Source organism: Mesocricetus auratus, unplaced genomic scaffold (assembly GCF_017639785.1).
Source record: "Mesocricetus auratus isolate SY011 unplaced genomic scaffold, BCM_Maur_2.0 Super-Scaffold_100014, whole genome shotgun sequence".
Taxonomy (NCBI): domain Eukaryota; kingdom Metazoa; phylum Chordata; class Mammalia; order Rodentia; family Cricetidae; genus Mesocricetus; species Mesocricetus auratus.
The window spans coordinates 6,321,223-6,393,311 of NW_024429197.1; positions in this window are offsets into that span (position 1 = coordinate 6,321,223).

Here is a 72,089-nt window from a genome sequence, read left to right on the forward strand (position 1 = left end):
AGGGCAATGACTCTTGCTCAACTCTTCACCAGACTCAAAGGCCACACCTAGCCCCTGCCTGGACTCTGAGGACTAGAAGAGGTGTTTGAATCAGTTGGCAGTTGGTGGGCTTAAGACAGGACGGAGGAATCTTCTGGAGCTGCATAGGTGCACACAGCACCCTCCCCAGAGGGCTCATGTGGCTCTTGGTGCAGTCACATCACAGCCTGTGCGATTGCATGTGAGGAAAAGAGTCTCAAACATATGTTGGAGTTCTTGTGCTGTTTTCTCCACTTTTTAAAAAAATATGTTGAGTTTTTCTATACTAAAGAAGAAAGGAAAACAGAAAGGCAGGAAATTCCAGTTCTTAATTCAAGTTTATGTATGTGTGCCTATGAATATGCATGAGAGAAGCCTGGGAAGGTCCATTCAAAACTGCCAACGACTGTTACGGGTTACAGATCTCCATTTTCTGTTTTGAATTAAGGTCTCCTGTAGCCCAGGCTGCCCTCAACTCCCTATGTAGCCAAGGATGATCTTGAACTCTGTATAGCTTGGGAATGCTGCGATGACAGGCATGGGCCACACCCCTGGTTTACTGTTACTCTTCACTTTCTTTATATACTTTTAATTTTGAAATTGGGGGACGGGGATGGGTATTAAGAAAAAAGAAAAGAAACACCTTAGGTTCCAGACTCCCATGCAGCCCCTCAGCAGCCCCTCTGTTGTGACCTCACCTCCCTGAACCTCATTTCTCTCCCTTGCAAAATGGAGAGCCTTCAGGTGCAACGGGGGTCGAGGTGAAGTGGTTCTGAGGATGCAACCAGCGGGTCCCGCCTCTGGGTAGGTGCTCGTCACACACACTCAGGCCTGCCCCAGAAGCACGAAACCCACAGGGGCCAGAAGCCTAGCAAGGTTTCCTAGCCCCATGTGAGTGTGAACACACATGCATGCATGCATACACACATGCGCACACGCACACACACACACACACACACGCACACGCACGCACACACACGCACACATTTGCATGCACTGGAAGCTGCATGCGTGGGGCGGTCCTGTCAGCTGCCCGGGTGGGTAAGAGGCAAGAGTCCATCCCTGTCCAAGATAAACACAGGAAGCGAGGATCCCACGGTGCAGGGCGAGGTTGGGAGCCATCCATAAACTCCAGGCGGAGATGGGGGTTGGTGCAGGGCCTGCAGAAAGGGGGGAGTGTGGGGGAGTCTGAGCAGGGCCCTAACGCTGACATTTGCTGTCTTGGGTTCAAGTGTAAAAAGTTGAACCAGTGACTACACTTGGGGGCTGCCTTGGCTAGGTCTGCCTTACTGTGGGTCTGTCTGGGATGACACTCACCCGCACCTACCTCTTTTTCCCCAGCCTTAGGCTCAGCAAGGCCCCCACATTTGGTGAAGCCAGAACCTGGCTCATCGGGTGTTGGCCAAAGCAAGGGGATGGAAAGAAACAGTCACTGCTGACCAGGGGCCCTCCAATTCAGCTTGAGACTACATGAATCTGCACACATCTCAGAGAGATTACATTAGGGGAGCTGCCAGGACCAGCCTTTACCGGAAGCCCCTGAATCCCAAAGGAGAGACAGGATGAATCTCTGCCAGCTCAGGGATTTGGGGAGCACAAGGCCCATCACTTAGGGGTTGCTGGAGAATGTGTCCAGGTGAATAAGCTCTTGCTTATTGGCAGGTTCTTTACACCAGCTTTGAGCCCTTTTCCAGAGCCAGGGAGGCCAGGAGTGGAAAGAGGAACATTCTCTAGTTTATCCTCAGTCACCCTTGTTTAGTCATGAGGTTGGCTGCTGTCTCTGATCATCTTTCCTGTGGCCACCCAGTCTCCACACTCCCCCATGATGATGCCCCTCTGAACAAGGGACCAGCACAACATGGGACTTGGGGCAGATGGAGCCTTTAGGAGATGACTCACTAGGAAAGTATCCCCTTATCTGTCTGGTGAGGAGATGAGCCAAGACTGTCCCACCAGAATGTCACCTACATCTTGCTGCCACAAAAGCCTCTGACCCTAGAGTTGGACCCCTGGTGGCCCCAATGTATGGCCCTCCCATCCCAACTGCTATGCGCTCTTAGCAACTATACGTATTTCCATCCCTTCCCTGCTCTGGCCATTGCAGCCCCCACCCCTGATCTCTTCAGCTTCCAACAGCATCATTGGGCAGCTTGCCCGGGCACCTCTCCTGGACTTCTCACAGCCATTCTTCCTCCTTGTTCCCCTCAGCCGTGAGAACTAGGCTTCATTCATTATGCCAGAAGGAATCAGAGCCAGGATGCCACACAGACCATGAGGGGCAGTGCCTAGTCGAGCCCCAGGTATGCACACCAAATCTGACTTTCAATGTCCAGTGCCAACTCTAGCCTTTGCCAAGGCTGATCGGTTCCCTGGAGTAGGGATGGGGCTATTGTGGAATGGTCTAAGGGTCCAGGCTTCCTGCAGCCTCAACCCTCCTTGTAGCCTCCACTCACCTTATGGGCCTTCATCTTTTACTGGCTTGGCCTGGAGCCTCAAACTCACATCTTCCATTGCTCTTTGGAGAACAACACTCCCGCCCAGCTCTCCTTCCCACCATCTTGCCCAGACCATCTTCTACCCAATTGTTTTTCTTTCAGATCCTCAAAATCTATTTTCCCCTAATCAGAGATTTTACTGATGTTTCTATTTCTTGCTGTAAAGAGTGTATTCACCAGTGGATGCCTGGGTGTCTGGATAGGTGTGCATGTAAATAAGTGGATAAATGAGAACAATAAGATGGGGAAATCATGGATGGTTAGACAGGTGGGGAAGTGATAGGGTAAATTAAATGGATAGGTAATTGAGAGAGTGGACAGGTAGGGGGAATACATAGATGGATGAGCCAATGATTGATGGATAAACCAACAGGAAGGGTGTGTGGATGGAGAGATGGGTAGGTGAGCTGGTTAGACGGACGTATGGGATATATGGAAGAGATAGAAAGGGGATAGATAGAGGGACGATAAGTGAGATGGATGGGTGGATGGATAGAGGGGGATGGATGGATGAGGTGGGTTAGGTGGATGGACCAGAATGTGCACTGGTATGCAGAGTGCTGTTCCACAGAAGGAGAAACACAAGATTAGTTCTTCTGTGGCTCACATGCCAAAAGGGGTGGAAGTATGGGGAACAGGACTTTGAGTTAATTGGATTCCTGGGATCATGCCAGACCCATCCCCCGATCCCTTGTCCTGATGCAGGGGGACTGAAACAGACCTCTCACTGTTGAGCCCCTGCCCAGGATCTTGGACCCTGTGATTGTCTGTGTGTGCATAGAGAATTACTCAGGCCCACTTGACACTCTGATCCCTTCTCTGGCCATGCCCTTCCCACCAGTGCTTCATTTGTCCTCACGGACACCCCAGTTGTCAGATACAGAAACTGAAGTTCACCCCTGGGAAGTAACAGATCTGGGATCAAGACCCCGCCTTCAGGCTTGTCTGTCTCCTGTCTCTGCGAGATACAGGGAGAGGCTGCCATTCAGAGTGGCTCAAACCACACTGCCTAGCAAAGGTGGATCGGACTTCAGGTTATGGAGGTGTTGAGTGAGTGGGATGATCTGAGGATGTTAGAACCTTGAGGTTGAGCAGGGAGGAGGCAAAGGGAGGCAGTATGGTCTGTAAGAGCTTCTTAGAGGAGGGGGCATTGACAATACAGAGGGTCTGACAGGACCAGTATCCCCCTTGAGTTCCCATGGAGAAATGAAGTACCCTTCGTCTGTCTCCCGAGAGTGTTGTCTCTTTGTCTGTTCTCTCTCTGTATCTGTCTCCCTCCCCGTGTGTGTGTGTGTGTGTGTGTGTGTGTGTGTGTGTGTGTGTGTGTGTAGGGAGGGTGAGCAGAGAAGCCTCTGGACCCCAACTTTGAGAAATACTCTACCCCCTACCAGGGCCAAGGGGGCAGACATGACCAGCAGCCTCCCATCAAGTCTGGACAGGAGTTGTCACTGTGCAGAGCCCACAGGGGTGGGCGGTCCTGTCGGGGCTGTTGCTAGAACCATCCATCTCAGTGAAGGGTCACCCAGACACCTTCCTTCCTCCTCCCCCTCCGACCTCCATCAGACACCGCCTCTACAGGCCTGCAGACCACCACGGGCCTCTGAACCTCACCCCTGCACGGCCATTCTGCCCCAGTCAGCCTCTGCCCCTCACCCAGACCCTCTGCCTGCCTGGGCTCTGCACTTCCCTCATCCCCATCCACGCTGAACCCGTGGAGTACCACCAGCGGCACTCTGACAATCACAGAACACCCTTGGGCTGGTTCGCAGCATCACCCCACAGACAAGTGGCCAGTAGAGACCAGGAGGGACTGGGAACTTCTGTCAGTCTCCAGTCCCTAGAGAGCCCCGTGCTTAGCACCCTAGTCAAACTCATGGTGTCTGTGGACCATGCTCTACAGCTCTGTATCCTACTCTCTCCCTATCTGCTGAGCTGCAGGGAGAGAACCAAGGGACACCGGAGGACAGGGTCATGCCTCCAGCTTCCCGATGCTTTTCATCCCTCAGCTTGTGACCAGAAAGTGCAGTACATGGTGATTAAAGATCATTCAACAGTGAGAGGAAGCCAATTGTTTCCGTGGAGAGAGAAAAGATGGCTAGACTACAGGTAGCAGGTACTCAGGACAAAACAAGTGCTTTGACATGATGGTGGAGGAAAACACCTACTTCTCCCCACTCTGCGTGGTTCTCTGGACACAGAGCCACAGGGGACCAAAGTGACTGGGTGAGGCACCAGCCACCTCCTTTCACCATTCAGTCTTTGAGGTGAGTGATACAGAGATGGAGAGAGAGAGACAGAGACAGAGATACAGAGACAGGGAGAGACAAAGAGAGACAGAGAAGAGGGGATCTCACTATGTAGCCCTGGCTGTCCTGAAACTTGCTATGTTGACCAGGCTAGCCTCAAACTCACAGAAATCCACCTACCACTACTTTTCTGCTTCCTGAGTAATGGTATTAAAGGCATGGGTATCAAAGCCACCATGCATGACTCTTTTTTGTTTGTTTTTAAAGGTGTGTGTGTGTGTGTGTGTGTGTGTGTGTGTGTGTCTTATACCACATATATGCAGGTGACTATGGGGATGTCAGATCTCTACCTGGAGCTGGAGTTACAGGCAGTTGTGGGTGCTGGGACCCGAACTCAGGTCCTCTGAAAGAGCAGCCACTCTCTAGGCTCATGTGTGTCTAGCCTTGGAATGTCTTGAGATGCTCCAGGGGCAAGCAAGCGAGGGTTTGCATCCCAGCTCCCTGTGGCCCCACTGGGAATAGTTAGAGCAGTCTCTGCCCTCTGCAGGCTTGTGTCTCTGTGTAACTCTCAAACTTGAGCCATGTCTCTGGCCTCTCAGAGTGCCAGCACGCTGGACTTTCATTCCAGGATCCACACCTCCGCCATCTTCTCCAAGGAGGCTCTCTGCCTTCCCCCAGCCGTGGGAAGTTGAATGCTACTCACCTTGTTTGGCAGCTCCAGATCAGCACACACCCTGGGCTCCACTCCAGCTGCAGGTTCCAGCCTAGCCACTTCCCTTTCTGTTGCTGCCTGGCTATTTTGGGGCCTCGGTGGGCACCTTTCAGATGGGAGGTCTCAGGAGAAGAGACCCAAACCATTTCCCTGGCTTCCAGAAGGCCCATCAGGATGTGGATATATTGGGGATCAGCTGCCCTCTGCTAGAGTCCTTTTGTAAAGGCAAGACACACTCCTGGGTCACTGCCCTCAGGTCACCTTGCCCAGTTTCCTTGAGGGGGAGTGATCCTTGTCATATTTACTTGCTGTGATATTTGATACCCTCTGTCCTGAGAAGCAGGGGTGGAGGAGTCCTTGTCCCTTGGCCTCATCCTCAGGGGTCAGCCAGCGCCCTGCTTTGTACCTTAGGCTGACAGGGCTGGGCAAGAGTAAGAGAACACTGAGGCCAGGCCAGGTTGAAGGGAGGGAGGAGGAGACCTCAGCTCCTGGCTGACACTGAAGGAGGGAGCGTTGTCCTACAGCCTCCTTGTCCGCAGGCCTGTGAGCAAGCATGAGGATGAAGGGGGTCTGGGGAGAGTTGTGCCCCTCAGGTAGAAAAGACAAATGGCAGACAGAGTTCTTCCCAGAGCACCAGATCATAGGTGCCCCAACTCCACCCCACAATTCCTTTTACCATCTCCAACATCCCAGTCTGAAGACCCCGCTCTGTAAGCCTCAGGACTCCTGGACCCTTCCTGGATCCTTAGCTGTGCACACACAGTAGGTTCTTTATTAGGTTAGTGACCACTGTATCTGAATCCTCTCTGTTAACCTTCGCAGCCACCTTTAAAGACAAGGAGGCATCCATCAAGTTGAGGACCCTGATCCTTGAGGAGGTGGGGAACCCGCTTCCTCACTTGGTGAGGGAGCCATCTGCAGCCGGCACCTGCTTGTGTTGGCTTCTGCTGTCCTCTCCTTGTCCAGGAGATGTTGTTTAGTCCTGTGTGATGCGTCCAGGTGAATGGCCGTTCTAGAACTGAGTGCCTAAGGGAAGGGGTTTCCAGGAAGAGGGTGGACACCTTCCTGCTCGGCCCTTGGCCACCTTGGCTTGGGTACCTTCTTTTCAAGGCACAGGTTATAACGATGTCAGTCTTCACCTTGTGCTGATGGTAACCTTATGTGTCACTCTCCAGTTTACACAAGCTCTTTCCCTTTATAACATCCCACTTCCCAGATGAAGAAACTGAGGCCCAGAGAAAGAAGCAGCTGATCCAGTGACTGCCTCAGAACCCAAGCAGGAGCCAGGTTGGAGGCTTTGGGCCTGCTTGGGGCCTGTTGGATTCCTGGGACCACCTGTCCCTGCTACCCAAGCTCTGGCCCCTGGGCCCGGCTGGGAATGTTCTTGGGGAGGCCGCTGCCCGTGTCAAGGCCGTGCGTAAGTGTTTTATTGTTTGCCCGCAGAGGTGTGAATGAAGTAACGGGCCTTCTCCAGCACTCCATCCGTCTCGGGCTGACAGGCGTGCTCTGAGCTGGAGCTGCTCTGTAAACCCTGTCACCCTGCCATCCCAAGCAGGCAGCTTCCTCCGGGAAACTGTAATCGGGGCCTCCCGCACCCGCAGCTGGCCCTGTCCACAGCTCATAAATCACCACGGCCTTCCCGGAAAGCTGAGGGAGACAAAGTGGGTGATGGGGACATACGTGGCTGGTAAGGAAGGGATGAGGACCTAGGACAGGCAGGTGAGGAGAGAGAGATGATACAACTGGCCGGACAGACGGTCAGAAAGACAGCTGAGAGGAGGGAAGGGTGGGAGAGGCCGAGAGAGGAGTGGGCAAACTGCGAGACTCACTAAGTGCACGGCAGAGGGTGCGACACATAAGTCAGGGAGGAGGGAGACACCAGAGAACAAAAGGAGGGCAGGGGACAGGAGCAGGGTGACAAGAGGACGGGACATAAGCAGGGACAGTTACAGAACCAGGTCAACATGGACAGGCGGGTCCCAGGTCCTCACTTTCTAACTAGAACCCCACAGAGCTCCCAGCTAAGGGGAGCAGGGGTGGGTAAGAGGAGTGAGGAGGCCATAGCCTCCCTGCCTCCACCCTCACAGACCTCCACTCCAGACCCCTGTTCACCCTGGGAGGACACAGTGATCCTCAGGGGCAGGAGACTCACCCAGCCAGCATGGGACACCTGAGTCCGGGAAACATCAGTGAGCCGTGCCTACTCTCACACCCCCTGCTGTATGCGCCTGCAGGGGAGCTACTGCCCCGGACTTAGAGATGAAGCCACCTCCAAGCCCACCAGCCTAGCTGCAGCAAGGACCGGAGAGCCTTCCAGAGGCAGCAGGGCCTAAATCATTGAACCAGTGTGCGTGTGTGTGTATGTGTGTGTGTGTGTGTACATGTTTGTGTGTGTGCATGTGTGTGTATGTACATGTGCGCACATGTTTGTGTATGTATGTGTGTGTACAGGTGTGTATGTGTGCATGTGTGTGCATACATACATGTGTGTGTGCATGCAGGACAGAGGGCCTCTATTGCACGTCCCTTTATTTTTTGAGTCAGGATCTCTCACAACACAGAACTCTCCTTGTTCAGCTGGATTGGCTGGCGGTGAGCCTCAGAGCTCCTCCCATATCTGCCTCCCTGATTCTGGGATTATAGGCACATACTGCCAATCCTGGATTTTTATGTGGGTGCTGGGGATTGAACTCAGGTCTTGCAGCTGGCACTAGAGACACTTCACTGGCAGAACCATCTCCCTGACCCCTGATTTTTATATCTTTTAATTGCTCTCTTAGCAAGCCCTGTCATTCTGGACTCGCTGAGTACACTGAGATGAAGTCAACACAGAACACAAGCAGACACCACAGAGAAGCCTACGTGGACTCAGAAGGCGGTGCCTTACCGGTTTATGAAGGGTCTTCAGCAAGACCTCATAGAGAGGAGTGTTGGGGAAGTCCTGTGCATTTGTCAATAAAGCACTGTCTGGCCAATAGGGAATCTAGATAGGTGGGGCTAGGAGTCCAGGAGAACTCTGGGAAGGAGAAACACAGGAGAGTCAACATGTAACGCCATGGGGTAGGAAGCCCGGAACTATTCTCCGGTAAGAGAAATACTTAGATTAACAATTATTGGGTAATTACTTAAGTCAGAGCTATCCAGTAAGAAACAAGCAAGGCCAACAGCTTCATAATTAATATAGCCTCCTGTGTGTTTATTTGGGACTGATGCGGCTCTAGAACCAGGCTGGCGGGAAGGCTCCCCTCAAAGAAAAAACTTCTTTTTACAGAGGAGGACCTCTGAGCCAAAGACTCGGAGAAAGTGAGGGGACAGAAAACCATGGGCAGCGGGAATGTCATGTGCAAAGGACCTGGGGTAGGACTGTGTTTGAAAACCAGGGAACCAGACAGTGACTGGAGCAGAGTGTAGAATGGAAGGCATGAGCTGGAGTCAGAGAAGTGGGGGACCAGGTCACATAGGACCTGTTGGGACTGCCAAAAGGACTTGTGCTGTTCATGTGAAGGACAGAAATCTTTGGAAATGAGGACTACCTGGCAGGGCCTGCTCTCGAGGCGCCTTTGGCTGCCGATTGGAGGATGAGCTGAAAGGGTGAAACAGAAGAGCCTGGAGGTGGTAGGGTGTGGTAGTAAGGAGAGTGTGAGTGGTCCAGAGCCTGCATCCTATAGTCCTGTCACACGGAGAGGCCTGGGAACTGAGGCAAGTGCGATTATGACAGGAAGAAGAGTGACAGTCACAAGAAGACTGACATTATGGTCCCGAGGCAAGGTCAGTCCCTGAGCTCTATATGGGCGTGGGTGTGTGGGGAGGTGGGTGTTACATGTATGTAGGTGTGTGTGCCCATGGATGCACATGCCAGATCAGGCATCTGGTGTGTGTGTGTGTGTGTGTGTGTGTGTTACATGTATGTGGGTGCATGTGCCCATGGATGCACAAGCCAGATCAGGCGTCTGGTGTGTGTGCATGTGTTACATGTATGTGGGTGCATGTGCCCATGGATGCACAAGCCAGATCAGGCATCTGGTGTAGTCTCCCACTCTCCGCCACACTGAACTCAGACTCTCTCTGGCTGAACAGGAAGCTCTTGGGTTCCACCTGTCTCCTCTCCCCAGTGTCAAAGTCATGGACACTCAGATTCACGTGGGTGCAGGGAACTGGAACTTGGGTCCTTGGACTTTTAGAGCAAGTGTTCTTACCACTGTGCAGCTGCCCAGCCTAAGGCCACTGGGAGCTGACATGAGCATCTTAAGCCCTGGGACCTGGGACAATCTGGCTGGGACATGAGTTCACCAAGAACTAGAGAGGAGCCTGAGGCAAGCAGGTGGCTGGTTCTTTGTGGGAAGGAGGTTTGTGATGACGTAATGAAGGGATGGGGAGGGGACATGCCTACAGTTACAGTGCTCAGGAGGTGCAGGCGGAGCCATAGCAGGTTCAAGCCATGTTGAACTGGATATCAAAAAAGGAGAGGCACGGGACCAGGAAAGGGTTTTTATAGCGTGACCTTTAGACAGATTTCCCACCCGCCATCATGTTCTTTCATGCCAACCCCTCCTGTGACCTCAGTCCATTGTCCCCCAGGGCATGGAGATGACATCCTTAGCTATGTCGCAGGCTCCCTCAGATTCCCAGGTTGTCTCCACGTGTTCTGTTCAGGACCCTGTCCAACCCAGGGTGCTGGATTACAGTTAGAACAGGTGATCTTCATGTTATGTTGTTGAAATAGGAGGGTGCTGCCACCCAAGAGTCTGTCAGCAGGACTGGAAACCAATAACAAGGAGAGGACAGTCACCCTGGTGAGTGGAGACCCGCAGGTGGGGATTTATGTCAGAACCACCAGCTCCCCAACAATTGACATGGAGGCTTATTATTAATTACAAATGCTCTGCCAACAGCTTAGGCTTGTTACTCACTATTTCTTACCTATGCTCTACCATGTGGTGGTGCCTTTCATCAGCATAGCATGTCCATCTCCTGCTTCCTCTGTGTCTGGCTGGTGGTCCCGCCATTCTTCCCAGTGTTCATTAGTCTGACTTTCCCGCCTAACCTTTTTCTGCCTAGCTATTGACCAGTTGGTTCTTTATTAAACCAGTGAGAGTAATATGTATTCACAGTATACAGAAGGATTATTCCACCCCGTTTCCCTCTTTTGTCTAATTAAAAAGGAAGGTTTTTAACTTTAACATAGTGACTATATGTAACAAAAACAGTCATCAAGTAAGAATTGCAATTACAATATCCAGTCCATTTGTATTTGGCAAAATTAGAGAAAATACTATTTTATTTTTGTGAGTGTAAAGTTTTATACCTAATTTACCTTTTATCATAAATAAAGAAAACTTTAAGTGTAATTATTTAGTTTTTAACTCCATCAAAGACCCCAGAAGGGCATAATATTACCTAACAACAGGGACATCTGGCTGCCTGGACAGTCATCCAAAGTTCTTCTGTAATGTTGGGGCATCTGTCTTTGGCCTACAGGCTTAGTGTATCGGACAGACTTTTCTGTTAAGCAGAAATTTTGAAGGACTGTCCTACCCTGTCTTGGCAAAGTTTGGCGGTTGCTTTCTTTTGCATCTTCCGTGTCCATCATCCTCTCTGAAGTAGATTGGTGCTGTCAGGAGCAGATGTGTCTCACCATCATGAAAAACCTCAGGTTATTAAAACATTTTAAATGCCATATTCTGTAGGCCTTTGAAGACCATCTATCTACCTAAATACACCTGTTGAACCTTGAAAACATACCTAATATGATTACAAATTTGATTATTATAGATGATTAACTACTAACCTATATTTCTTAATTATACATTATTTTAAAATGAGCAAAATACCCCAAACAAGAGTAGAAACATACATACAATAGAACAAAAATAACTTTAAATTTGTATCAATAAGCCAAAATCCATACCTATTTAAAAATTTTTAGATCAATAGTTGATTTTTGGATTAAAGTAGATTCAATAACCTTTTATTTCATCATTTCTATATGATATCCCCCTTTTTTCCTTTAGGAAGAGATCTTTGAATTTAACTCCTTTGTTTAGCTTTTTCCTGACTATGTCCAATAACAATTTGTAATCACCCCCTCTAAATTATGACAAATATTCATAACCCATTTTCTGGAATGTGTGTGTTGTTTTCTCTGGACTGCTTCCTGTTGTCTGGGGGTGCTGGCATCTCTGAGAGAACCTTGAGAAAATCAGGATAATGGTTAAATCTTGGCTGGAGTAGTCTGTGAGGCTGGACCATCTCAGCCAGAGGCCTTGAAGCTGTTCTGGATGGAGAATTCTGAGGAAACTGCAACAGAGACACTCCGAGATGTTGAATCACTAGGGTCACCCATTTTTATTGGTGTCTGGTCTGCTTGCTCTGAAAATACTTAAACTTTCAAAAGTAGCATACCTATCTGTATTAATACAAGTATAGTCTGTGTGTTGTTGATTTTTTGTTTTATGTTTGAGCAGGCAAAATATACATTACATTTCTTGTAGTTTCTCTAAGTGTATTTCTTTATGTCTGTAGCCAGGATTTTCAAGGGGGTCTTCCTTGATCAAGTCTGATCTCTATTAATTTGGAAGGAATCCACAGCCTCTCATTTTCTGTGGAAATAAAAGCCTAACCTCTTCTCCAAAGTAACACATCTTTTGACTTCCATTTTGAAGTCAAGATGCTTTTAAAATATATAAATTGGTTTAATCCATCAGCCTTCATAATCCAATGTCTGTCAGCCGCTATTGTTTGTTCATTAATAATCAAAAATCTAAAGACAATACAACAGCATGCAGGATCCAGACTCCTGTGTATTTTTCATCTTTATGTGACTTTTTCCCTTTATATTACTTTATTCTTTCTTTAGAGACTTTGCTATTTTTAAACTATTTTTTCTATAACTGTCTATACCCTTTCTCTTTTCTCTCCCAAACCTATGTACATTTTTAACATACTGAAACCCATTTAGAGTAGTTTTTCCAATCGGAATCTGTCTTTATTGAGCATCTGATTGTAGGAGATGAATTTTGAGCTGGTATGTCAGCCGCTGGTGCAGCTCAGCTTAGTTCACAGTGCCAGAGCATGGCAGCTGCCAGGAGACATGTCTCGGTACAGTGGCTGGCATGAGACTGTGAGACCAGGAAGCTATGCTTGGCTTCATTTTTGTGTGTTTGGAACCTTTATTTAAACTTTTTAAGGTTTTATGTGAGTATACATTGTCAGAGTTTAGGCACCATTTGTCGGTGGAGTTTTCTGTCCCACCAACCTGCTCCCAGATAATCACACAGAGGCTTACTATTAATTATAAATGCTCGGTCAATAGCTTAGGCATGTTATTAATTAGCTCTTTTTTTGTTTGTTTGTCTTTTGTTTTGTTTTTCGAGACAGGGTTTCTCTGTATTGCTTTGGAGCCTATCCTGGAACTCGCTCTGTAGACCAGGCTGGTCTCAAACTCACAGAGATCTGCCTGCCTCTGCCTCCTGAGAACTGGGATTAAAGGTGTGTGCCACCAACGCCCAGCCTAACTAGCTCTTACAACTTAAATTAACCTGTATTTCTTACATGTTTATCTCTTGCTTCCTTTATGTCTAGCTGGTAGGCCTGCCACTCTTCTTCCCAAGCATTCTCTTAGTCTGGTTCTCCTGCCTAACCTCTTCCTGCCTAGCTATTGGCCAGCTGGATCTTTATTGAACCAATCAGAGTAATACATATTCACGGTGTACAAAAGGATGATTCCACAGCAGGGACAAGGGTTAACCCATACCTCTGTGTCCCTCCTCTGTTTGGAACCTGTGATTGGCTGGATAGAGAGAGGAAGCCATGACTCAAATATACAGAGGTCTCAAAAATGAATGAATTAACATGTTGCTCTTGCAGAGGATCTGGGCTTGGCTCCCAGCGCCCACTCAGTATCTCAAAATCATCCACAGTGTCGCACCTGAGGGTGCTCTTCTGATCTCCTCAGCCACCAGGCAAGAACATGGTGCATGTACAGTAAGCAGGCAAAATAGTCATAAAATAAAAAAATATTGAAAGAAGAATGCATGCACAGGTGATGAATGAATGAATGCCTTCTCTTCTTTGTGAGAACCAAAGATAACATCATGATACTCAGTTGTAGAGGTTAAGTTTGTTGTTCACTGACCCCCATATCAAGCTTATGAATAAAGTCATGAATGGGGCCAGGCATTGGTGGCGCACACCTTTAATCCCAGCACTCAGGAGGCAGAGGCAGGCAAATATCTGTGAGTTCAAGGCCAGCCTGGTCTACAGAGCAAGTTCCAGGACAGCCTCCAAAACAATGCAGAGAAATCCTGTCTTGAAACCCCCCCCAAAAAGTAGCAAGTCTAAACCCCAGGGAGACAGATGGGTTTCAAGCACAGCCACAGACAGACTTTAGAGCAACAATTTTCAGCACATGGGTAGGACCCCCAAAGAGCATCAGAAAACACAGATATTTACATTATGATTCATAACAGTAGAAAAATTACAGTTATAAAGTAGCAACAAAAATTTTATGGTTGGGGGGTCACCACAAAATGAGGAACTGTATTAAAGGGTCATAGCATTAGGAAGGGTGAGAACCGCTGCTTTAGGGGCAACTGGGGACAGGCGCTATACTCCAGAGTCCTCAAATTCCCCAGGGCCTGCACCACATGCACAGTGTGGATACTGCTCTGCTCTCTCGGTGGGGGAGCGGCAGGAATGGCATGGTAAGGGGTCAGCCTTGACTGCCCACCTTACTTTTAGAGACAGACTTTTTCATTGGCCCGGAGCTCACCAGTAGACCAGGCTGGCTGTTCGGTGAGCCTCTGGGGCCCATTTCTCTCCATTCCCTGGCATCAGGATTACAAATGTATCACTATGAGCAGATTTGGTGTGTCTTTTGTGTGTTTTCTGTTTTATTTTTTACATGAGTTCTAGGGGATTGAACTCAGGTCCTCATTCTTGCAAGGTCAATACTTTACCAACTGAGCCACACCCAGGCTCTCTTTTGCTAGGTTTCTTGGGAGAGAATTCCCAGTGCTGAGCATGACAGATCCCATGAGTGGTGCCCTTGGTTAGTAAGGGCTTGAGATGAGACAATTATAAGAGACTCTTAAGTGGCTGCGGAACCCCGGGGCTTCACCTGAAGAAGAGGCAGCACACAGAAAGGAGGTTGCTGGAAGGAAGAAACTCCTTTAAAGAAGAAAGCAGAGCAGCCATGCTGTCTCTGTCATCGTGGCAGCAGAAGTGCAGACAGTGCCTTCAGGCCCCTCGCCACACCTCACAGAGGGGTAGGCGTTGAGTGGGGATCTAAAAGCAAGTCATTTGTTCACTTAGCCAGCACTCCTGTGACACAGGCACAGGGGCGCACCCTGGGTGGCAGAGATGGCAACACACCACCCTGCCTTCAAGAGCTGCTGGTCAGGCAGGATGAGGCTCTCGTCAACCCCGGAGTGGCCCTGCTGAGGGGAACTCAGAGCCCATGAGTCAGCGGCCGTGTTTCTAAGAACAATAGTGCTCTTTCAATAAACATTTGTTCAACCAGCAAACTTCTGGACATTCAACAAACATTAGTCCCTTCAACAAACATTTGTTTGCCCAACAGTGTTGATTCAGCTCGCACCCTGTGCACCACGATTTCAGACGTGTTAGGGACAGAACACCACGTGGCAGGCAGCCAGGCCTGGCCTCTGCAGAGGACTAAAGGTGACAGGACGTCTTCAGTTGCCTCGTTTCATTGGCCTTAGACCCTCACATTCAAGGGGGTCACTCCCAAATTCCTCTTTTGTTGACAAACCCTCCTCATTATAGCTGGGGTTTTGTGTCCTTGACCAAAATGCCCACCTTGATGTATAGAAAAGAATTCTATAAGAATTATGGGAAGTCTTTCCAAGTGGCCCAAGCCCTGAGTAGCAATTTCACTTCTAGGAATTTAATCTAAACAGTTCTTCATGGGCAGAGATGAAGGTTAGCCTCAAGGGTTGTTCATAAGCAGAAAAAAACGATCTCTTCTGCTTGGACAGGACACAGGTGCCTCCGACAGCAGTGGGGAGAAGATCAGGCAAGAACATTGCCAGGATACCGGGGATAAACACTGGGAGATCAGATTCCACTGGACAATCCTAGTTTTGGAGATATATGCACATACACTGCAGTGACTAAGAAAAATGAGAAGTTAGGTATCTTTCAACAGAAGTGTTATATACATGGTTTTGTGGCATTTTTTTCTGTCCTTTTGTAAAAGTTTACGTTTAGTGTGTGTGTGTCGTGGGTAGGTGTGCATGCCACAGCACATGTGTGGAGGTCCGGGGACACTGTGGGATTGGTTTCCTTCCTGCCACTTTATGAGCTCTGGGGGAATCAAACTCGGGTCCCCGACTTGTCGGCCATTGCCTTTATCCACTGCGGTGGTTAGTTTGTCAAATTAACCTAGAGTCACCTGATAAGTTAGTCCCTGTGAGGTTTTATGCAGATCATATCAGCTTATGGGCTCAGCTGTGGGGGAATAACCTGATCAGTCCTCCTCTTTGACATGGGAAGATCCAGCTGGCAGGCGGATGGCATCGCACCCTGGTTTGGGTCCCTGGACTGTGTGAGAGTAGAGAAAGCCAGCCGGGCAGGGGCATGTGTGAACGCACTTCTCTCTGCTTCTGGCTGTGCGCGTGAGAGGCTGCTTCAAGTTCTTGCCTTGACATCCGGCCAGGGTCAGACTGCAACCTGGAGCTGGAAGCTGAATGAAACCTTTCTCCCCTGCACAGCTTCTCGTCAGAAAATGAGAGTAGATGAGAGTAGGGCACACGCTGAGCCAGCTCACAGCCCCCCTTCCCCCACTGGCTTTTTGTTTGTTTTTTAAGACAGGCTCTATGTAGTTGAATTCACCCTCCACATGCCTCCATGCTTGGAGTGCTGGGATTCTAGGTATGAACTATTAGTCTCTCTCTCTCTGTCTCTCTGTCTCTGTCTCTCTGTCTCTGTCTCTCTCTGTCTCTGTCTCTGTCTCTCTGTCTCTCTGTCTCTCTGTCTCTCTGTCTCTCTGTCTCTCTGTCTCTCTCTCTCTCTCTCTCTCTCTCTCTCTCTCTGTGTGTGTGTGTGTGTGTGTATTTACCCGGAGACAAGGAAGGTTTCGTGTATCCCAGGCTAGCCTAAAAATCAAAATCTCTATGTAGCCAAGAATGACCTTGAACTAACTAATCCTGCTGCCTCTACCTCTGGAATCGCAGGTGTGTGACACCATTCCTGGTTTATGTGGTGCTGGGGATTGAACCCAGGGCTTCATGTAAACACTCTTCCAGCTGGACTCCACCTCCAGCCCCTCTTCCCTGGTTCTCCAGGTTTCTGCCATACATATGGGCTAGGGTTAAAATGTGATAGCACCCTGAGGTGTAACCCTCCCACGGAGCGGCAGCTGTAACGAGTTCCCTGGCATCTATTACCCAGCACTCGGCAGCTTTGATTTGAACAGGCGCAACACCATTTCCAGAAATTCATCCAAGGAAAAGGTGGAATTCCCCCACGGGGGGGGGGGCAGTTTGGATGACAGCCGGCGGGGCTTCATACTCCTGGTCCTCTCACATGCACACCTATGTCTGCAGACTAATTGATGTATGCATGGATGTGTTTCCCGGGGTAGAACATTGCACGACTGTGAACACCAACATCCATGAGTATTCTTGGAAGAGCACATGTCCCCCAACACCAGAGCATCATGACCTCATGACCCAGCCCAGCCTGCCATTCAATGTCATGGCAAAATTGAGCGAGCCGTGGCCTCTGGGGCCCCTTTGTAGACGTGGGAAGGCTGAGGTAGATCACCATACAAAGCGTAGAAGACAACAGCATTGAAGGGTATGCCTTTACACAGTCCCGAGCTGGGTTTAACAGCCCTGCCTCTCAAAATGGTCATCTATCCACAGCTCACTCTGCTCTCTCTCTCTCTCTCCCTCCCTCCCTCCCTCCCTCTCTCTCTCTCTCTCTGTCCTCTGTGACTAACTGGGTCATGTCAACTATACACTCTTTACCTTTCTCAATTTGATGGGATCCCAGGACACATAGCCAAATGCAAGAGACATTACTGTCCCAAAGAAGTGATTCTGTGGGGACATGCAGCTTCAGCCCATTTAGGAAGAGAACCAGGCCCTGGTAACTCAGACAGCTCTGGAGCCCCAGAAATGGGGAGCCCACAGGCTCAGGGACTCTCACCATGGCCCCTTGCCCAGCAAGGGGCAAGCAGGCCAGGGTCCTGCCTCAGGGCAGCCAGGCAGGGATTTATGGGCCCCTGCTGGACACGTTAAAGATCACATTAAGTACAATAAATGTAGATCACGCTCGTACATAAGCTGAGATTTATCCTCCAATCCTTCCCACAGGGGCCAGCCTCATAAATCCGCCCACGCCTGTCTCTTGGCCTGAGAGGCGGGGAAGGGGGGGCAAGCTGGGAGGGCAGTAGAGGGTGGGTCCAGGTACAAAAGGATTGGAGCCCAGAGGGGCTGCCGCTCTACCAGCCCCAATTCTCTCCTTAGCTCAAGGTCCTTGAGACACCACGCCCTCTTCTGGCCCCACCCCTCCTGCTTGTGTATACTCTCCATTGCGGACATTAAAACAATATAATGACTGTAGGCAAGAGCAAGCTTCTGCAACATCTAAGCGGGATGCTCAGCTACAGCCGAGACAGTCTTTGTCCCCACCCCCACCTCGAGGGAGGCCCACGTGAAGAAAACGATTTCCAGAGCCATAAATTAAGGGACGATCAGTCACATTGCAATCTTTCTTCAAAGGGTTCTTTAAAAGGCTCCTCCATTGAAGTGTTTATAGCACCGTAACTTCCAGACCCAGAGGCTGTGTGTGCATGGGGGTGGGGGTGGGGGGAGTGTATGTGTCAGGGGGAACAGCCAGGGAACAGAGGAGATTCTGGGAGAGACTGGGAAGGCCCTCCCACGGGAGCCACCCTGAGGAGGGGACATCCTCCGCACCACCAGAGGGTCATCTCCAGATGGCCTGGATTCAGTGGCTGGGCTCAGCACCTGCTTGGTGTTGCATTTGGTCCCTAGTTCTGGGGAAGTGGCTAGAGCAGGACCCTCTCCTCCTCCGGGGGCCCTTGTGGACAGACAGAGCGTTCAGAGGACTTCCAGGAGTGTCTATCTCCAAATGTCAGGGACAGCCGACAGGAGGGGCGGCAAAGGAGATGAATCAGTGAGAGAACTTTTTTTTGTTTATTTGTTTGTTGGTTTTCCCAGAAGTAAAACAGCAATACTCTTTTCCCGCTTTTCTGCAACTCTGAAGTTTGGCTTTTGTTGAATTAATTACCCTTAAGCTCCCCCCTCTGTTTCCAGGATCAAGTCCTTTTAGCCACTCAGCACCTTGGCCCACAGGCAGCAGGCCGACAGTGAGGGTGAGCTCACATGGCAGCTGTGGGGAGCTCAGCAAGGTCTCTTCTGAAGGTGGAGACAGGTCTGCTGGAGCCCACACTCTTCCCCCTCTGAAGCCACCACACAACCCTACTCCATTTCTGTCTCTTCTGGCCTGGAGTCTCTGCTTCAGCTTCTGTTGTCTTCTCTACCCTGCAAACTCCTATGCACCTTACAAAACCCAACTCTGTCAGTCACTGCTTGTCTTAGAGCATGGGTGTGCTGACTGCTGCCCTTGGCTCATACACTCCTCAAGGGCAGGGATTACATTTTGTTGTCTCAATTCTTCGGGCCAATCCCCATGTCTGGCATAGTCACAGAATGGAATACTTCATATTTTGAAGGAAGGGAAGCCAGTCCCACTGAGAGACCTGGGGGTATTTGAGTGTGCAGGCCCTGCTGGGTCCCCTAAGTCTGTCACTGTGAACCAGGTCCTTTTTGTCTTGTCTCTGTGACTTCACCTAACCTAAGTCTTAAAAGGGGTGGTCCACTCTGGGTCCTTGGGTCCACAGTCTTGGTTCCTGTGTCATGCAGAGCTATAGTGGAATAAGCGTGTCTTGTTTATCTTCTTCTTTTGTTCTAGGGACATTGACCAACTCTCTTTCAATAAGCAGAAAAGTGAGCCACACCTTTGCCTGCCTCTAAATTATCAGGTCCCAGGTACCAGGCACCTAGTACTTCATGTATGTATTATCTTGTTTTACCCCACAGTGGCCCTACAAGGAATGGTTTTTCTTTCTGCAGTGTTTTTTGTTGTCATTGTTAAGCTTACCAAGATTTTTAGCATAAATACTTCAATTGACTATTTATGGCATGTGTGTGACTCTCCATATATGCACGCAGTGTGTGTTAATCAGATCCTGACCACCGACACACCTACACTCACATACTAGGTGTTTCATCTGGGAGCCTCCTTTCCTGCCATTTCAGTTCTGGGTGCCAACCTTAATCACAGATGCCTAAGGAGGTTGGAGAAGGGCCTTAGAGTCCCTGGACCCAAGGTGTTGTGAGCCTCTCAAAGTGGGTGCTGGGAATCGAATCTGGGTCTTCTTCCAGAACAGCCAATGCTTTGAACTGCTGAGCTGTCTGCCCAGTCTCTAACTTCAACACCGTTTGGAGCGAGGTTCAGGGGTGGAGGTCATGCAGGTCCTAGTGCTGCTGGCACCCAAACAAGAACGTGTTACCTGAGACACCAGTTATCTTGACTGAAGAGGTTTGGGTGCCTCTAGAAGTCTTATTCCTGGGACAAGTGTCTCCCAGGCTACACACACTCGCACAAATAAAATAGAAAAAACAGTCATAATAATAATTTTTTAAAATGATATTCCTTTGGACTAGTGAGGTTCCACCTCCCGAGATACACCTGAAAGTGTCCTCGGAGGGGACAAAGCTGCAGTCCCCAAGGATGTTCTGCTCAGTTTGTCACGTGGTGACTCTGCAATCACCTGGCTGCCAGCAGCAGGAGATGGGTGTTGTCAAAGCCTGCTTCTGCCCCGGATGACACAGAACACAGCTGTTTTAAATCATGTGTCTTCTAGAAAGCAGTTTTGAAGACTAGTTCATGACATGGGAAAATGCTCATGGTGCCTTTTGTGGAAATGCAAGATAAATGAGCATTCTGTCTTGCTGCATGTTTGAAAATACTTTCGTTTTGAAAATAAATTAAACATTTGAAATTGTTCATGGTGGCCTTCCCTGGGTTGATGGGATTGTGCGTATATGTTTTTTTTTTAATCTCCCCTCACTGTTTCTGATTTGAGTTTCTTTCTACTCTGTGTTCCAGGGAGTTTGGGTTGAAATGAGAAATTAAAGATAACCAGTCTAAATTACTTTTTCTAATGGGTTTATGTTCAGACAGACCAAGGGGGACAGAGAACAGAGAATGTAGGCTTTATTCCTCACCACGTTTTCAGGGGCCTGGTGCATAGTAGGTGCTCAGCAAACATCTGCGAGGTCATTGCTTATGAAAAATGACTCAAATTCTCTTAGCAATCAAAACCCTCTTGCTTAGAAATATCACTTGGCTCATTGTTGATGATGAGTGTTGGTAGCAGATGTGATGATGGGAACACCAGCTTCAAACACCACTTCTGGCCGCTGTCTGTCACCCCTGCCCGGACCCCTAGTGTCAGCAGGGAGAAAGGTCTGACAGCTCCTGGGTGGCCTGCTCCAAGCTCTGCCTGAAGCTGTGGCTGGGGAGAGATGGACACCATAGGAGCAGGTTTGGACTCAGGTCCCCAACAGTTGCCCTCTTTCGCCTGCCTGCTATCCATAGCTGGCACAGTGCACAAGCTTCAACGTCCCCAAACTCAGCAGCTTTTTAAAAAGTAATCTCGTTTGTGTCCTCTATAGTCTTAGACTGTGTAAAGCTTGTAGCATTTAAAAATGTAGTAACATAACTTGTTAAAGGTTTGGAACTTGAGAGTCTGAAGGTCACAGAGCCACTAGACAGCATAGACACTGGACAAATGGTGTCTCCTAAGGTTCCAGGGCTTGACTCACATGACATATACCCTTCACCTATGCATGTCCCCACCCAGCTGGCCAGAGCCCCTTGTCCATCTCCACTTTTAATGGAGAAACCAATCTTGTAGCCCCAAACTCATTTATATAGTTGAGGATGACCTTGAATCCCTCATGCCTCCAATTCCAAAGCTCTGGGACTATCTAGTCTATTTGATGCTGGGGATAGAATCCAGGGCTGTCTAGTCTACGTGCCTGCTGGGCAGGACTCTACCAACTGAGCTACAGCTCACCCCAAGGCATCAATCCTAAAATGCTAGGCACAGAGGCCTGGTGTTGTGGTACATATCTGTAACCCTAGCACCTTGGATGCCAAGGCAAGAGGATTGCTTGGAACCTAGGGCCAGCTGGGTTACAGAGTGAGATCCTACCATAACAAAGGGAAGAAGAGGACGTAAAGTTAGAGCAGCAGGAGGAGAACACGGGGAGAGGGGGAGAGAGTCGGGGAGAAGAGGGGGAAGAGGTAGAGGAAGAGAAGGAAGGGGAAACACCATCTTGTCACAAGCAGGCCATCAAGTTTCCAAGGTGATCAGAGGCCTGTGGCTGGGGACCCCTTGTGAGGACACACCCTTAGACCAACACCACCATGGCAATGTTTATCTCCTTTGATGGTTCATCTATGACAACCATGTCATCTGAGGACACCTCCCTAAGCGAGGTCTTCCATAGACTACTTCTCACACAGAGCTGGAGAGAATAAAGCAGAAAAGTCAGCGATAGTAACCACTTCATTGTACAAGCTTGGAAACTGAGAGCCAGACATTTCTACACAGAAAGGACACAGCACACCCAGAAGGCAGAGCAGAGAGCTAAACCAGAAGCTCTGTCCCCAGGTCCCACCACTTGTCCTCTCCCCCAGGGTCTCCCACAGACCATGGGATCTACCGATGACACAACAAAAGAACTTCTTGAGCAAAGTGTTTTGGGAAATGTTACGACACTTTTTCTGCTTCTGGGAAAGACACGGGATTTCATAGTACAGGCTTCAAGTTCTTTGTGAAGAGGTTGGGGTTTTGTTTAATCAAGAGTTTGTTTGTGCTTACCTAACCATAGTGTCTCTGCCCATCCCACGGCTGTCATATCTCATAGACCATCTGATGGGACTCCCTTATTACATCGCCGACTATTGCACTCACAAGGAGAGAGGTTGAGGCCCATGTGACCTGAAGGAGGTGTGTCAACAAGTTCTCCAGAACAGAAAGGGAGAGACCCAGAGTTCACTGTGTGATGGTTGATGCTGCCAACTTGGCAGGGTGTAGAATCACCAAGGAGACAAGCCACTGGGCATGTCTGTGAGGGACCGTCTAGATTGGTTTAACTGAGGCAGGAAGACCTACTCCAAATGTGGGTGTCATTCCTGGACTGGATAGAAAGGAGAAAGCAAGCCAGGAACCAGCATTCCCCTCGTTCTGATCGAGGGTGCAGCAGCCTCACACTCTTGCCACCAGGGCTCCCCCTCAGTGATGGACTGTGCACCCTCAAACTGTGAACCCGAATAGACCACTACTTCCTTAAGTTGCTTCTGTGGGGGATTTGTCCACACAGTGAGGAAGGTAGCTATGACATTGTGGTTCTAGCCCCTCCTCGGAGAGCTGCCTGAATAGAAGAGGAAGCTGTGGGGTGGCAGAGTAGGGCCTGCGACAGATGGCATCTCAGCACAGAACACCACTGACGTCACAGAAGTGTGATGTGCGGGCACAGAGGCCGGGCTTCCACGGTGCAGCTTTTCTATGGCCACTTGTGCGTTCGCGGCTTGGTGCGTGTCTAAACCTTCAGCCCGAGGGGCAGGGGCCGTCTCTTACTGGCCTCCCCACGTCTTGTCCCACGTGGTTCCAGGGGTGCTATCAGCTACGATGTCCCCTACAATGCCTCCACCTGCATAGTACCCACCCCCTCTGTACCGTGTGTGTCTGAGGAGCAGGCAGCTGACCCAAACAGCCCATCAGATTCACGCCAAGCAGGCTCAGGGGCAGGGAGGGTAGACATGGGCTTGGCAGAATGTCCTCCACTTAGTGGAGAAGAGCTTGTCTGAGATGTAAGCCAAAGATTATGAAAACGACGGAGAGCCAAACCTTGGTGCTTTAGCGCCTGCATCCCCGTGTTCTCAGCCAGGTGAGCCACTGCAGGCCTCTTCTTGCTTATGCTATTAGGGCTGCATCTCTGAGTCCTTAGCAGCTAAAGGAGGATTGACGCGCTTAGAGAGCTGCCCCAAAGTGGAGCATTATGCACGACAAACTCAACTGAGGGGTATTCTAAGTGGAGGTGGGATTTGTGGCGGAGGCTCCCCAGCCTCTGCTGGGATTAGAGATCATTTTCCCCTAACAGGCACTTAAGCTTGCCACACATACCTGCTGTGGTCCTAGGCTCAGATTGTGCAATTTAAGTGCTAAAAAGCCCTAGGGTATTTGGTAGAGAGTTACCAAGCATCCCTGTCAGGCTACATGGCAGGCCCTGCAGGAGAGAGGGAGCCTCCATCCAGTCACTCAGGGAGAGGGGGCCGTTGGCTTTGTTTCTTTCCTGAAGAGCCAAGAGTCCTTTCATCCCGAGCCCCAAAGCAAAATCCATGTCATAGATGTCTGGAGCCTGGGAGTGGGGGCTGGGAAGAGGGTGTTCCACCCTGTGAGCAGAGTCAGACAAGGGGCAATGCAACCCGGGACGGGCACTGCCGAGCCTGTGTGTGAATCATCAGGTCCCTCACTTTCAAATCTGCCTCTGAAGCTTTTTGTCTGCTCGGCTCTCCCTCCCTGTCACGGCAGGTGGAATATAGTGGTGAGGGGAGTGAGACTTTGGAGCTGGGCACCTGAAGATAAGCAGGAACCAGTCAGGAGTGGGGCATAGCATAAACCTAGAGGGAATGCTTGGGGCAAAGGCCCTGGGGTCGGAACTGGGAGGGAGATCAGAGGAGTCAGTGCAGGTGGTGCCAAGAGTCAGGAGCGCGTAGAAACACAGAAGGGACAGTCTCTGGGTGCTGTGGGCCGAGGTCAGGTTCTGGACATTATTCTAAATGCTGGAGGTTATCAGAGACCTCACATGTCAGATCTTAGTTGTGGCAGACTTACCGGAGAATGAAGCAGAACCGAGTGAGGCCAGGAAGGAGGCTGTGAGTGAGGTTGCCGTGGGCACTGCTGGCGGTGGCGTGGTCTATGGTGACGGTCGCCACGCCAGGTGGCAATGACAGGTCCCGGTGGAAGGGCAGGCTGACTGCTTCTGATAGTGGGCATCTGTGAAAGGTGGAGGGGAGGGAGGGGGGATGAAGGGGTGCTTCTTGCAGTCCCATCACTGTAGCTCACCCTGGCTGCTGTGAGTGCAGCCTCTGCTTCCCTGAACAACTTCTGTTTGCCAACTGGTCCTGCATCACCACAGACCTTCAGCAGTGAATGCATGCAGGTTTTGTCTGCAGCAAAGGGGCAGAGAAAGTGGTGAACCTACTGCATTAAGTCCATGCATAGGTTACCTCGAGGGAGGAAACAGGAAGTGAGTGAAGGACTGAATAGGGGGCCCAAGTGAGTGGAGGTGTTCCCTCGGCAGTGAACCGTCCATACTCAGATGCTATGATGGTTAGCATTGACAGTCAACTAGAATCTAGAATCACCTAGACAATAAGACTCTGGGCATTGGTGAGGGAGTTTCTAGACTGGGTGAACTGAGATGGGACAACCCATCTGAACCATGGGCGGCATCATCCTGTAGGCTGAGGATCAGGACTGCATAAAAGGAGAAAGCAAACCAGCCTCCATCTCTCTCTGCTTCCTGGTTGCAGATGTGATGTGAGCAGCTGTCTCACACGCCTGCCTCCATGCCTTCCTGCCCATGATGAACTGCACCCTCAAACTGTGATCCCAAACAAACCTTTCTTTCTTTTCAAACAAACCTTTCTTTTTTAAAAAGAATTTACTGCCCCCATTTTCTTTTTCTTTTTTAAAGATTTATTACATATACAGTGTTCTGCCTACATGCCAGTAGAAGGCACCAGATTGATTTGTAGATGGTTGTGAGACATCATGTGATTGCCGGGAATTGAACTCAGGACCCCTGGAAGAGCAGTCAATGCTCTTAACCTCTGAGCCATCTCTCCAGCCCCAAACCTTTCTTTAAGTTGTTTTATCACAGCAAGAAATATAGCACAGTGACTGGAGAGATGGTTCAGCAGTTAGAGCATTTGTTACTTTTGCAGAGGACCTGGGTTTGATTCCCAGCACCCATATATGTATCTCAACCATCTCTAGCCCTGACCTCTTCTTCTGACCTTCCCCGGAAATCAGGCACCACGTGGTGTGTATACATGTGAGCAAAACACTTATATACACAAAATAAAATAAATCTAGTGCTTTAAAAGTAGTGCCCATGTCTCCTCATCCTGAGATGGGTGATTCTGAAGCAAATGGCCCAAGGACTTGATCTGGAGAAACACCTGTCAGCCATGCAGTTTTGTACATGAGGAGACTAAAGTGCAGGCAGGAATGCATGGAGACCCAAAGTTCACTGGCAGCATGAGACTCGAATCTGGACTTATGCCTCATGGATCTGGGCTAGCTGGACCCAATGCAGAGGGACACACCAGCAGACTGGAGAGCCTGAGCCCACCGCTCTGCCCACAGGCATACCTACCCAGGTCTGACTGACTCCAGACAGTGCTCAACAAATACCTACGGTGGCCACGCCCAAGTCTTCAGCAGGTGTTTTGGGCAACAGGGTACAGAAGGCATGGGTGACCTGGTAAGAGAATGATGGGGTCTTCACAACCACACAGAGGGAATCCCTGATCACTTGCAGACTCCTAAACTCTACAGTTTTCTGTTGTTTTCCTTTCTTCTCTTGGTGGGAGAGTAGCGATGTGGACAGATGCTGTACAAACTTGCTGCCAGCAGGTAAACAGCCCTGCCTCCCTGTCACCTGCACTTCCTGCTGTCCTTCAGGGTATACCATAGGAGCTCAACGAGGGCCGCTGAACTGTCAGAAATAGACTGTGGAGTCTGCTTATCAGTCTGAGCCCTTAGTGTGTACTGTAGCTGGTCAGATGGTCATCCAAGCCTTCTACGCTCTGAGCTTGCCCCTGCTCCCTCCCCCAGCTCCTCTCCCTGCCAGCTGTGAAGACAGAGCGGAGGCTGAGCACGGTCCGCTCCAAGCTGTGTTGTGGGGAATGGAATAAGGTCTCTGCCGAACTGGACTCTCTGAGCCTCCTGTCACCAACCAGCTGCCACTCTTCCCCATCAGCATCTTGGTGCTGTGTCCCCAGCTTGGCCAGATGAGATTTCATTGAGTCTTCCTGGGCTTCGAGATGAGATCTCCAGCCAAGAAGGGAGCTCTGAAAGCAGAAGGAAGGACGGCCGCTTTATGGATGGGATTTGAAGCTCTACAAGAGCAATCACTTCCCAGGATCTTTCTTGGTGTGCCACAACCTACGCTGATGACTCGGGTTTCTAGAACTTCCCTGAACTTCATTTCCCAGCAGTGTTCAATCCACACGGATCGGCCAGGATCTTCAGATGAAACAAGCCTGTGCGAACATCCTTCTGAAACTATGTAGTGTGAATGGTTCTCATCTGTTCCCGATTGAGACTGCATCTAATGCCTCCAATAAAAGTGACTTGGGAGAGAATTTCCTGAATCCCCGAGTAAGTGGATAAAGATGTTTCAGGAGTCCAGGGTGGTGGGAGTGGGAAGCTTGCACGCCCTGAACAGTTGGCCCTTCCTTTTGTGACTTAATGAAGAACACAGAACAGGCCTCCTCTATGCTCTATCCAGGGATGTGTGTCTCTTCTCTTGAGTTAATTTCCTGCTGGCTGCTTGCTCAGCCTGAGGACTGAGGTAACCTACATCTCTTTGGATCAGAGGCTGGGGAAAGGATCCTGGGTCCTCTGGCCATCTCCAGAAATGGCTCTCCCACCTACAAGAGGCATGGGAAGGATGGGAGGCTTTGAGGGTGGGGTAGTGTGGCATTTGAGAGCTGGCTCATGGCTATAGTAGTCCAGGTACCAAAGAGAAGTATTTAAGCCCCAGATGCACAGGACGGTTTTCAGGGACACAGTGAACACTGGATGGACTTCACAGCAGTAAAGCACACAGTAAATGTAACTTGTTATCCTGTTTCTAAAAGTATTTATTTGATGTAGGCATGTGAGCATGTGCGTGCCACAGACTGTGTGGTCAAAGGACAACCTTCAGGAGCTGGCTCTTCCCTTCAGATGAAGGGATAGAAAGGTTAGATGGCGTGATGGCAGGTGCCTCTACCCGCTAAGACATCCTGAAGGGCCCTGGCTTGTTATTTCCTAATGCCAGCAGCTGGAGTTTTCTGCAGAGCATCTCAGACATGAGAGAGATGGAACTACCCCTCCCTCACCCCCCACTTCCTCCTCCCCATCCTCCACTCCAGCGCATGCCCTGTGGGCCTGGATGGAAGGAGAAGAAATGTGCTGAGTCAGGCTTTGATGGCCCCCAAGGAAGGAGAACATGAAGCTGGCCAGGATTTTGGAGACCCCAGTAGAGCCAGGGTATGGCCAGGGGGTCAGCATTTGACCCTGTGACGCTGCCTCTTGTGTGTGGCATGGAGATGTTTGGGTGGCACCCCATTTCCAGACAAGGAAGGAGACCTTTGTGGTCTTTGTCCTTAAGGGGCCCCTGTGGATGTTGGGGTTCCAAATCCCCCATTTCTAGATGTTTTGCTTGGTATGTCTCAAGGAGCTGGCACATCTCAGATCAGGGCAGGGCTAGAGAGCTGAGATGAGACCCTCAATTAGCCAGACAAGACTCAGCATAGCCCAGACCTGCATGGACACTGGGCAGACCCATCCAACATGGCAGAGGTTTGGTGCAATAGATAGGGAATCCAGCCCTCTCTCACAGGGGTCCTCAGAATGTGAAATCCAGACCCAGTTAGGCTTTTGGACTACTTGAAGAAAAGCCCCTAGAAGATGTCTGTTGACCCTATCTATTCATAATTATTTAATGAACAGAGAAAATATGAAGGTCCTCTAACTGACAGCAGCTGAAAGCATCCCTGATGCAGAATAAATGTGTCTGTCCCGCTCCACCCCAGGAAGCTCACGCCTACACCATGCATGCAAAGGAGAAAGGGTGTAGCCACAGATAAAACATGAAAAAGCAAGCATCCTACAAGAAAAAACATTGTGATTTTTGGTTCAGCAAAGATGTCCTCAATCCAGCATCAAAAAAAAAAAAAGCATTATCCGGACTGGAGAGATAGCTCAGTGGTCAGGAGCACTGGCTGCTCTTTCAGAAGATCCAGGTTCAATTTCCAGCACCCACATCGCAGCTCACAACTGTCTGTAAATCCAGTTCCAGGGGATCCAACACCATCATACAGACATGCATGCAGGCAAAACAACAGTGTCCCCCCAAGGAAAAAAAAACAACCCACTGTCTGTAAGATTAAAATAAGTGAAATAAGTGAGCAGAGGCGCTGGAGAGTTGGCTCAGTGGTTGAGAGTGCTCGTTGCTCTTGTAGAGGACTCAGGTTTACTTCCCAGCATCCATCCACATGATGGTTTACAACAGCCTGAAACTCTTCAATCCCAGGAAGACCTCTCTGGCCTCCGTAGACACTAGGTGTGGAGGTTATGATGGTTTGAAAGAAAGTGACCTCCAAAAGGGGTGGCACTCTTAAGAGGTGTGGCCTTGTTAGAGTAGGCGCGCTTTATTAGAGGAAGTGTGTCACTGTGGAGGTGGGCTTTGAAGTCTCATATATGCTTAAGCCACGCCCAGTTAGACAGACCACTCCCTGTTACCTGCAGTACCATGTCTGCCTGCGTGCCGCCATGCTCCCCTCCATGACAGTAATGGACTAAACCTCTGAACTGCAAGTGAGACACCATAATTAAATGTTTTCCTTTGTAAGAGCTACCATGGTCATGGTGTCTCTTCACAGCAATAGAAACCCTGACAAAGACAGAGGTGGTACACATACAAACCTGTGCGAAACACTCTTATGCATAAGATAAAAAGGAAATAAATCTCTAAAAAAATAAAATAAGTGGACACACGGGGTTTCACCAAGATCAAAGCATGGCACTTTGAAAGACTATTACAAAATGAAGAAACAAACCACACACGGAGAGAGAAGCTATGGACAGGTCATCTCTTACGTGGGGCAAGAATGGAATGCTGGCATTTGTGAGGTGGAGGCAGGAGATCAGGACAGAAAACTGAAGGAGGAAGTTCCACCCAGAAGCTATAGGCAAGGCTTATGGCGGCTGGAAACATGGTCTGTGATGCTGTATCTTGAGTGGCCCATGGGAAGCTGAGCAGGGAAGGCAGAGGATTATTGAGACAATGGTCAAGGGTTCACAGTGGGTATAGCCAACTAGAACCTTGCAAAACAGAATTCCAGTGAGTCTTTTTACCCGCTTGCTCCTGTGGGCATCTGTGTCTTCCAGGGCTCTTTCCAGTGGGTACCTGTGACTGGCTTGTGCAGTGGCCTGTGATCCATGATTCTGGGGCAGTAGGAGTCAGCTTTCTCCATTGATTTTGCTGAAAGGATGAGGTCTGAGCCTGGAGCCACAGGTACCATCATCACACCTCAATCAAAGCGGCTGGAGAAATAGTGGTGCTTGTAACACGATAATTAAAAACCCAGAGACTGATACTGGGTTTCAGACTTCAAGCTGAAGATCAGAGAAGCAAAGCAGCCGGCCACTAGCTCTTACCTCTACCCAGGTGAAATGGCAATCCTGTCCCCATGAATCCTTGGTGGCAAAAAGTTCTGAATTCCTGTCTCCTCCTCCTTTTATTCCTTTCTCCTCCCAGTCACATCACTCCCATCTTCATCTCCCAAGAGCTGGAATCAAAGGTGTGAGCTCTGTTACTCTTTTAGACTAATTCACTCTCATGTAGCCCTGGGTGGCCTTGAACTCAGAGAGACCCATTTGCCTTTGTCTCCTGAGTCCTGAGATTAAAGGTGTGTGCAACCACTGCCTGGCTTCTATGACTAACTAGTGTGGCTGCTCTCCTGTTTTGATCTCCAGGGGCTTCAACAAATCATAAACAATATATCACCACAGGTGCTGAAAGCTGAGCCGTGGATGAAGCAGGGTCTGGACATCAGACAAGCACCTAACAAAACCCACCAGGGAGTAGGATCTGCCCTTAACCTTAAAGTTACTCCACCAAAGACTTCCTTGGTCTGTTTAGGAGAGTTTGAGTTGGGATCCCTTCTCTGGTGACCACATGGTATGTTGCTCAATGTGTGCACCTCGGGCCAATGATCTGAGTTCAAAACTAAGCTAACCCAGTTACTAGATGGACATTTTAGAATCCTCTTTATACCTCTCTCTCTCTCCATGTGTAAAGTGGGACTCATTTTGCTTACATACTTCATGGTTCACTGTAACCTTTCAATGAAGTATTGTATGCAGAAAAAACATTTAAACTAGAGCCCAGTCAATGAGAGGCGGCGAAGCAATGCGCTGCTGACCGTGGCATCTGCATCGTCCAGGCCAAACAGGCTGCTCTGGTGACCGGGACCTAAGGTGGAACTCCCCCCACCTCTCAGTCCCAGTTCAGCAGCTGTCTCAACACGTCTCAAAGACCCCCATCCTCTCAGATTTTACGGCTGGACACCTGGAATTCTCCCTGCCTTCGCCCATCCGACCCCTGACATCCGGGTCTCGCCAGACCCTATGGTTCTACTGGCTCCTAACCAAAGTGTGGTCCTCCACTGGCATCCGCATCAGTCCCTGCCTTGCCCCAGGCCTGCTGTTGCCTGCGTTTTCACAGCCTCCCCGATGAGTCACGGGGGCTCTGTTTCTCAAGTTTCCTCCACCATCTAATTTTCTCAACCTTGCCTACACATTTACATCACCCGGGGATGTTTACAAAATGCGGGTGTCCTTCAGCCTACCAAACAGAAGCAAAGCGGCCACTCTCTCTGACTGACCCCAGCTTGCTTCCAGTCCCCTTGTGGGGCTGACTTGGGGATGAAAAACGGACAAACATGATTTTTACCAGTTGACAATGACTCTGTTGATACGGGTCTGTCTTCAAGCCCATCCCGCCCCCTCACTCCCACTCCCTACCACCACTGTCTGTGTCTTCGGAGACATTGATTGCATTGTGGGCAGAGGTGGCTGCTTGTCCATTTGGAGCCTATGGCTACCTCTCTGGCCTTGGGTGTCTGACTCACTGGTCTTTGAGATCTGGCCTCTGACTTGGCGAGCACTGCTGTGCTGGCCTGGGCCCCTCTTGGCCTGTGGCATATGCCCACATCCCCTGTTGCTGATGGCGGCCCAGCTATCACCTCCCTGTGGCTTTCTTGTCCTAATCCTATCCGGTGCTATGGACTCCACCCTGGAGACGTTTAAGGTCTTACAGTTGCCAGAACCAGCAGGGCATCTGAGGTACACTGCTCCAGACCCTCCCTCGGTGTCTACATGAACCAGCGGCACAGGACAGATTGGCACAGTCAAATGCTCTAACATATCCTGGGCACATTCGTGGATGCCAGTGCTGCCTATCTGCCCGTAGCAGGTCCAGCAGTGCCCCGCCCGTCCTTTCTCTTCCTCCCCTTCCTCCCACTCCTTCGCCCATCCTCAGGTGCCATTCTCTTAAAAGTAGGCAATTCCTTGTGTCCCCGTGTCCCCCATCTAGGCTCACATGAAAATGCTCTCTCTGGTCCAACTCGGTCAGGCTTGACCCATGACCGCTACAAAAGACACTTTGGACAGAAACAGAAAAACCACTTTGTTCCTTCCACACAAGGCTGGCTTTGGGAGCAGTCAGCTCTCCCTCATTGTCACAAAAGACCCGAGAAAGGCAGCTTGAAGCATATTTTAGCTCCTAGTTTTGGAGGCCTCAGGCCAGGGCTGCCTGGGACCTCTGATGAGGATGCAAAGCAGGGCAGAAGAGTGGAGCCCAGCTCACCAGTGGCAGCCAGGAAGTGGGAGGAGGCCTAGCATTATAGACTGCCCTCCAAACACACGTGGCTGTAGAGCCATCAGTGGGCCAGTACATTGGAGTCAGTTCTCATCACACACACACACACACACACACACACACACACACACACCTCTCACACACACACATGCGCACGCACGCGCACATACACACACAGTCCTACCCTTTCAGGACACATGCTACTTGGGGATATTTGAGATCTGTACAGGCCCCCCCACCTCTCGCCTCTTTCTCCAGGTTTACACTATGTTGTCCTGTCTGACTTGGAGCTCACCATGTAGTTCCCCGACTCAACCTGCTGAGTACTGGTGTCACCCACTCCTTGAACTTATGAAAACCAGCCTAGACTCTGTGTTCTCTCCTTGCTCTCCCCTTCCTTGAGAAATGAGTGTCTAGGAGGAAAGGCATCAAGGACATGAGTTTTGTAGTGGAAAAACCTTCTCTAAAGATAGCATCCATCTGCTGGAGAAAAGACAATGAAACTGTCAGACCATGGGCTAGTACCAGGGAATACTGCTCAGCCAGGAGTGGAAAGGGCACCAGCCCTGATGCACAGCGTGAAGGAACGTGAGAAGCACTGTAGCGGGGGGGGCGGGGAATGAGCCCTACAGCAGCACGCCTGTGGGTCTCTACAGCAAAGTCTAGACCAGGGCATTCCGGGGGTTTGAGAGCGACTCAGGGCTGGGTAAGAATCATTGCAGAGGGATGTGAGGGGCTTTGGAAGTCATGGGAGTTCTGTGTCTTGCACAGCTGAGTGACCAAACACACTTGTCAGTGATTGCATTGTACGTTGGAAAGGGTGGATTTTGTCGTATGTGAATTCTACCTCTGAGAGCCGGAGCTATCCGTCAGTAGTAGAATAAAGTGCCAAACATGTCACAGACAGTGGGCTCCATTCCCAGCACTGAAAAACACCTAGGCCTTGGCACAGTGGTTTTATTTGTTTGTTTGTTAGAAAACCTTAGAAAAGACACAGTTTTATATTTTACAGCAACAACCCACTTCTTTTTTTCTGAGCCCGAAACCCTCTTAGTTACTTCTCTGCCTCAAACCCACCTCCTTGGGCCCCTGGGTCGTTCTCTCCCTCCTCTGCCCGTTAACCCAGTTCCTGGCCTCGCTTGTGCCCAGTTCCAACCCTCGGTGTCTTAGGGCTCCGTATGCTGTGCCGGCGTCCCTCGCTCTCACAGCCTTTTCCTCCTTCACCCATGCGACAGCTACGTTCTTTCTTTAAATTCCGATCTAGATCCTTCTAGACTGTACATGTGCGGTCCCCAGACCGTAGCACAACGTCCTCTTCACTGCAGAGTCTGCGGAGCGACTCTAGGCTGTCAGTGAGTGAACAAGCATGGCAGTTTGGTGACGCTGGACCGCTTGAACGGAGAGAGGCAATGGTCTAGAGAAAGCCACAGAAACAAGGCCAAACCCCCGGTACTGAGCGAATCTGGGGAGGGGAAGGCACCCTGAGAGGTCTGCTGGGGCCCCGCCCACCCAGGCAGGGTGTGGAGTTGATGGATCACAGCGTGTGCCCTCCAGGGACCAGGAAGAGACTGGCTGTTCCAGGCCACACTCGGGCGTCACTAACAGTATTTACCAAGTGTCAGTCACACCGTTGGGGTAGCTGTGGGAGGTACAGGTTGTTCCAGCTCATTCCATCACCCCGTTTTCACCCTTGCACATTCGTCTCTTCCCTGTAAAGATCGGTTCTGTATTGACAGTTTCTGTCTGCACCCAAACAGGCAGGGGGGAAAGAAAAGTGCCCCTCTAGGGCCTGACAGCAGCCACGCTAATCGTATTTCCAAGAACTCAGGCTGCCAAGACCCACAGGCCCAATGGACTCCCACCTCAGAGGCTCACAGCGCCTGCTTGAAAACCAAAGATGGCTTGAGGAGGGCACAGCCAGTCCAGGCACACCACTGCCTGGCATCTACACCCTGCCAGCCACTGAGGACAGAGTGAGTGGTGACTGTCACCCCTGCCATGAGTGGCTCTTAGCCAGCCAGCAAACATCCCAGATACCGTCCATGTGTGTCCAGTCATGTTTGTGAAGCTGTCACAGTTAAACAATCACTACTTGCATCGTGCTTAATATACGGCAGGAAGTGTTCCAAGCACTTTATAGAGATGAGCTCAGAACATTCCCCCCGAACCTTCAAGACGCCCATTCTCCTGCTGTGCAGACTGAGGCCGAGAACTGAGATCATACCACAAGTGGAGCATCAGAGTCAGAAAGCAAGACTTGGTGCATGCTCACAGTCCCAAGCACTATGCCCTTCAATTTCTAGTCAGATGTTTTCATTTCTTCTCTCAACATTTCGTGAGTTCTTTCTGAATACGAGGCATTTTTGCAAGGGGCCAGGAATGCAGAGTAACTCTGTTCCCATCCCAAACCTTGAGGGTAAGGCAGGGCCTTGCTTGTCTCTGCCTTGGGCACAAGGTACAACGTTAGCAGGGACAGAGATTCTGTTTGTTGAGTGACTGAAAGTGGTGGCAGTGGAAAAGGTTGCCGAGTTTGGAGCCTGAGAACTTGGATCCCTCCTGCTGGGAAGGACAATGTTTTGACATGCTCATCTGCATTCAGGTATGCTGTGGGTCCCGTGGGGCTTATACTTAAAGAGTGGAGCCTAGATAAGACAATAATGTCCTCCAAAGGAATGACATCTCCATGGTGGAATCTCAGGCACCCACCAAGGAGATAATTGGGTAGGTGGGTGGCCCCCCCATCATGCTGTCACTGCTGGGCCGCCTCTGAGGGCCTGGGAACACAGACGGCTGCCGGCTTTGCCTGTGCCAAGTGTTCTGCTTGGAGCTGTGAGTCACAAGCTGATCAGAGGGGAGTCTGGGTTGTGAAGCCAGGACGCATGTCCAGCCTTCAGACAGATAAGCCCATGGGGACCAGGCAGGACTTGTGGGAGACAGAGCCAGGATCTCCATGCCATTGGGGGAGGAGGCATCGACAGCCTTGTTCTTGAGCTGGGCGGGGATGGAGCAGCTTCCCTTAGCTGGGAAAAACCAGAGAGGAATTGATGGAGGCTCCAGAGCTCGCAGGGCTACTCCAGGGGGATGTCTACCCTTCAGGGGCAGAGATGACTACCCTGTAGTGGGTTTCCCAGCAGGCATCTGAAACCAGGGGCACAGACTCACAGTGCAGTGTCCTTCTGAGGGGCAGAGGGTGAGGACTTGCATTGCTAGCCATCTCTGGAGGATGCCAGAGTCCCCATGTGGGCTCCACCCATGAGCCCCAAGATACCAAGGGAGATGGCATCAGTAGGATCTTCACAGACTCATTTGCCTCCTCTCGGGGCCGGGTGGAGCCTCCAAGCTCTGTGACTGGGTGGCCTTATGTACTAATGAACAAGGCACAAGTGACATTTGTCTGTACTCAGGAACACCTGGCACATGGCACCTCAGCCCACACAGTCCTCTCCCTAGCTCTGTGATATGGGACAGCTTTCCTGCCCCCATCACCCCACTCTTCAGATGAAGAAATGAGGCCCAGAGAGGCAAAGGCAGTTGTTCAGCAGTGAGGCAGGCAAGCTTCAGACCTGTAGGCAAGTACAGATGTGTGCTGTTGTGTGGCCACCCCCAGAGGACAGCCGCCACCTCACCCTGACCCTCACATAACAGAGGGCCTGGCACAGTGGTGAACAAGGACCGTGGTTCAGACCTCACAACAAACACTATGAACAACAATAAACACTCCGACAGTAACAGCCAGTCTTTGATCAGGCTCTTTCAGTATGACACTTCCTGGAAGTCAGTGTCCTGCCCAACACATGCATGCACATAAACACACACACACACATGCACACATGCATTCATGTACACAAATACATATACATATATGTACATGCATACACACACACAAATGCACACATACACATTCACATGTGCAATACACATATATACAACATATATGCGCACACACACAAACACACATAAATACATTCACAGATATACATACACATATATGCATGTGTGCATACACATACAGACATGACTGTGAGAGCCTGAGGGCACCAGTGCTTAGATCTCCACAGAAAAAGGAGGCAGACAGCTTGGCTGGCTTTGGGTCAATCTCTAACCCATAAGACCTACTCTCTAGTTACCGTTTTTTTCCTCCAGCCATGCCTTCCCTGCTATGTGGCAATGCTGTGTTCGTACTTTTTCTGTTGCTGTGATAAAGACAGCTTATAGAAGGAATGGTCTGTTTTTAGCTCCAATGTGCTTCCTTCACTAAAGGTCCCATAACCTCCCCAAACATTAGCACCAAGTGGGGACCGAGTGTTCACATATGTGAGCCTATGGGGGACATTCCTCATTCAAACCCCCGCACTTGCCTTCCACCATAATGGGACCTTTCCATTACAATTCTTGAGTTGTTTCTGTCAAGCATTTTTATCACAGTAACAAGGAGCATGCTTTTCAGCAAATCTCCATACCTCCACAGTGACAGTGTCAGAAACACCAGGGACATGGTAGCAACCACTCAGACATACAGTGGCAACCAGGGAGATCTCAATAGGCCATTGTGAAGAAATGAATGTCCATCCAAGGCCAGGAACTCAATCTAAGTTATAGTGGCATCCAGCTGGGAGCAGTAGCTCTCCAACTCCTGCTAGGGCTTCACCCTCCCCTGCCAAAGCTCTGTGCTACCCCTGCCATGGTTCTGCCCCATCCTGCCAGGGTTCCATGCCACAGTCCAACCTCTAGAAGCCAGACTCCTCCAATGGCACTCAGCACAGATACGCTGATCCTGGACCATGGAGCCCTGGACCACTGGTGCCCAGGGCCTGGTGGAGGGCTCTCCTGGCTGTATTCCTCCTGTCTATCAGACAGCCTGTGCTGCTGATACACACACACACTCTCTTCCTGGCCTCAGAACCAGAAAAAAAATCACCCTATACTTCACGTCATCACCAAACACGAAAAGTTGACCTGCCCTTGCGATGGAGACACACCCTTTGTCCTGAGGCCAGCTCAGCTGAGAGGAGACCCCACATGTGCAGAGAGACAACCAGCCCCAACAAGAGACCCACTAATGCATCTTGGCTTCATCGGGCATGCCGTGCTCTGTCCCAAGCAGAGGGCAGGGGAGAATCACATATGCTGCCTCCAGGGTTGGACTGGAGCCAGCGGAGGCCCAGATGGTCCCTCTGACTGGAAAGCCCAGCTCGTCCGTGGGGTAAAAGGCCTGTCCCAAGATATCTGACTAAGAGAGTAGAAATTGGGAGAGCGTACAGTTATTCATGACCAGTGTGCAGCAGCAGTAGCCAGATCTCAGACTGACCCTTAGCCAATCCAGCTGACACTGCAGAGCCAGGCCCCCACTGCCTGTCGAGGTTAAACACCATCTGCATCTCCAGTGTCTGTCTCCACTGCCTGTCGAGGAAAAACCACCATCTGCATCTCCAGTGTCTGTCTCCACTGCCTGTCGAGGTTAAACACCATCTGCATCTCCAGTGTCTGTCTCCACTGCCTGTTGAGGATAAACACCATCTGCATCTCCATCTCCAGTGTCTGTCTCCACTGCCCACCCTCACCCATTGCCCCTGCCTTTCTGCAACAGCGCCATGTCTGATTGATCGCCAAGCCCTGCATCACAGTTGGGGATTCTGCTAGGTGTTGCTTCTCCTGGACATGCCAGTGTCTTATTCGTTTGTGCCAGTGTATAGGGACCTATGCCTGTACGCTGTATACACATATACGTATATACATGTATATACCCGCACGTGTATCCACACGACAGTGGATGGAGGAACCTGGGGAGACAGAGACGTTCCAGGGAGGCTGACTGCCCTGGGGTTCTGTCATGGAGGACATGCTATGGAAATGTGGATCCAAAGAAATTCTCACATATTATTCTCACTCCTCCATCCCTTACTCTGACTGTATTGGGGGGTCCATTAGAAAACCAAATTACCTGGCCTCTGTCTGCCTCCCACCCGTGTGTGATGAAGTCCAAGCTACTGCTGGATCTGGGTCCCCACAGCCTGTTTATATGAAGTCAGAAGGACTCTTCCTTTGCTTTGTCTTGTTTTGTTTTGTTGAGACAGGGTCTCCTGGATCCTGGGCTAGCCTGGAATTTGCTCTACAGATGAAGATAACCTCGGACTGCTGATCCTTCTGCCTCCACCCTAGACTGCTGGGATTAGACCTGCACCACCATGTCTGTTGTATATGGTGCTGGGGATTGAACCCAGGGCCTCCTACATGCTAGACCAGCACTCTAGTCACCGGGCTGCGTCCCCAGCCCTCATTAGGACTCCTTTCAAAGTGAACAGGGCGTTCTCTTTCCTACCCTGCTCAAGCCCTCCAGTGGAGCAAAACCCCTCTGTGGAGTGGCTGCCACTGACCCTCTGACCACTTCCACAACTTTCCCATCTGTCCCTCTGTCCCTGTCACATGTGTCTTTGCTGCTCTCTGCCTTTGCACTGGCCATGCACTCAAGTATTGCCACGGCTACAATCACTGACAAATATGCACCCTTTGGAGAGCCCGTCTCAGATTCTTCTGCCTAAGACAGCTTTCCCCTCCTGTCCCTCTGTCCCCTTCCAGGTCTGTATTACTTTTGATCACAAATTCCTTCTTCACGTCATGCTTTGCATGGTTCATGTGACTCGGGGAGGTGGACTGGGTGAGGCCGCAGGTGCCCTCTTGCGAGTGTTTCTGCCCATCTCCTGTGCATAGGATGGAGCCTGCCTTGACACATGTGGTGTGTAGTGAGTGTTCTGTTTCACACGGGCTTCACGGCTCAGCACTTCCCACCTAGAAGAGAGTCCACTGGGAGAAGGTGCAGGAACCTCCAGGGTGATGCCTAGGTGGTCAGGCACCCGCAAGCACAGGGCTGCAGGCAGTCTAGCTCAGGACAGGGAGGATGTGTCCTCCTTGCTATCTCCCTTTCTGTTCCCATAATGGGTGCTGTATGTTGTATGTAGACCAGTGGTTCTCAACCTTCCTGGTGCCATGGCCCTTTAAAACAGTTCTCCATGTTGGGGTGACCCCCCAACCATAAAATTATTTTCATTGCTGCTTCATAACTGTAGTTTTGCTACTGTTGTGAAAAGTAATGTGAATATCTGATATGTGACCCCTGTAAAAGGGTCATTTGACCCCAAGGGGGTCATAATCCACAAGTTGAGAACCACTGTCATAGCTTTCCCTTGGTATGGCTTGACTTTTTTTTTCTTGAGAGACAGTTTCTCTGTGTAGCCTTGGCTGTCCCAGAACTCTCTCTGTAGACCAGGCTGACCTCAGACTCATAGAGATCTGCCTGCACCTGCCTCTCCAGCAGGGCTGGATTAAAGGTGTGGGCTACCACTGCCACCTAAACAGGCAGGTGACAGAATGGCAAGTGGATCCCTCAGCTGAGACAATAAAAAAGTTCAAGCAGGGCTAGCCAAGTGTCCTAGCTTGCTTTCCGTTGGCGCGATGAACATCATGTGCAACGCCAGCTCAGGAGCAAAGGGTTTATTTCATTCTACAGTTCAGAGTGTGTCGTGAAGGGAGGTCAGGACAGGTACTCCAGGCGGGAACCTGGAGCCAGGAATTGGAGCAGGGTTTGTGGAGGAGCGCTGTTTACTGGTTTGTTCCTCATGGCCGGCTCGCTGAATTCATACACTATAAGGATCCATACTTGACTGGGGACCCCAAAGTCAAGGGAGGAGAAAAATCTAAGCAGGGGCACACGTTTTGCTCAACTTATATAGCAGGAATGAATGAAGAAGACATACAGCATTTTAGGAAAGGGGCTAAAAAACTATTTGATTTCTATTTTTAAATGGTTGCCCAAGTTTTATTTTTGAAAAATGATAAGATATGCTTGTTATAAGAATTCAAAAGACATCAAGAAAAAATAATAAGAGAGTAAAAAAATCCATGCATTATTAAGCTACATTATGGGCCAGCAAGGCTCCCATCAGTCCAAGTGCCTCTCTCTCTCTCTCTCTCTCTCTCTCTCTCTCTCTCTCTCTCCTCCCCCTCTCCCTCTCCCTGGCAGCCCCATCTCTCTTTATAAATCTACAAAAAACATTTTACGCAAGTGCATCAAACATTCACGCTGGTTTGCAGCCTGCTCATCCCCTGCCCTTTGTAATTTTATGCTCATTGTAAACTTCCCACACTGGGCATATATTACTTTTATAATCTGGAACATTAAAAAAGCCAAAGACCACAAGAAATAAAGCAAAACCCACAAACACAGGATGAGGGCGCCCTGGCCAGTTAGCAAGGCAGCAAAAAAAGGCTTTGGAGTTTGGCCGACCACAGACTCCGGCAGCGTGAGCTGACGGCATGGAGTGGACTCTGATTTCAACCTGGGTGATTCCTCAGTTCCCGGTCTGAGATAAGAAACGGACCAGGAAAGCAGGCTTCTCCGGGCTCACCGTATCTGCTGGGAGGCCACCTTTCCAGTCTTAACACATCCACTCAGTGCAAAACCAGTGTGACAATGAGCTGGTGTGTTTCCTGAGCATTTACTTTGTTCCGGGCAGTGTTCTCCGGGCATTTAACCCGTTCACTCATTTAATCTTCCCGCTAACTAGGACATGGATACCATGACAGTATCACTTTTACAGATCAGGAAACTGCTGAAGTCCAGAGAGATGAAGTAACTTATCTGAGGTCACGCAGCTTTATGAACATCATAAACAATACCAGGAGAAGCAAGCTATGGGTTTGTCACTAGGCAACCAACAACTAAAAGATAAAAGCAAACCTCACAGTCATTCATTCAATGAACACCAGTTTCGTGAACACTCATTTATTCAATCATCTAATCAATTCCTATCGAGCGCCAGCTGTGTGCCAGGCCAGGCGCTGGCATGGGGGGGCGGGGAACGAGAGATGCAAGGCAAGACATCAAAAAGGCCACCAGGGAAGGCATTTGGGATGACAGCTTAGGGAAGGTGACTTGAACACAGAGGGAGGGTGGTGTAGGCACAGGTGGAGTGCAGTGTAGACACAGGTGGAGTGTGGTGTAGACACAGGTAGAGGGTGGTGTAGGCACAGATGGAGTGCGGTGTAGACACAGGTGGAGTGTGGTGTAGACACAGGTGGAGTGCGGTGTAGACACAGGTGGAGTGCGGTGTAGTCACAGGTGGAGTGTGGTGTAGACACAGGTAGAGGGTGGTGTAGGCACAGATGGAGTGCGGTGTAGACACAGGTGGAGTGTGGTGTAGACACAGGTGGAGTGCGGTGTAGTCACAGGTGGAGTGTGGTGTAGACACAGGTGGAGTGCGGTGTAGACACAGGTGGAGTGTGGTGTAGACACAGGTGGAGTGCGGTGTAGACACAGGTGGAGTGTGGTGTAGACACAGGTGGAGTGCGGTGTAGACACAGGTGGAGTGCGGTGTAAACACAGGTGGAGGGTGGTGTAGACACAGGTGGAGTGCGGTGTAGACACAGGTGGAGTGCGGTGTAGTCACAGGTGGAGTGTGGTGTAGACACAGGTGGAGTGCGGTGTAGACACAGGTGGAGGGTGGTGTAGACACAGGTGGAGTGCGGTGTAGACACAGGTGGAGGGTGGTGTAGACACAGGTGGAGTGTGGTGTAGGCACAGGTGGAGTGTGGTGTAGACACAGGTAGAGGGTGGTGTAGGCACAGATGGAGTGCGGTGTAGACACAGGTGGAGTGTGGTGTAGACACAGGTGGAGTGCGGTGTAGACACAGGTGGAGTGCGGTGTAGTCACAGGTGGAGTGTGGTGTAGACACAGGTAGAGGGTGGTGGAGGCACAGATGGAGTGCGGTGTAGACACAGGTGGAGTGCGGTGTAGTCACAGGTGGAGTGTGGTGTAGACACAGGTAGAGGGTGGTGGAGGCACAGATGGAGTGCGGTGTAGACACAGGTGGAGTGCGGTGTAAACACAGGTGGAGGGTGGTGTAGACACAGGTGGAGTGCGGTGTAGACACAGGTGGAGTGCGGTGTAGTCACAGGTGGAGTGTGGTGTAGACACAGGTGGAGTGCGGTGTAGACACAGGTGGAGGGTGGTGTAGACACAGGTGGAGTGCGGTGTAGACACAGGTGGAGGGTGGTGTAGACACAGGTGGAGTGTGGTGTAGGCACAGGTGGAGTGTGGTGTAGACACAGGTAGAGGGTGGTGTAGGCACAGATGGAGTGCGGTGTAGACACAGGTGGAGTGTGGTGTAGACACAGGTGGAGTGCGGTGTAGACACAGGTGGAGTGCGGTGTAGTCACAGGTGGAGTGTGGTGTAGACACAGGTAGAGGGTGGTGGAGGCACAGATGGAGTGCGGTGTAGACACAGGTGGAGTGCGGTGTAGACACAGGTGGAGTGCGGTGTAGTCACAGGTGGAGTGTGGTGTAGACACAGGTGGAGTGCGGTGTAGACACAGGTGGAGTGCGGTGTAGTCACAGGTGGAGTGTGGTGTAGTCACAGGTAGAGGGTGGTGTAGGCACAGATGGAGTGCGGTGTAGACACAGGTGGAGTGTGGTGTAGACACAGGTGGAGTGCGGTGTAGTCACAGGTGGAGTGTGGTGTAGACACAGGTGGAGTGCGGTGTAGACACAGGTGGAGTGTGGTGTAGACACAGGTGGAGTGCGGTGTAGACACAGGTGGAGTGCGGCGTAGACACAGGTGGAGTGCGGTGTAGACACAGGTGGAGTGCGGTGTAAACACAGGTGGAGGGTGGTGTAGACACAGGTGGAGTGTGGTGTAGGCACAGGTGGAGTGTGGTGTAGACACAGGTGGAGTGCGGTGTAGACACAGGTGGAGGGTGGTGTAGACACAGTGAGAATGGCAAGCACTGTGGCCCTGGGTGAGCCTAGCTCAAGCTTGCAAGGCCGAGGAACGGGGAGGAGGATGCTGGGTCTGGGAAAGAGTGAGTGGGAGAATGGCAGGGTTGAGCAGGCAGAAGAGAGACAGGATCGCCAGGGACAGCTATGACGTCACCTAAAAAGCACTTGAGACCTTAGGCAGAAAGGGCGGAAGATCTGATGTCCATATTTGAAAGACCACTGGGCTGGGGCACAGCCCCCAACAGGGAACCAAGGGATGGAGCAGACTACCTGGGCCCAGGAACCAAGCCTCTGCGAGCAGAGTGGGTAGCAAGGGGCACCAGAAGTCAGCATCTGTGACCATCTACTGGTGGGGGGATACAGGCAGGAAGTGGAGAGCAGGGCAACTGAAACCAGGTGAGCCGGGCGGTGGTGGCACACGCCTTTAATCCCAGCACGCAGGAGGCAGAGGCAGGTGGATCTCTGTGAGTTCCAGGCCAACATGGTCTACAGAGTGAGTTCCAGGACAGCCTCCAAAAACAATACAGAGAAACCCTGTCTCAAAAAACAGGAGGAGGAGGAGGAGGAGGTGGAGAGAAACCATGTGACCTGGGGGTTGTATACCTACAGGACTTAAGATAGGAGGAGTGGCAGGATCCCTCCAAGAGAAATCAGGAAATCTCAGGCAGAATGCAGAGTGGGACAGAGGCAGACAAAGGCCAGCAGTGTAAAGGAGACGCAAACTCAGAATGCAGGCGGTCACCCAGGGAGGGTGTGACAGATGCTGGAGTGCAAACAGAGCCAGGAGGGGGCAGACTGAGCCTATCCAATGGTTAATGTGGACTGTCACCTTGGCAGGGTCTACAACCACCTTGGTGTCAACCCTGGGCATGGCTATGAGGGAGTTTCCAGATGGAGTTAACTGAGGTGGGAAGGTGCACTCTGAATGTGGGGAGCACCATACCATGAGCTGGGGTCCTGGGCCAGGCAAAAAGGAGAGAGCTGAGTAGTAACACTGGGTTCTCTTTGCTTACCGGCCATGGATACAGTGTGAGCAGCCGCCTTGAGCTACTGCCGCATGCCTGCTCCCCCATGGTGAACTGTGCATCCTTGAATACGAGCTGGAATAAACCCTTCCTTCCTTATATCGCTTTGGTCAAGTGTTTTGCCAGAGCAATAAAACAAGTAATTGACACAGCCCGGGAAGGAGTGTAGACACGTCCCAGGTGTGCCAGCTTCATCCTTTTGAAAGTGAGGCGAACACATTTGTTGCCACAGCCAGGGAAGGAGACCACCAGGAACTTATGATGCCCTGAAACAAGACCTTTAGGCATGAAGGGAAGGGTCTGGGTTCAAAACTGCCAAAAAAGAAAGGAAGAGGCGGGAAAGATCCACCTGGGATTGTGGAAGCCACTTCCTAGAGGTGTGTCCCCATATCTCCAGGACCCTAAGTTCCCAGCTCAGTTTCCTGAGGGACCCACATCCCTCAGTGCAGTCCCAAGAAGTCACTTGCCAGTTGTTGGGACCTCCTGGTCCAGTCTGTCAGGCACACGCTGTCCCAGCCAGACAAGGTGACCATGCATGGGAATCCCCTTCAATATCTCAGTCTCCCCCCACACTTAACGTGACAGCTCCAGCTGGGGGCTCACACTGCCCCTGTTTGAGATCACCGAGGAGGTCACACAATCAGAGGTATCCTTGGTCTCTAACACACAGTACCACTTGTTACCAACCACTACCTGAGACAGTCTCTAGCTGCGTTCTCTTCCCCATGCTCCGTCTCCTGTCCTGCGGGCCCCTCTGGCTTAGCTGTGTTTTAGCTCAGGGCTCTGCTGTCGTGTCATTCCTGGTTGGCCCTCCTCCCTGTCCTCTGGTTGTGCTGTCTCCCACTCTCTGCTCAGGTGCAATGGTCAGACCCACAAGCTACGGTAAGAGACGATGGCAGTGACGGTGACGATGACAGTGATGACCATGACAACGATAGTGTTGTTGACAATGATTTCGATGATGTTGATGATGGAAATGACCATGGCTCTGTTGATGAATGTGTGTCCCCTTGCCTCTTTCACCCAGACTGACCAAGACGCTCTGACCCTGACCTCAGCAGAGGGACATCCACGGTGTCGCTTATTAAGCACTTGCTGCATGTATGGTCTGAGTTAGGCATCTTCTGACTCCAGTGGTAGGAGACGAGTGCTCTTTGTGTACATACTTCACAGTTTGCAAAGGTTGAGTTATGAAAAGGAATGAATTGTGGGTCGGAGTTTAGAATCCCAGTGGAAGAGATTCAGGCTCCAGGAATGCTGGGGGACAGCAGCGTCACCTGCGTCACCAGAGATGGGCAGCTGGGACTACACATTGTGTTAGGTGTGGGGCAGGATGGGACACACCCCCTTTGAGCTGTGCCTGTGAGGAGCATTTGTGGGTCCCAGCTTGTGGCACCTGGTTTAGCGGCTAAAGAATGGAGAGGGATGTAGGCATGAGAGGTACTGTGTCTGAGTGTCCCCTGGGGATTGTGGCAGCCTTTGCATTTTTGTGGCATGAAACGGAAATTTGAGATAATAAAGAAAGGGGGGAAAGAGAGACAGAAATAAGAAAGAAAAAGCAAGGAAACAATAAACTGTTAGCATCTCACAGGCGCCAGGCTGGGCGAGGAAACCGCTAATGAGCCCCAGCTTCTAATTCAAACCAGACAGATAAAAACCACGTGTTCCTGGTCCCAGTGAGCATGTAGGGCACCCCCTCCCAGCCTAGGCTGGGGTACTCTGCCCAGAGACGAGCAACCTTAGCTTCTGTCTGCCCAGCCTCTCAGAAAGCCTGGGTGCTGATGCCCCATTATGCCTGCTTTGGAGATCTATAAAGACATGAACTTCAGCTCACTTTTTCTAAATGCATATGCATTTGTTTAATCAACTTCACTTGTACTTTGACTATCAGGCCAGGAGTTCACCCTTCCAAGTACTCTCACTTCCTTGTAAAAATCTCAGAACAGGAGCCTGGACATACTACAGTTGGGAGCCCAGGGTTGGATCCCAGCATCATCTGCACCAGAGAGACAGAGAATTAACGTCTGTGTGCTTGACTTAGTTTTCTCAATGCTCCCCAGCTCATCCCTAATGATGGCCTGCAGTCTCACACCCAACACACAGCAACTCTCTCTCTCTCTCTCTCTCTCTCTCTCTCTCTCTCTCTCTCTCTCTCTCTCTCTCTCTCTCTCTCGTGTGTGTGTGTGTGTGTGTGTGTGTGTGTGTGAGAGAGAGAGAGAGAGAGAGAGTGAGTGAGAGAGAGAGAGAGAGAGAGAGCATCCCCGCCCCATACATTCATCTGTGGGTATCAAGGTCAACTCCACTTCTTGGTTGTGGAGCCTTGCACTGCCATGAGCATGGGGGAACAGTGTCTCCTCCATACAGAGGTCTCATGTCTCTAAATAAATACCCAGAGTGGGACTGCTGCACCAGAAGCTGGCTCCCTTTTGATATTTTAAAGCACCTCAATGTCATTCACCATCTAGGTGCTCATCTGCATTCCCAGATGTTCCTCCTCCACATCCTTGCCACCACGGACTCTAACAACCCCGTTCCTCCAGGTTCATCCAAAGGAGAAGTCAGTCTGACCCTCCACATTCCCCGTACGTCTAGCCACAGTAGCCAAGATCCAGACTCAACCTCGGTGATGACTGGATAGAGAAAACGTGGCGTCAGTCATAACCATTGTCCTGGTTGCTATTGATATCGGCTTGGCAGGATGGCCTGGAAGATGCAGCTCTGGGCCTGGCCGTGAGCACTGTCTAGATGAGGCTAGCGGAAGTGGGACGACTCACCCTGAACGTGGGCAGCGGCATCCCACGGGCGGGAATCCAGGCTGAATCCATAGAATAAAACGAGCTTAGCCTCGTCCCTCTGATTGTGGTATAACATGACCTGCCGCCTGGTGACCTGCACCCTAAAACCGTGAGCCAGAATGAATACCTCTCACCAGGTATTTTGTCACAGCAAAACAAAAAGAAACAAATACGGGAACAATGGAATGTTATTCAGCCATAAAAAAGAATGAGATCCCGCCATTCAAGGCAGCGTGGATGAGCCTGGCAGACGTTAGGAAGTGAAATAAGCCAGGCACAGAAGGACAAAGACCAGCGCAGGCTCGTTCCCGTGTGAAAATTGGAGTTGCTCTCATGGAAGCAGGGAGTGGAGTGTGTGGTCAGCAGGGCAGGAAGGGGGTGGGGCGAGAGGGTTGGGAAGAAGGGCTGGTTAGCAGGTTCAGAAACAGCTGGGAGGATTGCTTTATCTAGCTAGCACAGCTGGGGAACCACTGCCCACCGCCCACAGGAATTCACCCTAGCTAGACGACTTTGAAAAGTCCCAACACAAGTGATAGAGGATAGCAAAGACGGGCATACCCGTTTCCCTATGTGCTCACCAGTATACCAGCTAACCCCGACTGTCCCGCGTGAATATGCACAGGTAGATGTCTCAAAAAGATGTGTATATATATACACACACACATATATATATATACACACACACCTAAGAAAAACATGCAAACACAAATTTAAAACATGAAGTGTGAAGGAAGGAACAGAGGAAGCCAGCTCCTTGCTTTTGAGAAGTCACAGCCCCATGCTGAGCAGCTGAAGAAGGGGACCCTGGTGCCTACCAGCCTGATGGCTAGAAAGTCTCGTGGCTTTCCTGAACCATGCTACGATCTCCCTGTGTCTCTGTGGGGTGAAATCATGACCGCCTCTCCAGCACAGAGGGCAATATTCCTTGAAATTCTGGTCTGCATAATCTATGCTCTGCGTTGTAAGAGATGGGAGAGAGAAGAGACAGAAAGAAAAGAAAACTGATGTGGAGAGAAGGACCCTAGTGGGGAAGGGGGGAGGGGAGAACAACGTTGTGTGAAGAAAGCAAAAGAGGGGAGGGGAAGATGCAAGGCTTAGGGTGGGGTAGGAGAACGCCCAGCCAGAAAGGGAGGAGCCACGGCTGTCAACTCTCTTCTTCCACCATATGGGTTCCAGGAATCAAACTCAGGTCATTGGGTTTGGTGGCAAGCACGTTTACGCGATGAGCCGTCTTGTGACCCCCTTCCCCAGGCTCACTCTGGACCACAGAGGAATAGACTCATGACTCAGGACTGTGTGGGGGAGGATGTGTACTCTCTCAGAAGTCATCCACCCACCCCCTCTCACAGCCAACCCAGAGTGCCAGCATCCATTCCCCTTTCCCTTCAGACTGACCTGTGTTCGAATGCCAATGGTTCTAGAAGGTCGCTGCCAGCTCCAGGACCAAGTTGTCCAGGGAATAACGAAAGTTCATGGGTCCGAGGAAAAACAGACCTCAGGTCACCAATGACACAGTGGACATGAGCAAGGTGGCCTGGGCCAAATGGCCATGAGATGAGGAAGAAGTTTGCTCTCTCTGTGTAGCAGATGGTATTTGAGGAAGCCCAGGCCAGAGCGGAGATAAAGACAGTATCCATCCAAGTCATGAAGGAAGCTTCTTAAGCCCCACAGCGAAGGAAAGCCATGGCACGGCCCATGCCACCAAACTCCCTGCTGCACTGGACCTGAGCAAGCCACTGACCGCCCTTGGGACTCAGATGGAGGTGGCTTGAGGTTGGCTGGGATCTGTCCAGTGGCATGGCAGGCTGGTCAGGCCGATCACATGAGGTCACTGGGTTAAGATCCTATCTAGCCTATTGACAAGCGCCTCATCCTCTCAGGCTCCCCCTTTCTCTGCTCTGTAGATCTTTAGCATTGCCCACCCTGGCTATCCCAAGAAGGTGGAGAAGAGTGGATACAGCAACAATAGGACTATTACCTCTAATTTTCAATGTGTTCCAGGCTGATGACTTTGAATTCTGGATCTTTCTTCCTCCATCTCCCAAAAGCTGAGGTTACAGGCATGTAGCACCATGCCTGGCTTTTAATGTGATTTTTTTTCTAACCACATAACCCATTCTGCTACATTGTATATTCCTGTGGTCTTTGTTTTAAGATCACACACTCATCATCATTATCTAATTCCAGAATATTCCATCACCCTGAAATCTTCATTCCTCCCTCATCTCAGCCCCTAGTGACTGCCAATGTCATTTTTTGTCTCTGTGGATTTGTCTGTGCTGGGCATTTCAGATGAGTGGAGTTGTGCACTGTGTAATCTTTTGCATCTAGTCATTTCGCCTAGTGGTGTTTCACATGGTAGCATGTGTGGGTACTCCATTCCTTTCATGGCTGTATAATATCCGTGTGCCTATGTCACAGTTTTCTCACTCATTCACGCAGGATGATCCTGAGTGTACTGTGTACTTAAGTCCAAGACTAAGTACTCAAATATTCTCCAGGGCCAGAGCAGAACAGGCAAAGGAGCTCTGTTTAGAAAGAGAAGGTGGCTGGGCGTTAGTGGCACATACGCCTTTAATCCCAGCACTTGGGAGGCAGAGGCAGGCGGATCTCTGTGAGTTTGAGGCCAGCCTGGTCTACAGAGTGAGATCCAGGACATCCTCCAAAGCCACACAGAAACCCTGCCTCGAAAAGACAAAAAAAAAAGACAGAAAGAAAGAGAAGGTGTCAGTAGCTTGAGGAGCTCAGTGACTGATCCTACTCTCCTTGAAGTGCCCAAGAGCACTCCAGAAATTTCCTGAATTCTGAACATGGAGAATGATTGTTGCCTATAGTCCGAGTACTCTACCACTTTCAACACAAACCACAGTTACTACAGCCCAGCAGAACTCATGGTGGTGGGTCAGTAGGCATGGTGTCAGTGATCAACAAACCTTTGGGTAGAGCTAAGATGGAGGGAGGGAGGGCTGCAAGTGTGAGTGAGCAGGTGGAAAGGGGCAAGGAGCAGTGGAGGTGGGTGGGCAGAAACCATGGGTAGGCAGAAAGGGATGGGTGGACAGAAACCGATGGGTGGGCAGAAACCATGGGTGGGCAGAAACGATGGGTGGGCAGAAGCGATGGGTGGACAGAAAGGGATGGGTGGACAGAAACCGATGGGTGGGCAGAAACGATGGGTGGATAGAAACCGATGGGTGGACAGAAACCATGGGTGGGCAGAAAGGGATGGATGGACAGAAATGATGGGTGGGCAGAAACAATGGGTGGGCAGAAAGGGATGGGTGGGCAGAAACGATGGGTGGACAGAAACAATGGATGGACAGAAAGGGATGGATGGACAGAAAGGGATGGATGGACAGACATGATGGGTGGGCAGAAACGATGGGTGGACAGAAAGGGATGGATGGACAGACATGATGGGTGGGCAGAAACGATGGGTGGACAGAAAGGGATGGATGGACAGAAATGATGGGTGGACAGAAACGATGGGTGGACAGAAAGGGATGGATGGACAGAAATGATGGGTGGGCAGAAACAATGGGTGGGCAGAAAGGGATGGGTGGGCAGAAACGATGGGTGGACAGAAAGGGATGGATGGACAGAAATGATGGGTGGGCAGAAACAATGGGTGGGCAGAAAGGGATGGGTGGGCAGAAACGATGGGTGGACAGAAACCATGGGTGGACAGAAACAATGGATGGACAGAAAGGGATGGATGGACAGAAAGGGATGGATGGACAGACATGATGGGTGGGCAGAAACGATGGGTGGACAGAAAGGGATGGATGGACAGACATGATGGGTGGGCAGAAACGATGGGTGGACAGAAAGGGATGGATGGACAGAAACAATGGGAGGACAGAAACGATGGGTGGGCAGAAACGATGGGTGGCTGAAGGGTTGGTAGATAGAAGTGATGGTGACTGTGTGGATGAGTAGATGCAGGACTGAGAAGATGATTGGGTAGAGGAATGAATGGGTAAAAAGATGGATGAGTGGGTGGGTATAGGCGGATGGAATTAGGAAGGCAGATGATTGGATTATTGGGAAGGTGGATGGTTGGTAAGATAGAAGATAGACAGACGGACGGACGGATGGATGGATGGAAAGACAGTTGTGTGGAATGAGTAGATAGATGAATGAGTAGAAAATTGGGAAGATGGATGGAAAGATTATTGGGAAGATGAATGAATGGATAAATGAATGATTAAATGTTGGTTGGATGGATGGATGTGCAGATGAATGGGAAAATGGATGGGGAGATGAATGGGTGGATGGATGTGAATGGGTGGGTGAGCAAATACATGAATGAACTGATAAGTTAATTAGAGGGTGGGGCTTGGCGCTACATTCTTGCCAAGTTATACTGTACATATGGAAGAGGCAAACTTCTGATCAACAGAGTCCTAGCACAAGGCACAAGAGCCAAGGAGTCCGTTGTTCACATGGTGACTCATAAATAGTAGGAAGGAGAAATCTTTAATCCTTGCAATTTCAGATTGAAAGGACCTCACTGTGCTCAGCTCTGGAGTTCAGTGCAGAGCTTAGCAGTATAATCTCATTGTTGACTGAAGGAATGGCTTCAAGGAGTGAGGGAGTCTGTTTTCCACCCAGTATGTGAACTAGGAGAATGACATACATTTTGTAAATGAGGGAAGTGACTTCTAAAGTTGTTCAGCATGCCTAGGGGCAGAGTGTGGAATCTCTTCCCCACCCCTAGAAAACTTCCTGATTCTGTCAATCAGATGTGGACTTTCCAGTCCTTGGATTTCATGTTCTCTTCTCTAGGACAAGGAGGTACATGAGTCTACCACATATCTATTTGAGGGTGGGGTATGTGTGAGGTGTGTGTGTGTGTGAGAGAGAGAGATAGAGAGACAGAGACAGAGAGAGAGAGAGAGGGAGGGAGAGAGAGAGAGAGAGAGAGAGAGAGAGAGAGGGGGGGAGAGACACAGAGTCTATTGTGGGACAATTTATAAAATAAAGTTTTATTGGCACATGGCCAAGTTTAGCCATGAATGTCATCTGTGGCTATTTTTAGGCTGTAGCGACAGATCAAAAGAGTTGCCTCAAAGACTGAAGACGTCAAAACCCCAGACTTACCATCTAGCCCTTCATGGAAAAATAGGGCTGACTTCCACTATGGAGAATTTTTTCCCCAGGTCCTGGTGGATGCCTCCTTCTGCTCTTTAGGAATAATCCCCAAGCCTCCTCAAAGATCTGATTATACAGATCTGATTATATTATCTTGTGTGATTACGCCTTTGTGTGTATGTTCATGTGTATACATATATGGGGTGCACATATACATGCATGTAAGCATATGAGGCCAGAGGTTAATGTTGAGTTTCTTCCCCAGTCACACACCATCTTGTTTTGAGGCAGTGTTTCTCACTGAGCCCGGAGCTTACTGATTCGGTTGACCTAGCTGGCCAGGAGCCACAGGGATCCTCAGATTTCTGCCTCTCCAGAGCTGGGATCCCAAGCATGCACCACTACACTAAGCTTTGTATATGGATCTCACGGACCTGAACTCAAGTCTCCACGCTTGCTTGTGCTAAAGACACATTTCTTTTCTAGCATTTCTCTTGCTGTGATAAAGCACCATGGCAAAAAGCAATTTGGGAAAGAAGGGGTTTCCCTCCCTTATGATGGATTTCCACATCATAGTCTGGCACTGAAGGAAGTCCAGGCAGAAACTCATGGCAGGAACCTGGGAGCAGAAGCTAAGGCAGAAGCCATGGAGAATGCTGCTTACTGACTTGCTCCTCGTGGGTTGCTAAACTTGCTTTCTTAAAGAACCTAGGACCACCTTTCCAGGAGCAGAGACATCCATGATGGGCTAAGTTCCCCACATCAGTCATCAATCAAGAGAATGTCCCCATGGAGTTGTATATGAGGCATTTTTTTAGGAATGTGTCCCTCCTGCTTGTAGACACACACTCTGTCTCTAGACATGTCCATTTTCTCACTTCTCCAAATCTCCTTACCCCGCCCCCATGCCTCAGCTCACCCCAGCCTCCATCTTTGATGGGACCTTGGTCCTCAGCAAGGAGAAGAGTGCAGATGAGAAGCCTGGAGCTCTCAGTCACTTCGTCCTGAAGCTCCACTGCTTTACACATTTAATCTCAAAATATTTGCTTTCCGTGGCCACTATTTGCCCACGGCTGACGTCAGAGGATGACAATCAAATCCCCACTAGTGCTTTCAATGAGCAAGGTCAGCCTCACGCTGTCCCCTCCACAGTCCCTTCCCTGGCTCCTCAGCCTAGTCTTCTGAACTAGCCATGTGCCAGCCAGAGGGTGACTTAGCAGGAGACCGGAAGAAAGGCAGGGTTTGGTCCCAGCCTGTGGCTGACCAGCTAGCCAATCCCGGGTCATCTGGTCCTCTCCCTGAGCCTCTCAGCCCTAGGCAGCTGTCTTCTTTAGCTCTGAAGCCCCTCACGCCATCAGGACCACAGTCCCATGCCTCTGGTACACTTAGCATCCCCAGGCTTGGGGACACCAGAAGTTCCCTGACTGTCGTCACTCTGTCTTTACCTCTCCAGTGCTCTACTAGTCCACAGCCATGAAAATGGCTCCACCTTTCACCTGTCAAGGTGGAAATCAAGCCTCCCTCCTCACCACATAGTCTGTCACCCTCAGCCACCGAGGGAACGCATGGGGGAGCCAGAGCCAGGGTCAAGCTTCCTCACACAGGTCAGAGCTCCGTCAAGCTGCAGAACAGGCACCCATGCCCCAGGACTGGCTGTGTTTCCCAGGAAGAATCCCACACAAATTCAAAGGCAGAGGGACCTGTGAGAGCAAGCCAGCAATCACCGGCCCTGTGGACATGTGTGGAGTGTCACGGACACAGGAAAGCGGTTGGGCATGGATCCCGTACCTCCAAAGGACTCAGTAAGGGACACCCTGAAGTCCTTGTCGGAGAAGCTTGGGACTTGTCCTGCTGAGACACAGAAATGGAGGCCAGGGTCACGGACCCAGAAGGCTTGGGGCTTAGACTCGAGGAAGTCACAGTCACTCAGAGCCTCAGTTTCCCCTGCTGTGTGATGGAGCTGCTGTGGCAATGTTCAGAGACAGCCCCTCTGTCCGAGGCAGTTTTAATACCCTAGGAGCCCCTTACAGATATTAGCCTCCACCCCTGGAGAAGATCAGAACATCTGAGCTCAAAGCACAGTGACTCCTACCACAGTCCCATAGGAAAGACGTCACTGCGTCCATTCTACAGAGGAACAAACGGAGGCTCTAAGAGGTGAAGTATTTGCCCCAAGTTCCCCACAAATCAGCACACTGAACTCCAGGTCTTCTTTTACTCCTGACCAGGTCTCTGATACATCCTCTCTCTGGTTCAGCTCAAACTGGCTCTATACAGCTCTTGAGGTCCAGCAGGGTCTAGAAGCCATCCAGGTACTCCGTCAGAGTCTCTCAATCACTCAGACATCACGGACACACTGGGCCAGCTCAGCAAGAATTGTGAGCAAACAGCGCCACCAAGTGGCTGCTGCAGGAGCGGGCGCTGCATTGACTTTCACTTTGACAGCACCTAGAGGACGAGGAACACAACTCTTACCCTCACAGGTCACTCACTGGCTCCTTTATACACTGGCACAAGACTCTTAGATAATCCCATTATTTCAACCTGTAAAGAAATTGAACCATCATTTAAAAGAGCATTCTAGAAACACGGGGTATTATTGAAGCTGGAGGATCGTCACACGAGGCTGCAGGGTGGAACGGATTGGAACTCAGATCACCACCTCCCTGAAGCCCCAGCGGGAAGCTCAGGGCTAGCCCACCACTCTGCACCTTCCCTGTTCCCATTTGCTTTCCTGCTCTCAAGGGATGTAGTAGGCAGAGTAGGAGGCGCTGAGGAGGCAGAGCGACAGCAGTGGGCGCTTGGACTCTTGATGCTGAGTGGCCCAGTCTTGCTCTCCCCTTGTCTGCGGTGCCCCCTCCTCTGCAGCCATCAGCAGGAGGTTTTCTAGGTTCTCCCCTCCCTGTGGACTCATGAGCTGCTTTGGGAGTCCACCATCTGCCTCCCCCAGCCCCGCCCCCGTTCAGCCACTGCTCTCTCTCCAGAGACTCTGCCTCGCTGGGTCCTCCTTTTAGAGGGCCACCATCTTAACCCCTCACCACAGCCCACTCTGGAGCACACTTACATACACCACACACACGCACAAACACACACACACACACATGCCGCACGCACGCACAAACACACACAATGTGGAGTCTTTGCTCAGCAAAGACAAACCCAGAAGATCCCCCAGCCCTGGGCCCCCCACTCCCACCTCCTCCACCCATCATTCTCTCCACTCTCTTTCCCTCCCTCCCCAATTCCAGCCATCCCTGATGACAGGCTCCCTGCTGCAGACCCACCCTTCAGGACAGCTCTTCCTACTGTACCTGACACACTTCCTGGCCAGTGGACCTGGGAGATGGGAGAGTGATGGCTGAGAGTGAGGCCTCTGCAGCCTGCTTACCTGGGCTTTGTGAGATATTTGCTGGATGTGTTTGTATTAAAGATCAGTGTCTGCTGCATAGTAGCCGCTCCATAAATAGCGGTGACCATCTGTTACCATTCCCCCTCAGGACTGAAAATGGCCAGAGCAAAAATCGGTCTTAACTATTATCATTATACCCCAGGAACCAGCCTGGGATCTGGCCTGCAGAATTTAACAGATCTTTTTAAGTGGATAGATGATGGGTGGCTAGATGGAGAGAAAGAGCTGATGAGTGGGTCAGGGTGGATAGATGAATGTATGGAATGATAGCCAGGGATGGAGAGATGAATGTATGGAATGATAGGCAGGGATGGATAGATGGTATAGATGAGTGGGTGGGTACATGGGTGGGTGGATGGATGACAGGATGAATGAATAGGTGACTAGACAGATAGCTGGATTTACAGGCAGATAAATGAATGGGTGGATAGATGGACAGATGGCAGGATGGATGGGATAGACAGATGCATGGGAGGCACGTGAGCAGATGGACAGATAGATGGGTGGACAGATGAAATGGTCTACAGATGGGAGAGGTGGATGGCTGGGTGGATGGATGGATGGATGGATGGGTGGGTGGGTGGATGGATGGATGGATGGATGGATGGATGGATGGATGGATGGATGGATGGATGGGATTATGGAATGATGGTTAAATGGGTTCGGGGAAGGAGATTTGTTTGCTTGATGAATGGATAGATACATGAACTGAGTTGGTGGGAGAACAGGAAGATGGATGGGTGCATGGATGAATGGAAGGATGCCTGGCTAGCTGGCTTGAGGAATCAAGGAGTAAGTCGGATGCATGAAAGGATGCATGGTTGAATGGATGGGTGGTTGATTGGATGGATGGTTGAATGATTGGATGGGTGGTTGATTGTGTGACTGGATGGTTAAATGGATGGGTGGTTGAATGGATGGATGGTTGAATTGTGAATGGATGGTTGAATGTTTGGATGGGTGGTTGAATGTGTAAATGGATGGATGGTTGAATGGATGGATGGTTGAATGGATGGATGGTTGATTGGATGGGTGGTTGATTGGATGGATGGTTGATTGGATGGGTGGTTGATTGGATGGGTGGTTGATTGGATGGGTGGTTGATTGGATGGGTGGTTGATTGGATGGGTGGTTGATTGGATGGATAATGTGGCTAAACAAGGAAGAATGAGCAGCAAGAGCTGCTTATCCACTTATCAGGCAGAAACATCTGGAGAACTTTATAAAAGTGTCATCCCCTCACCCAAACCATGGAGCTGTTTCTATCTTTCTTTCTTTCTTAAAGGAGAGAACTGGCTCAAAGACATGAAGACACCTGCCGGAGAACACTGGTGACGACACTGATGGTGAAGAGGGTATCCAAAGTGGCTTCTGCTTCTGCAAACCCCAAACACTTGTGCTGCACACGTCTTCCTGGTGTGGGGAGTGGCTGTGACCAGCACTGGGGAAAGCAACAGCCATCACTTCTGCAGAGCCTACCCAGGTTACTGGGTGCCTCAGACTTACCTCAGGTAAACCCCACAAGAAGCCAGGCAGTTGCCTATCACACCATTAGGAAGATGAAGAAAAAAAGGTCCAGGAAATGTGAAGAAGCTGTCCTACCTTCTGGATGGTGAAGGAATCTGAGGTAGAACCTCCTCAGGAGGGCAGTGGCCTGGGGAGGCACGCAGGACAGGGGAAAAGAGTAGACACCCATAGGTGTTCGATGGGTAGTGTGAGTCCTGGGTGACCAGGAATTGTAGCCGTCCTTAGTAGTACAGTGCTGTGCTATTCCGGTCACCATCTGATAATGCCCGTATTAAAATTACCACCAGAGCTGCACCGCAGCTGGCAAGCCACACATGGCCACAAGGTGGCGCCATTGGCTGAGAAACCGAGGTTGAGTTTGCCTGGGCCTGACTGGTCTGAAGGGCTGCTGCTCTCAAGCCAGTTGGTCAGGCACCCATGCGAATAGTCTGTGTTTCAGGAAAGCAGTTTCAAGAATCTCCAGCTAAAATACAGGGTCTGTTCATTCAAATCCCTCCCTCCCTTCCTTTCGGCTGGGTCTCATGAAGCCAAAACCAACTTCGAACTCACTAAGTAACTGAAGAAGGCCTTGAACTTCTGCTGCTCCTGATTCCATTTTCCAAGCTGGGATTACAGGCATGGACCACCTGTGGTACTGAGGATGAAATCCAGAGCTTTGTGCATGCTGGGCTAGCGTCTGAGCTACTGCTGAAGAACTAGGCAAATGGTTCTCAACCTGTGTGGCGCATATCAAACATTTACATTACAACTCATAACAGTAGCAAAATTACAGTTATGAAGTGGCAACGGAATAACTTTATGGCTGGGGTCACCACAACACAAGGAACTGTATTTAAAGGTCATAGTATCAGGAAGGCTTCCCTAGACCTCTCTACTGGCAGGACAGGTGCCTGATCCAAAGGTTTCCTCTGTGGCTAGGTCTGTCCAACCAAACACAGGCTGCCTCCAATGGGGAGTTATTTCCTGGCACATGTGCACCTGAAGTCTTGCACTGTCGTCGCCATACCTAAGGGTGCTGATCTGGAGGCCAGGTTGGCCAGAGAGCACCCCGGAGCATTGCAACCAGGCTGTATTGTTTTGTCCTTCTGGCTGCTGAGGCAGGAGGTTCCATCTCCATGTGACAAGCACATTCCCAAATTGGGGTGGGGGGGGTAGGTCCACCTTGCGAGGCTGGTGTGCAACAGGGCTGCGATTCCAGAACCGGTCTGTCCAACTCCTGGGCTGCATCCTCATGAGACATACCTGTTGTTAGCACCAGGGCAGAGGAAAAGGTCGAAGTCCTGGGCTTTCAGAGAACAGGCTGCCTACATAGCAACTGTGAGGAATACGGGGAGGGGGGGGGCATGGATCAACTGATAGAAAGCTTGTCTTGTGGGCACAAGGCCCTGTGTTCTATCCCCAGCACTAAATGTGCGTGTGTGCGTGTGTGCGTGTGCGTGTGTGTGTGTGTGTGTGTGTGTGTGTGTGTGTGTGTTAGACCATCATGGGATGGTCTCAGCTACTGAGAGGCAGGTCTGTCTTGGGTTTGGGAGGTGGGCCCTGGGGACAGATTAAGGCATTGAAGGACTAGCTGTATGCATGGTTAGCTGCTGGCCAAAGCAGGTTGTTCAGTCTCTGAACCTCCATTAAGGACATGTATATGATGGCACTGTCTGTGTTGTGTGTCTGTAAGTAGTAGGAGAAGAGTAGGAGACATCAAGCATAGACCCTGCCCTTGTGAGCTTCCCACCTGCCATGTGTTCATTCCTGCCATGCCCAGGACCACACAGCCAATGAGTGGCAGAGCAGCCTCAGTCCTATGTGGCCAGCCTGACCCTTAAATCCTGTCTTGAGGAAGAGCAAGAAACCAGCATGGTTTGGCAGTAGAAGTCAGGGTCCCGCCTCCTCTCACCACCTGTGTCTTGATGTGTCCCACGCTGGTGAGTTTAAAGGAACGCTACCCTTCCTTTCCACAGTCATGTACAGGTTTGAAACCATCCATTTCCTTTTCGCTAATGTGATATTTGATGCTGGTTTTACTGCCTCCACAAACATTAACTGAGACCACAGCCATGTGGAGTCAGGCACACAGAATATGAAGAAGGTTGGTGCACTGTTCCTGTCTCCACAGTCTAGGGAGAGAAAAGCAAGTGTGGGGTGTCAGCACTGAGAGTGGGGATCTCGGGCTGGTGAGAGTGCCAGGCAGGGAGGCGCTGCTGGAGAACGTGACCGTAGACCTGCGCCTTCGAGGCAGAGGGCTGCCAGGGAAAGGAGAAACAGGAGGCAGGTGTGTCATCTCAGCTCTCGGGAGGCTGAGGCTGGAGGGTTGCAAATTCAAAGTCGGTCTGGGAAACTCAGCAAGTCCCTGTCTCAAACTAACCTTTAAAAGTTTGGAATGTGTGCTGGGTTGTGGATGTTGCTCAGTGGTAGAGTGCTGGCTTGATTTGTGTCAAGGAAATCCCTGGGTTCAGCTCCTGGTAACACAAGGAGAAAAAAAAGAAAAGGAGGTTGAGGGAGAGAAGGGAAAGAAGGAGGAAGAAAATAAGGAAGAGGAAGAAAATTAGAAAGAGGAGAAATAGGAAGAAGTGGTGGTGGAGGTGATGGAGGAGGAGATGGAGGAGGAGATGATGGAGGAGATGGAGGAGGAGATGGAGGAGGAGATGGAGACGATGCAGGAGGAGGAGATGGAGGAGGAGGAGATGGAGGAGGTGATGGAGGAGGAGGAGATAGAGGAGGAGGTGATGGAGGAGGAGATGGAGATGATGGAGGAGGAGGAGATGGAGGAGGAGGAGATGGAGGAGGAGGAGATGGAGATGATGGAGGAGGAGGAGATGGAGGAGGAGGAGATGGAGGAGGAGGAGATGCAGGAGGTGATGGAGGAGGAGGAGATGGAGGAGGAGGAGATGGAGGAGGAGGAGATGGAGGAGGAGGAGATTGAGGAGGAGATGGAGGAGGAGGAGGTGGAGGAGGTGATGGAGGAGGAGGAGATGGAAGAGGTGATGGAGGAGGAGGAGGTGGAGGAGGAGGAGATGCAGGAGGAGGAGATGCAGGAGGTGATGGAGGAGGAAGAGATGGAGGAGGATGAGATGGATGGAGGATGATGGAGATGATGTGAGGAGTATGTAGTATGTATGAGTGTAGATTGATGAGTAGGATATTGAGTATGAGTGAGATGGATGATGAGATGGAGATGATGGATGGAGTGAGGATGATGGAGGAGGAGATGGAGTGATGATGGAGATGGAGTGATGAGGTGATGGAGGATGATGATTGATGGATGATGATTGATGTATGAGGAGTGAGATTGATGATGAGGAGATGGATGATGAGGTGATGGATGGATGAGGAGATGGAGGAGGATGAGATGGAGTGAGGATGAGATGGATGGATGAGGAGATGGATGGATGAGGTGATGGAGGATGATGAGATGTGATGATGATGGATGATGGAGGAGGAGGAGATGGAGGAGGAGGTGATGGAGGAGGAGGAGATGGAGGAGGAGGAGATGGAGGAGGAGGAGATGGAGGAGGAGGAGATGGAGGTGGAGGTGATGGAGGAGGAGATGGAGGAGGAGGAGATGGAGGAGGAGATGGAGGAGGAGGAGGTGATGGAGAAGGAGATGATGGAAGAGGAGCCTTTTAGGCTGAGGGAACAGAATGTGCTAAGCCCGGAGGCCAGGCAAGAAAGAACAGCATTCCCACCAGGGCCCAAAACAAAGCTCAGGTTTAAACTGGGCAAACCAAATGTTCTTCAGCAAGCACTTGAGCTGTGTGAGGTAGCTAGTCCCCCCTGGTATGATGGCTACCCCATGGATAAGTGACAACTGGGCTGGAGAAGTTGGCATGTGACCGACCACTGTTTACTCACACTTCCAAACAAGACTCGAGTTGGTGACATCTAAAAAGTGACTCTCAGAACCTGGTGGAGACTTGTGCTTTGAGCTGCTGTGGATAGGAATTCGTCCTGCACTGGGGAGCCAAGCCTGGAAGGGAAGCCTGGTGTCACGCTGTGTCCTGAGAAGCAAAGCCAGGTGCCCAGTGAAGGCAGACTTTCAGTCCAATCCCACCTGTTTACTCTTGGCTGGTTTCATATAATAGAATTATAATCGCTGCCAGGGAGAGGAGCCAGGCACCGTGCCCTTTGAAGCCTCTGGGGCTGGGGCTCCTCGGGTGGAGGGGTCTCTGCAGCAGCCTTTGTGCCCACTTGGATGCTCCCCTGAAGGTCATTAGCACCAAGGTCATTAGCTACACTGCGTCTCTGAGAGGCCAAGGACGGGACGTTTGCTGGTTATTGGATGATGTTTCTTCTCGGGGTCCTCTGGGAGCCTGAATCACTCGGAAGCCAGGGAGCCTGCACTACTCCCAGCAGCCCTTGCTCAGCAGGCATATCCCCCACTTAGACGGGGAGTCTCTGCTCCTCAAGAAAAGATGAGGCGGACTTGAAGGGGGCTGGGTCTTTGGCCAATGTGCTTGAGAGACACTGGGCAGTCCTAGCAGCATCCTCATGAGCTTAAGCTTTCAGTTGCCAGCAGTCAGGTGACAGCCACATGCTGTAAGTGGCACCTCAGCCACTCAGCTGCCCATCCTGACGCCCACCTTCCCTTAGCCCCTTCTCTGTTCATGACCTCTCAGTGCTGACCACGCCCCCATCTCAACACATAGCTGAGGCTGGCTAATGCCCCATTCTCCTGCCTCTGTCCCCTAAGTGCTGGGATTAGGTGTGTGTGCCACAACTCCTGGCTTTCTCCGTCTTCTGTCTCCACCACCCCTCACTCTATAGACCCCAGTCCAAGCAATAGCACTACCAACCAAGATTGTTACCAGTGTCTGAGGAGTTCTGGCTGCCAGCAGGCCTGCGATGCTCCTGTGTTGGTTGGTGATGACTGGCAACCTGATGGACTCTAACATCACCTGGGAAGGAGGCCTCTGGATAGGCCTGTGTGTTTAGCGGTATCTTGATTGTGTGAGTTAGGTGAGAAGACCTGTCCCAGGGTAGGTGACCCCAGTTCCTGACTGGGATCCTGGACTGCAAAAATGGGGAAAGCATTTTGAGCAGCAGCAGGCATCATGGCTTTCTGCTTCCTGGCCACAGATGTGAGGGAACAGCTTTAAGCTCTTGTGGCCTTGTCCCGGGAGCCTCTCTCCATAGACAGTGGCTATAGAAAGGGGGCGTGGTCCCCAGAGAGGAAGAGACAGAACTGAGGTCTTCAGGCTGTGCATTGAACCCTTGCTGAATACTGCGGTAGCTATTTTAACTTCCATAATAACCAGAGGTGGACATTTGTCCCAGTTAATAGAGGGAATCTGTAGATGTCTCAGAGACAAAGTGGTCAATGGAGGAAGAGTGGAGGGTTGATAGGCAAGGCTGAGTCCGATGCCTGGACTGACCACCCACCTTGAAGAAGTTTCTAAACATATCTATCACCAATTTCCTTGTCTTTAAAATGATGTAGAAAACCCTAAACTGCTGGGTGCAGTGGTTTATACCTGTAATCCCAGCACTCAGGGGGCTGAGGCAGGAGGATGGGCACAAGTTTAAGGCTAACCTGAGCTACACAGTAAGACTGTCATGAAGTAGGTGCCTCCTGAATCCTTTCTAGCAAATGGGCAGTGAGTGCTAAGTCTGTCATGGAAAGGAGGTCTTGGGTCAGACAAACTCCCAAGCTGTGTCTGTGTATGCTGGAGAGAAGCCCACCCCAACCCTGGGAAGAAACTGACTAAAGCAGTCTAGGAGGCTGAAGAGGAGCAGGTAGGGGCCATGCAGGATCCTGGCAGGTCTCTGAAGCCATTATACGTGGTTCTAGCTTGGGTGTCTCCCAGGATGCCTGTGTTCAGCATTCACTTGCATTCGCTAAAGTTTTTGTTTTGTTTTTGTAAGGTTTCATGTACCTTTGGCTAAATTCTGATCCTCCTAACTCTGTCTTTTAAGTTCTTGAATTACAGGTATGTGAACTGTCAACTCTAAAATACAGTGTGTGTGTGTGTGTGTGTGTGTGTGTGTGTGTGTGTGTGTGTGTGTGTGTGTGTTTCATGTGTGCAGCGGTGTACACGTGGAGGTCAGAGAACAGATTTTTGGAGTCAGCTCTCTTCTTCCACCAAGAGACCCAGGGATCAAATCCAGGCCAGCGATCTTACCCAGCAAGCGCTTTTACCTACTGAGCCATCTCGCCAGCCCCGAACTTCTAATAACTGGGCCAGCTTCAGAAACGCGAGGTCACAGACACCACTGAAATGAAAGTGAAGCCCCTGAGGCCTGCTCTCCCTCATTGGCCACAGAATCGCACAGCAGCTGGCACACAGCAGGGGCTCGATAAATATCAGCGGAATGAATGTGTAGTCAGTGGGAAGATGACCGGTGGAGTTGGGATGATTACAGGAAGTGAGCTGGATCGAAAGCTGTATATGATGGAGAGGTGTGTATATACCTCTTCACAGAGTGATGCATTCCTGATCTCAAGCAGACATGTGTTGAGAGTGTGTCCTGATGCGCTGATAACATGATGAACAGAGGAGACAAGGTCCCTGCTCTCTCGGGACTGACAGTCCCACATGGGGAGGTGGATCATAAACACATACAACGGAAAACAAAGCCAGCCGGGTAAGTTGGCTCAATTGGTGGAGCACTTGCTGTAGCAGCATAGGGACCTGAGCTCAGACCCCCAGCGCCCGTGTAAAAACGCAGGTGTACCTGCCACCCCAGTGTTGGAAGTGGGGGGCAGGAGGATCCCTGGAGCTTTCTGGGCAGCCAGTCTAGCCAAATTGGCAAGTTTCGGGTTCATCTAGAGATCTTGTTTCAAAAAATAATAGTGGAAAGAAATTGAAAAAGACACCCAGTGCTGACCTACACACACACACACACACACACACACACACACACACACACACACACACACACACACACACACGGGGGGGGGGGTAACAAGACAGGCTAAACAGATGGTGGAGCTATGGAAATGCTATTATAGGTGGCTAAAAGCCTCTCAAGAAGATGATATTCTAGCCTGAGGTGGTGGCACCCACCCGTAATTCTAGGACTTGGGAGGCTGAGGCTAGAGATTCAGAGTCCTAGGCCTGCCAGGGAGACTAAGTGAGATCCTAACTTCACAAAAGAAAAAAAAAGTCATTGGGGCTGGGGGTGTAGCTCAGTGGTGGAACACTTGTCTGGCACGTGCGAGGCCCTAGGCTCAAACCCTGACACCCCAAAATAAAAAATGATGACATTTGAGCAGAGACATAAAGGAAGCCATGTGGATATCTGAGGCAGGAGATTTCCTCCACACGCGGAATAGTTGAAAGAAGCACGGAGGATTTCATCCGGTACCCAGGCCTCAATTTCAATCGACTGAAACAAAATAAAGGCTCTTTGAGGTGCAGACCTGAAAGCGGAACAGAAATACACTTCACATGAAAGGCAAACCTTTGCTTAATCTGTTTTCGCTGCTATTGAAATCTTAAGTGCCTCCTTTATGGCAGATGGCTCAAAACCTGCCGGGGAGAGCGATGCTTTAGAAATACAACTCCAAATGAAAAACAAAACATGACCGAAGACAGCCATGATAATGGCCTCGCATGAAATAACTGGAAGTTGTGAGCGCTCTGCTTGATGAGATTAAACAGTTGGAGGCAAATGGTGCGGAACTCAGTAGAGGAAAATATTCTGATAAATCATTGCAAGATCCCAAGAGGAAGCAGAACCCACAGAGATGTTCTTTTGCGGGGATTCATCGGCTCATTCAGGAAATATTAGCTGGGCACAGTGGTGAATGCCTGTAATACCAGCACCTGTGATACTGAGGCAGGACTCAGTCAGTCTGGACTCTGTGGCAAGACTCTCCGAAAAGGAACTATATTGAGCAGCCAGGCGTCTGCAACACTCATGCTTGCTGACTTGCAAAATGAACTGAGGGTATGTGTAGGGGTGAGCCCACAGTACTGTCCACGCCCAAAAGGGCGGGGACGGGGCGTTGGGCACAGGTGAGATATTTAAAGAAAGAGAAAGGATTTCTCTCTCCCTCCCTCCCTCCCTCCCTCCCTCCCTCCCTCCCTCCCTCCCTCTCTCTCTCTCTCTCTCTCTGAAGCCTGCCACACTTCTGATCATCCAGCTTGTATGTAAGTTCTTTCTCTGGTAAATAAATATATTAATTTCCATATTCATTGGGCTCCCTTATCAGGTATGAATTAGCATGAGTGGATCAGTTAGCAGACTGCGTGTCTGGCATTCATGGGGCCCTTGGTTCCATCTTCAGCGCTGGGCCTGGTAGTGTGTGCCCACAATTCCAGGGCTGGGGGGATCGGAGAGAAAGGATATGAAGTTTGAGGTCATCCTCTGCTCTGCAGTGAGGTGGGGCTCTGCGTGTAGCCTGGACTACCTGAGACCCTAGCTCAAAAAGATTAAAACAACAAAGATGAATGGAACTCATATCTGCTCTTCTGAGGTTTCAGTCTGGTCCCAGGCGTATCATTTGGTTTAGTATTTTAGTCTTCAATCTCATCTTTTACTATCTGTCTTTTATTTCCTGTCCCACACCCCTTACCCCATATGTATGATTCTCGGGCTCTCTGTCATTTTGTCCGTGCTTACAGATGCTTTTACATTTTCAACACACATGGCCACTTAGCTAAACAACTTTCTCTATTGTCTAGTGTATGTTTAGTGAACATAATTGACATGTGACTGTATCTGCCATTCTCTTTCTTTGAGGTTCGCTGATGTTGACTGGTGTGGACTTGGTCCTTTTGACAATGACACTGAGTTCTTCAATCATGCACATTATGTTTTATTGAATAATTCCCTACTGAAGAACATTGAAGCTACATCCATGTGTGCTAGTGTAACAACGCTGTGATTTATTTCTGAGAGTTTAGGTCAAACATTTCCCTAAGGTTGGAACACAGGTGTGTTCTGTGATAAAGTGTGGCGATATTTTGTTTATGATCTAACTAGTCACACTAGTTAATCACAGAAGCCAGGCAATAGTGGCACAGACCTTTAATCCCAGCACTTGGGAGACAGAGGCAGACGGATCTCTCTTAATTTGCAGCCTCCCTGAGCTACATGAAATTGATCCTGTCTAAAAGAGAAATAGCTCATGCAAAGGTGATCTCAACACTTAGGATCCCACGCCTTTAATCCCAGCACTAAAAAGGACTATAAGGCAGGAGAAGACAGGAGCTCAGGTTTTGTTGAGACGGATGCAGTCTAGGCAGGCAGTCTGAGGAGAGATGCAGTCTGGAGATGCAGTCTGGAGATGCAGTCTGCGGAGCGGTGCAGTCTGGAGATGCAGTCTGAGGACAGGATCACCCTTTTGGTCTGAGCGTTGGTAGAGGTGAGAACCCTCTAGTGGCTGGCCGCTCTGCTTCTCTGATCTTCAGCTTTAACCCCGATATCTGTCCTTGAGTTTTTATTATTAAGATCCACTAGAACTTGTGCTACAATAAAGTGCTCCATGACACTACTAGACAGCATGGGGCTATACTGCTTTCCAAACAGGCTGGACCAATTTTCACTCCTTGCAGCAGGGCATGTTTCGGCTGCTTTTCTCACTGTGACAGGAGCAGCTTCGTCAGGGAAAGGCTTGTTTGGGTCCGTGGTTTCTGGGGGGTTGCAGCATGTCTCAGCGGGGAATCCACAACAGCAAATGTGCTTTGTTCTGTGCAGGAGCATGGAGAGATGGTGTGGATGGGGAAGCTGAGAATGGGAGGCAACGCAGGGCCAGTCAGGGTTACTACCGCCGTGATGAAACACCATGACCAAAGGCAACGTGGAGAGGGGAGGGTTTATCTGGCTTTGTCTTCCACACCACTGCTCATCATCATCGAAGGAAGTTAAGAAAAGGAACACAAGCGGGACAGGAACCAGCCTCCAGGTTGATGCAGAGACCATGGAGGAATGCTGCTTACTGGCTCGCTCTCTATGCCGGCTGATTTTTTATAGAACCCAGGACCACCAGCCTGGGAGTGGTCCTACCCACAATGGACTGTGCCCCCTCAATCAATCATTTGTTAAGAAAATGCCCCCAAAGGCCTGCCTGAAGCTTGATATTATGAAGGCATTTTCTTGATTGAGGCTCCCTCCTCTCATATGACTATAGCTTGTGTCAAGCTGACATAAAGCCAGCCAGGACAGCCAGGACATGAGCCTTAAAGGCCGGTCTCCAGTGACACACGCCTCCACCTGTCGGACCCTACCTCCTAAAGGTCCCACGGCCTCCCAAAACAGTGCCCTTACACATGGCGGGAGGGAGGGCTTTCACACTCACAGCGTAACACTCCACCCCAACGTAACACTCCACCCCGGCATAACACTCCACCCCGGCGTATAGCCACCACACAATGCAAACTGCCAGCACCATTCAAAGCCCACAGACTCTTCAGAGATCTAGGGCAAACTGTGAGCTGTGAGCCCCCATAAAGACTTAAAACTTTCCCAATGTACAATGACACAAAGTAAACATTGCCATCCAGCAGTGAGGAATGGGGAACAACTCATGTACCCAAAGATGGCCGTGAACTCCTGATCCTTTGACCTCATCTTTCAAGTGCTGGCATTATAGGTGTGGACCACAACATCTGACTGCAGTAAATTTGAAGGATTTTTGGGGGAGGGGTGTTTTGAAACAGGGTCTCACTATGTAGCTCTGATGGACCTGAAACTCACTATAAAGACCAGGCTGGCCTCAATTCACAGAGAACTACCTGCCTCTGCCTCCTGAGTGTTAGACTTAGAAGCATATATCACTATGCTCAGCTCTACTGTACATTTTAAAAAAGATATATTTATGTATTTTATGATATATAGGTGCTCTATCACCTTTATGCCAGAAGAGGGCATCAGATCCCACTAGAGATGGTTGTGAGTCACCAAGTGGTTGCTGGGAATTGAACTCAAGACCTCTGGTAGAGCAGCCAGTGCTCTTAACTGCTGAGCCATCTCTCCAGCCCCATAGGCTTTTGATAGAGAAAATGTATCATGGTAAGAAAGTTACTTTAACTACAACTTGATTTTTTTCTGTATTATAATTTTTCTCTAACGAATCTTGGTATTCTAAATAAACCCTACTGTGATTTTTAATTGTGAATTTCCCATTTGTAGTTACAGGCTGATTTATAACCGTCTTCTCATATTGTACCTCTTTAGTTATAATTTGGTTTAACTAGGTTTAGCAATTCATTGGGAGACTGTGTCCTTTATTCTCTGTAAAACCTTTGAAGAAATAGAAATGAGTTGTTCGGTAGACGCTTGGTAGAATTTGCCTGCAAAATCTCCCTGGCCTGATGACATTTTGATTAAGCCTGGGGATGGTTACTGACTGTGTTTGAATCGAAATAGCGGCTAGAATTTAATAGGTACTCAATAATTAAATTATTGAATGAATGAATGAATGAATGAATGAAGCAAAGAATGTTATTCTATTTTATTTGCCTTATACTTACTATGGCATTTCACAACTTTCTCCCAAAGAATGTATCCACTGTTTTAGGTTTTCACAAAATGTTGGCACACTTTGCTCCTAACATGGTCGACTGCCCTCCATCTTTCTTTACTCAGTCACACATTTTAGGGGAGACTTTGGTCTGCCCCATCATGGAGAGGACCCCATATTCAGCTTCTGTGGAAATGGTGGCCCCTTTTCTAGCCAGTGACAGGGTTAGATGTGAATGTCATATCCAAGGAAGCAGAGGACATGTGAGGGAAGGGCTTGGGGGACAGATTTTGAGGGAAAAGGATTTTCTTTTATTTATTTTTTGATTCTATGACAAAAATAGGAAAGGAGAATGAAAGAGAAAAAAGAGTCCCTTTTCTGGTAGTGAGCATAGCTGTGGTGATGTGAAATCTGGAACTACAATACCCATCCTGTTTCTAAGAGGAGAGCTGGTTGCAGACTAAGATAACACACTGGGGACAGAAGGAAACCTGGTTTGGATGACGTTAACACAAGTCCTTGAATTACATTACTTTGGTGCCTCTTGTTGCCAGAATTAACAGTTTAAGACAGTTTAAGTTAATTATTTCTTCTCCTCCTCTTCTTCCTCCTCCCCCTCCTTTTTCTTCTTTCCCCTCCTCTTTCTTTCTCCTTCTCTTCCTCCCTCTTCTTCTTCTTTCTCTTCTTCCTCCTCCATCTCCTTCTTCTTCATCTTTCTTCTCCTTCCTCTCCCTTCTTCCTCTTCATCATCGTCATATCATCATGACCATCCCCATCACTGTAGCTCAGAGCATCCTGCTACAGCAAAACCCCTGCCATTGTGTACAAATGGTTCTACAGCAGCTAACTATTATTTTATTTTGTATTTATCTATACAGTGTGCTATGTGTGTGCCAGTGCTGCAGGAAGCCAGGATAGTGGACCAGGTCCCTTGGAGCTGGAGCCACAGGAGTTTAAGTGTTGGTTCCCAGCTGAGTCTTCTGCAAGAGCAGATGAGCTCTCCCCTGCTGAGCCACCTCTCCAGCCCCATCCTGATCTGTATATGCTCCCCCTTTGTCAGGAATTGCCTCTCTTCATTTCTTTGTTTAACATGTACTGGGGGCACACCCCAGATTGAATATGGGTGTCAGAGAACGACTACCTGGAGCTGGTTCCCCCCTCCTACCGTGGGTCCCAGGGATTGCAGTCATGGCAGTAGGCTGGCCTAGTGAGCACCCTCACCTACGGGGATGGATAGTTTTGGTCAACTTGACAGAAGCTAGAGTTGGCTGGGAGCATTCTCTTGATTGATGACTGATATGGGAGAGGCCGGCGCATTGAGGATCCTGGTGCTCATGGGCAGGTGTCCTGGGAGGTATATTAAATATAGATGAACTGAGGGTGAGCCTGGAAGCTAGTCAGAGTAAGTGGCACTCCTCATGGTCTCTGCATCAGTTCCTGCTTCCAGGACCCTACCTTGAGTGACTGACCTGGCCTCTCCCAGTGACGGACTGGGACAATCTGAAAGATATAACAGGCTCTTTACTTCTGTCTTAGATAGGGTTTCTATTGCTGGGAAGAGACACCATGATCACAGCAATTCTCATAAAGGAAGACATTTAATTGTGGTGGCTCACAGTTCAGAGGTTCAGTCCACTATCATCATGGTGGGACATGGCAGCATGCAGGCAGACTCGTGCTGGAGAAGTATCTGAGAATTCTTATATCTTAATTCACAGGAAACAGGAAGTGGTCTGTCTCAATGGACAGGGCTTGAACATATATGAGACCTCAAGGCAGGCTCCAACAGGACCACACCTACTCCAACAAGGCCACACCTACTCCAACAAGGCCACACCTACTCCAACAAGGCCACACTTACTGCAACAGGACCACACCTACTCCAACAAGGCCACACCTCTCAATAATGCCACTCCCTTTGGGGACTGTTTTCTTTCAAGCCACCACACCTCCACAAGCTGCTTCTGGTCATAGTGTTTTATCATAGCAATGGAAAATAAACTAAACACCCCTGAACCAAGTCAACGGACCCTTCTTTAAAAATACAACTGTTAATCCCATTTATTGTCCCACCTCCATAATTGACAATGCCTTTATTACAGCTTACTATCTTCGATTCACTATGCTTTTACTTCCTTTTAAAATTGACACTTAACAAGTGCACCATTTAAGTGGTATTTCTACCTTGTCTTTTTTTAAAGCGTTTTTTGAAACACAGTCTGACCATGTAGCACAGGCTAGCCTGGAACCCTCTGCCATGTAGCACAGGCTGGCCTGGAACCCTCTGCAGCCCTCCTGTCTTTACCTTCTTGACTTCTAAGAAATGCATTCAAAGGTATAACTTGCCCTGTAACAAATGCCTTGGCTACACTTTACTGGTTTCTGTGCATCTTTGTCTTAGATATTAAATTTCCCCCATGACACTTGCCCAGGGGAATAGAGGCCTGATTCTGAGTTTCCAGACCCATGCAGCTTTTAATTATTGATTTCTGCCTCACTTAGCAAATAGCTCAGAACTCTTCAACTCTTAGGAATTTCTTCATTCTTCTGGAGCTCAGTATGTGATCTGGTTCTGTGAATCTTGTGTGATTGGGGATAGTCAGTGCTCTGGGCTCTGTGATTGGGGATAGTCTGTTCTGAGCACTGTGTGATTGGGGATAGTCTGTGCTCTGAGCTTGAGGTGGGGTTTTTATCTGTTAGTTTGTTAGGCCTTTTGCTTTTGCTCCCTGTCAGTTTCTGGAGGATGTGTTCCCATCTGCAGTTACCACTGTGAGCTCACCTACCTTGCTCTGGAGGCCCACCAGAGTTTAAGGTATCACTAAGTTGGACCATCAGGCTCAACTGTGCTGTGACAGTACCCTGTCTCCTCAGAAAAAGGATTTTTAAAAATTTAATTTTAAATAGCTTGTTTTACATGTCAATCCCAGTTCCCTCTCCCTCCCCTCCTCCCACACCCCTCACCATCCCCCCCATCCTCCCACCCTATTGCCAATTCCTTCTGCATAGGGGATATCTAGAGTCTATCATTTCACTCAGGGTAGGGTCCAGGCACTTCCCTAAGAGTCCAGGCAGAGACACGATGTCTGTTAGCATTCAAGGGATAAACACTGATCCACTGCTCAGGACCCCATAGGTTGCCCAGGCCTCCTCACTGACTCTCACATTCAGGGGGTCTGGATCGGTCCCATGCTGGCCTCCCAGTTGTCGGTCCGGGGTCCAAGAGCTCTCCCCTGTTCGGATCAGCTGTCTCTGCTGGTTTTGCCAGCCCATTCTTTGCCAATTTGCTCATTGCTCCTCTCTCTCTGTCGCTGGGTTCCTTGGGTTCTGTTCAGTGTTTAACTGTGGGTGTTTGTCTCTGCTTCCATCAGTCACTGGATGAAGGCTCCAGGATGGTTATAGACATCAAGTTCATTATCAGGAATGGTCATTCGAGGTGGTCTCTCCACTATTGCTTAGCTTGCCAATTGGTGTCATCCCTTTAGATCACTAGAGGTCACAATGGTGCCTGATCTGTCTTCTAACCTATGATTCCCTCTTCCCCCTATCTTACCCCCCCAGTCAACCTTCCTGTTCCTCCATGACCTACTCTCTCTTCCACTTCTCCCCCTCTCTATTTCCCAGGTCCCACTCCCCACCACCCCTTGCCATGTTCCCCATCTGTTCAGAGGATCTTGCATATCTTTTAGGTTCTTTTCTGTTTCCCAGACTCTTTGTCAGTGGAAGTGTAGACTGGCACAGAAAAAGGATTTTTAAACCATTTTTTTTAACTGTGTGGTTCTTTGGGTTTATTTGAATGCATTGCTGTCCTA